Source organism: Triticum urartu, chromosome 7A (assembly GCF_056163025.1).
Source record: "Triticum urartu cultivar PI428250 chromosome 7A, HENAU_Tu73, whole genome shotgun sequence".
NCBI lineage: Eukaryota > Viridiplantae > Streptophyta > Magnoliopsida > Poales > Poaceae > Triticum > Triticum urartu.
In genome coordinates, this window is record NC_141879.1 from 739,745,060 (window position 1) to 739,806,754 (window position 61,695).

Below are 61,695 nucleotides of genomic sequence, written 5' to 3' on the forward strand. Positions count from 1 at the left end.
CTGCAACATTCAGATCCATATGTACTTCGCAAATCTCTAGGTCATATTGTAAATGCTGCTTCCACGCTCCACTTGGATCTATTCCAAATGGTTGCTCCACTATACGTATCCGGTTTGCTACTCAGAGTCATTCGGATAGGTGTTAAAGCTTGCATCGACGTAATCCTTTACGCCGAACTCTTTATCACCTCCATAATCGAGAAACATGTCCTTATTACTCCAAGGACAATTTTGACCGCTGTCTGGTGATCCACTCCTTGATCACCTTTGTACCCTCTTGCCAGACATGTGGCAAGGCACACATCAGGTGCGGTACTCAGCATAGCATACTGTAGAGCCTACGTCTAAAGCATAGGGGACGACCTTCATCCTTTCTCTCTCTTCTGCCGTGGTCGAGCTTTTATGTCTTAACTTCATACCTTACAACTCAGGCAAGAACTCCTTCTTTGACTGATTCATCTTGAACACCTTCAAGATCATGTCAAGGTATGTGCTCATTTGAAAGTACCATTAAGCGTTTTTTTATCTATCCTCATAGATCTTGATGCTCAATGTTCAAGCAGCTTGCTACGTCTCGAGCTAGCGTTGGTTTTCCCCGAAGAGGAGGGGGTGATGCAGCACAGTAGCGTAAGTATTACCCTCAGTTTTTGAGAACCAAGGTATCAATCCAATAGGAGGTCACGCGCAAGTCCCTCGTACCTGCACAAAACAATAGCAACTCGCAACCAACGCTTAGGGGTTGTCAATCCCTTCACGGTCACTTACGAGAGTGAGATCTGATAGAGATAATATTTTTGGTATTTTTGGTATAAAGATGCAAAGTAAAAAAGGTAAAAGCAAAGCAAGTAAAGAAAATGATGGAGATTGATATGATGAGAATAGACCCGGGGGCCATAGGTTTCACTGGTGGCTTCTCTCAAGAGCATAAGTATTCTACGGTGGGTGAACAAATTACTGTTGAGCAATTGATAGAATTGAGCATAGTTATGAGGTTATCTAGGTATGATCATGTATATAGGCATTACGTCCGTGACAAGTAGATCGAAACGATTTTGCATCTACTACTATTACTCCACTCATCGACCGCTATCCATCATGCATCTAGAGTATTAAGTTAAAAACAGAGTAACGCCTTAAGCAAGATGACATGATGTAGAGGAATAAATTCATGCAATATGATAAATACCCCATCTTGTTATCCTCGATGGCAACAATACAATACTTGCCTTGCAACTCTTTCTGTCACTGAGTAAGGACACCGCAAGATTGAACCCAAAGCTAAGCACTTCTCCCATTGCAAGAACTACCAATCTAGTTGGCCAAACCAAACGGATAATTCGAAGAGACATGCAAAGATAACTCAATCATACATAAAAGAATTCAGAGAAGATTCAAATATTATTCATCGATAAGCTGGATCATAAACCCATAATTCATCGGTCTCAACAAACACACCGCAAAAAGAAGATTATATCGAATAGATCTCCACGAGAGAGGGCGAGAACATTGTATTGAGATCCAAAAAGAGAGAAGAAGCCATCTACCTACTAGCTATGGACCTGAAGGTCTGAAGTAAACTACTCACACTTCATCGGAGGGGCTATAGTGTTGATGTAGAAGCCCTCCGTGGTGGATGCCCTCTCCGGCGGAGCTCCGGAACAGGCCCCAAGATGGGATCTCGTGGATACAGGAAGTTGCGGTGGTGGAATTAGGTTTTTGGCTCCGTCTCTTGTCTATTGGGGGTACGTAGGTATATATAGGAGGAAGGAGTACGTCGGTGGAGTTCCGAGGGGCCCACGAGGCAGGGGGCGCGCCCTCCACCCTCGTGACCTCCCCGGAAACTTCTTGGAGTAGGGTCCAAGTCTCCTGGATCACGTTCGGTGAGAAGCTCACGTTCCCAAAGGCTTCATTCCGTTTGGACTCCGTTTGATATTCTGTTTCCTCAAAATACTGAAATAGGCAAAAAACAGCAATTCTGGGCTGGGCCCCCGGTTAATAGTTTAGTCCCAAAAATAATATAAAAGTGGAAAATAAAGCCCAATATAGTCCAAAACAGTAGATAAAGTAGCATGGAGCAATCAAAAATTATAGATATGTTGGAGACGTATCACAGCTTAATCCAGGTTTTCCCTTGAAAAACTCCTTTCAAACAACCCTTTATGCTTTCCAGAAATTCTACATCATTTCTGATCAACAATATGTCAACAACATATACTCATCAGAAATTCTATAGTGCTCCCACTCACTTCTTTGGAAATACAAGTTTCTCATAAACTTTGTACAAACCCAAAATCTTTGATCATCTCATCAAAGCGTACATTCCAACTCCGAGATGCTTACTCCAGTCCTTAGAAAGAATTCTGAAGCTTTGCATACTTGTTAGCATCTTTTAGGATCGACAAAACCTTTCTGATTGTATCACATACAACCTTTCCTTACGAAAACTGGTAAGGAAACTCGTTTTGACATCCATATGCCAGATTTCATAAATGCAGCTAATGCTAACATGATTCCGACGGACTTAAGCATCGCTACGGATGAGAAAATCTCATCGTAGTCAACTCCTTGAACTTGTCAAAAACTCTTCGCCACAAGTCTTGCTTCATAGACGGTGACATTACTGTCCACGTCCGTCTTCTTCTTAAAGATCCATTTATCTCAATGGCTTGCCGATCATCGGGCAAGTCCACCAAAGTCCATGCTTTGTTCTGATACATGGATCCTATCTCGGATTTCATGGCTTCTAACCATTTGTCGGAATATGGGCCCACCATCGCTTCTCCATAGCTCGTAGGTTCATTGTTGTCTAGCAACATGACCTTCAAGACGGGATTACTGTACCACTCTGAAGTAGTACGCATCCTTGTCACCCTACGAGGTACGGTAGTGACTTGATCCGAAACTTCATGATCACTATCATAAGCTTCTACTTCAATTGTTGTGGGCGCCACAGGAACAACTTCCTGTTCCCTGCTACACACTAGTTGAAGTGACGGTTCAATAACCTCATCAAGTCTCCACCATCCTCCCACTCAACTTTTCGAGACAAACTTTTCCTCGAGAAAGGACCCGATTCAAGAAACAATCCCTATTGCTTTCGGATCTGAATTAGGAGGTATACCCAACTGTTTTGGGTGTCCTATGAAAATGCATTTTATCCGCTTTGGGTTTGAGCTTATCAACCTAAAACTTTTTCACATAAGCGTCGCAGCCCCAAACTTTGAAGAAACGACAACTTTGGTTTCTTGCTAAACCAATGTTCATACGACGTCGTCTCAACGAACTTAGATGATGCCCTATCTAAAGTGAATGTGGTTGTCTCTAATGCCTAACCCATGAACGATAGTGGTAATTTGATAAGAGACATCATGGTATGCACCATATCCAATAGGGTGCAGTTATGATGTTCGGACACACCATCACACTATGGTGTTCCAGGCGGTATTAGTTGTGAAACAATTTCCACAATGTCTTAACTGCGTGCCAAACTCGTAACTCAGATACTCATCTCTATGATCATATCATAGACATTTTATCCTCTTGTCACAATGATCTTCAACTTCACTCTGAAATTACTTGAACCATTCAATAATTCAGAATTGTGTTTCATCAAGTAAACATACTCAACATCTACTCAAATCATCTGTGAAGTAAGAACATAACGATATCCACTGCATGCCTCAGCACTCACTGGACTGCACACATCAAAATGTATTACTTCCAACAAGTTGCTTTCTTGTTCCATTTTACTGAAAACGAGGCTTTCAGTCATCTTGACCATGTGGTATGATTTGCATGTCTCAAGTGATTCAAAATCAAGTGAGTCCAAACGATCCATCTGCATGGAGTTTCTTCATGCGTTTTATACCAATATGACTTACATGGCAGTGCAACAAGTAGGTCGTACTATCCTTACTATCTTATATCTTTTGGCATGAACATGTGTATCACTATGATCGAGATTCAATAAACCATTCATTTTAGGTGCAAGACCATTGAAGGTATTATTCAAATGAACAGAGTAACTATTATTCTCCTTAAATGAATAACCGTATTGCGATAGACATAATCCAATCATGTCTATGCTCAACGCAAACACCAAATAACAATTATTTAGGTTTAACACCAATCTCGATGGTAGAGGGAGCGTGCGATGCTTGATCACATCAACCTTGCAAACACTTCCAACACATATCGTCAGCTCACCTTTAGCTAGTCTCCGTTTATTTCATAGCTTTTATTTCGAGTTACTAACACTTAGCAACCGAACCGGTATCTAATACCCTGGTGCTACTAGGAGTACTAGTAAAGTACACATTAACATAATGTATATCCAATATACTTCTATCGACCTTGCCAGCCTTCTCATCTACCAAGTATCTAGGGTAATTCCGCTCTTAGTGACTGTTCCCCTTATCACAGAAGCACTTAGTCTCGGGTTTGGGTTCAACCTTGGGTTTCTTCACTAGAGCAGCAACTGATTTGCCGTTTCATGAAGTATCCCTTCTTGCCCTTGCCCTTCTTGAAACTAGTGGTTTCACTAACCATCAACAATTGATGCTCCTTCTTGATTTCTACTTTTGTGGGATCAAACATCGTGAATATCTCAAGGATCATCATATCTATCCCTGATATGTGATAGTTCATCATGAAGCTCTTGCAGCTTGGTGGCAATGACTTTGGAGAAACATCACTATCTCATCTGGAAGATCAACTCCCACTCGATTCAAGTGATTGTTGTACTCAGACAATCTGAGCACAAGCTCAACGATTGAGCTTTTCTTCCTTAGTTTGCAGGCTAATAAAATCGTCGGAGGTCTTATACCTCTTGACGTGGGCACGAGCCTGAAATCCCAATTTCAGCCCTCGAAACATCTCATATGTTTCGCGACGTTTCGAAATCGTGTTCGGTGCCTCAACTCTAAACCGTTTAACATTACTGACCTATCACGTAGTTATCAAAACGTGTATGTCAGATGTGCGCAACATCCACAGACGACGTACAAGGTTCAGCACACTGAGCTGTGCATTAAGGACATAAGCCTTCTTCGAAGCAACGAGGACAATCCTCAATTTACGGACCTAGTCCGCATAATCTCTACAATCAACTTTCAACTGAATTTTCTCTAGGAACATATCTAAACAGTAGAACTAAAGTGCGAGCTTATGACATAATTTTGCAAAGACCTTTTGACTATGTTCAGGATAATTAAGTTCATCTTATGAACTCCCACTCAGATAGACATCCCTCTATTCATCTAAGTGATTACATGATCCGAGTCAACTAGGCCGTGTCCGATCATCACATGAGACAAACTAGTCATCATCGGTGAACATCTTCATGTTGATCGTATCTACCATACGATTCATGCTTGACCTTTCGGTCTCTTGTGTTCCGAGGCCATGTCTGTACATGCTAGGCTCGTCAAGTCAACCTAAGTGTTTCGCGTGTGTAAATCTGGCTTACACCCGTTGTATGTGAACGTTAGAATCTATCACACCCGATCATCACGTGGTGCTTCGAAATGACGAACTTTCGCAACGGTGCACAGTTAGGGGGAACACTTTCTTGAAATTTTAATGAGGGATCATCTTATTTACTACCGTCGTTCTAAGCAAATAAGATGCATAAACATGATAAACATCACATGCAATCAAAAAGTGACATGATATGGCCAATATCATTTTGCTCCTTTTGATCTCCATCTTCAGGGCTCCATGATCTTCATCGTCACCGGCATGACACCATGATCTCCATCATCATGATCTCCATCATCGTGTCTCCATGAAGTTGTCTCGCCAACTATTACTTCTACTACTATGGCTAACGGTTTAGCAATAAAGTAAAGTAATTACATGGCGTTGTTCATTGACACGCAGGTCATACAATAAATTAAGACAACTCCTATGGCTCCTACCAGCTGTCGTACTCATCGACATGCAAGTCGTGATTCCTATTACAAGAACATGATCAACCTCATACATCACATATCATTCATCACATTCTTTTGGCCATATCACATCACATAGCATACCCTGCAAAAACAAGTTAGACGTCCTCTAATTGTTGTTTGCATGTTTTACGTGGCTGCTATGGGTTTCTAGAAAGAACGTTTCTTACCTACGCAAAAAACCACAACGTGATATGCCAATTGCTATTTACCCTTCATAAGGACCCTTTTCATCGAATCTGATCCGTCTAAAGTGGGAGAGACTGGCACCCGCTAGCCACCTTATGCAACAATGCATGTCAGTCGGTGGAACCTGTCTCACGTAAGTGTACGTGTAAGGTCGGTCCGGGCCGCTTCATCCCACAATACCGTCGAAACAAGATTGGACTAGTAACGGCAAGCATATTGAACAAAATCAACGCCCACAACAACTTGTGTTCTACTCGTGCATAGAAACTACGCATAGACCTAGCTGTGATACCACTGTTGGGGAACGTAGCAGAAATTCAAAATTTTCTACGCATCACCAAGATCAATCTACGGAGTTATGTAGCAACGAGGGAAATGAGAGTGCATCTACATACCCTTGTAGATCGCTAAGCGGAAGCGTTCAAGTGAACGGGGTTGATGGAGTCGTTCTCGTCGCGATCCAAATCACCGATGATCCTAGCGCCGAACGGACGGCACCTCCGCGTTCAACACACGTACGGTTGGGAAGACGTCTCCTCCTTCTTGATCCAGCAAGGAGGGAGGAGAGGTTGATGGAGATCCAGCAGCACGACAGCGTGGTGGTGGATGCAGCGGGGATCTCGGCAGGGCTTCGCCAACCTCTACGGAGAGGAGGAGGTGTTGGAGAGGGAGAGGGAGGCGCCAGGGGCTAGGGTGCGGCTGCCCTACCTCCCCCCCCCACTATATATAGGGCCCCTAGGGTGGGCGCCGGCCCTAGGAGATGCATTCTCCTAGGGGGGCGGCGGCCAAGGGGGGAAACTTGCCCCCCGAGCCAAGTGGGGCGCCCCCCACCCCTAGGGTTTCCAACCCTAGGTGCAGGGGAGGCCCAAGGGGGGGCGCACCAGCCCACCAGGGGCTGGTTCCCACGCCCCTCCAGCCCATGGGGCCCTTCAGGATAGGTGGCCCCACCCGGTGGACCCCCGGGACCCTTCCGGTGGTCCCGGTACCATACCGGTGACCCCCGAAACTTTCCCGATGGCCGAAACTTGACTTCCTATATATAAATCTTTACCTCCGGACCATTCTGAAACTCCTTGTGACGTCCGGGATCTCATCCGAGACTCCGAACAACTTTCGGGTTACTGCATACTAATATCTCTACAACCCTAGCGTCACCGAACCTTAAGTGTCTAGACCCTACGGGTTCGGGAGACACGTAGACATGACCGAGACAACTCTCCGGCCAATAACCAACAGCAGGATCTGGATACCCATGTTTGCTCCCACATGTTCCATGATAATCTCATCGGATGAACCACGATGTCGAGGATTCAATCAATCCCGTATTCAATTCCCTTTGTCTAGCGGTATAGTACTTGCCCGAGATTCGATCGTCGGTATCCCGATACCTTGTTCAATCTCGTTACTGGCAAGTCTCTTTACTTGTTCCATAACACATCATCCCATGATCAACCCCTTGGTCACATTGTGCACATTATGATGATGTCCTACGGAGTGGGCCCAGAGATACCTCTCCATCACACGGAGTGACAAATCCCAGTCTCGATTCGTGCCAACCCAACAGACACTTTCGGAGATACCCGTAGTGCACCTTTATAGCCACCCAGTTATGTTGTGACGTTTGGTACACCCAAAGCATTCCTACGGTATGCGGGAGTTGCACAATCTCATGGTCTAAGGAAATGATACTTGACATTAGAAAAGCTTTAGCATATGAACTACACGATCTTTGTGCTAGGCTTGGGATTGGTTCTTGTCCATCACATCATTCTCCTAATGATGTGATCGCATTATCAACGACATCCAATGTCCATGGTCAGGAAACCGTAACCATCTATTGATCAACGAGCTAGTCAACTAGAGGCTTACTAGGGACATGGTGTTGTCTATGTATCCACACATGTATCTGAGTTTCCTATCAATACAATTATAGCATGGATAATAAATGATTATCATGAACAAGGAAATATAATAATAACTAATTTGTTATTGCCTCTAGGGCATATTTCCAACATAAATAGGCAATAAAGTAAATATAATGAGTGTGGAAAAGTGGTGGTAGGAGTTGTGGAATTGTCCCTAAGGTTTTGGCTATGTTACAAGACCGATAATCACTATTGCAATTCTATTTGAGGGAGAGGCATAAGCACTTATGATTGGAACTATAGCAAGCATCCGCAAATACTAAAGATTCATTAAGGTAAAACCCAACCATAGCATTAAAGTATCAAGTCCCCTTTTATCCCATACGCAACAATCCCCTTACTCGGGTTTGTGTTTCAGTCACTCACGCAACCCACCATAAGCAAATCATAAACATATTGCAAACCCTACAGCGGGAATCCCTCACGCTTGCGCGACACTGAGGGCACAATAGGACAACATTAATAATAAAACATGCAACTCAAACAAATCATAGCAATTCATCAATCACCGATAGGACAAAGGAAATCTACTCAGACATCATAGGATGGCAACACATCAGTGGAAAGTAATATGAAGCATAAAGCACCATGTTCAAGTAGAGGGTACAGCGGGTTGCGGGAGAGTGGACCGCTGGATATAGATGGGGGAAGGTGATGGAGATGTTGGTGAAGATGACGGCGGTGTTGGTGAAGATCGCGGTGATGATGATGGCCCCTGGCGGCGTTCCGGCGCCACCGGAAGCAAGGGGGAGAGAGCCCCCCCTTCTTCTTCTTCTTCCTTGACCTCCTCCCTAGATGGGAGAAGGGTTTCCCCTCTGGTCCTTGGCTCCCATGGCTTGGGAGGGGCGAGAGCCCCTCCGAGATTGGATCTATCTCTCTGTTTCTGCGTTCTCTGATTCTAACCCGTCACCGTTTCCTTTATATCTGGAGATCCATAACTCCGATTGGGGTGAATCTTTCGCCCAGATCTTTCTCATAAAATTAGCTTTCTTGCGCCAAAAGAAGAGCGTCGACTGCCTTATGGGTGGCCCACGAGAGCCCAGGCCGCGCCCAGGGGGGAGGGCGCGCCCCCCCTGTCTCGTGGCCACCCCGGACACTGTTTCGCGTTGATTTTAATTCCCAAAAATCATAAATGTTCCAAAAAAAATCTCCGTCCGTTTTTATCACGTTTGGACTCCGTTTGATATTGGGTTTCTGCGAAACAAAAAACATGCAACAAACAGGAACTGGCACTGGGCACTGGATCAATATGTTAGTCCCAAAAATAATATAAAAAGTTGCCAAAAGTATATGAAAGTTGAATAATATTGGCATGGAACAATCAAAAATTATAGATACGACGGAGACGTATCAATGGACAAGACCCATCCATTAGTTTAGCATAATGATCGTTCAGTTTTATTGCTATTGCTTTCTTCATGTCAAATACATATTCCTTCGACTATGAGATTATGCAACTCCCAGATACCGGAGGAATACCTTGTGTTCTATCAAATGTCACAACGTAACTAGGTGATCATAAAGATGTTCTACAGGTATCTCCGAAGGTGTTTGTTGAGTTGGCATAGATCGAGATTAGCATTAGTCACTCCAAATGTCGGAGAGGTATCCCTGGGCCCTCTCGGTAATGCACATCATAACAAGCTTGCAAGAAAAGTGACTAAGGGGTTAGTTGCGGGATGATGTATATTACGGAATTAGTAAAGAGACTTGCCGATAACGAGATTGAACTAGGTATCGAGATGCCGACGATCGAATCTCGGACAAGTAACATACCGACTGACAAAGGGAATAACGTCTGTTGTCATAACGGTTCGACCGATAAAGATCTTCGTAGAATATGTGGGAGCCAATATGAGCATCTAGGTTCCGCTATTGGTTATTGACCGGAGAGGTGTCTCGGTCATGTCTACATAGTTCTCGAACCCGTTGGGTCCGCACGCTTAACGTTCGATGACGATATTGTATTATATGAGTTATGTGATTTGGTGACCGAATGTTGTTCAGAGTCCCGGATGAGATCACGGACATGACGAGGAGTCTTGAAATGGTTGAGAGGTAAAGATTGATATATAGGATGATAATATTCGGATACCGGAAGTATTCCAGAGTGTATTGGGTATTTATCGGAGTATCGGAAACCCTGGGGAGAAGATATGGGCCATATGGGCCATAAGAGGGGAGCACACCAGCCCACAAGGGGTGGTGCCCCCCCTAGGCATGTGGCCGAATTGGAGAATGAAAAAGGGGGGTTCAGCCCCCCCCCCTTCGTTTCTCTCTTCCTCCTTCCCTTTCTTCTCTGGTGAAAAAAGGAAAGGGGGCGCCACTTGCGGAAACCCCAAGTAGGATTCGGTTCCTACTTGGGGCACCCCCTGGCTGCCTATCTTCCCCTCCCACCTATATATATGTGGGGAAGGGGGAGCCTAGAATACACAACGTCAATTGTTAGCCGTGTGCGGCGCCCCCCTCCACAGTTTACACCCCTGGTCATATTCTTGCGGTGCTTAGGCGAAGTCCTGCACGGATCACTTCACCATCACCGTCACCATGCCGTCGTGCTGACGGAACTCATCTACTACCTCGACACCTTGCTGGGTCAAGAAGGCGAGGGACGTCATCGAACTGAACGTGTGCGGAACTCGGAGGTGTCGTACGGGTGCTTGATCGGTCGGATCTAGAAGAAGTTCGACTACATCAACTGCATTGTTCGAACGCTTCGCTTACGGTCTACGAGGGTACATAGAGACACTCTCCCCTCTCGTAACTATGCATCTCCATGGATGGATCATTGCGTGTGTGGAGAATTTTTTTTGTTTTCCATGCAACATTCTCCAACAGTGGCATCATGAGCCAGGTCTATGCGTAGATGATATGCACGAGTAGAACACAAAGTGTTTATGGGCGGTGATGATCATACTGCTTACCACCAACGTCTTATTTTGATTCGGCGGCATTGTGGGATGAAGCGTCCCAGACCAACCTTACATGTCCACATACATGAGACCGGTTCCACCGACAGACATGCAACTTGTTTTGCATATGGTGGCTGGCGGGTGTCTGCTTCTCCTACTTTAGTTGAATCGAATTTGACTACGACCGGTCCTTGAAGAAGGTTAAAATAGCAAACTTGATAATTCACCATTGTGGTTGTTTTTTCGTAGGTAAGAACGGTTCTTGCTAGAAACCCGTAGCATCCACGTAAAACTTGCAACAACAAAGTAGAGGACGTCTAACTTGTTTTTGTAGGGTATGTCGTGATGTGATATGGTCAAGACATGATGTGATATAATTTGTTGTATTAGATGATCATGTTTTGTAATATATATTGACAGCCGGCAGGAGCCTAATGGTTATCTCTTTATTGTATGAGATGCAAGCGCCATGTAATTGCTTTACTTTATCGCTATGCGTTAGCAATAGTTGTAGAAGCAATAGTTGGAAAGACGACTATGTGACGACATGTTGATGGAGATCAAGATGATGAAGATCATGGTGTCATACCCGTGTCGATGGAGATCATGATGATGCTTTGGAGATGGAGATCAAAAGCACAAGATGATGGCCATATCATGTCACATATTTTGATTGCATGTGATGTTTATCCTTTATGCATCTTATTTTGCTTAGAACGGCGGTAGCATTATAAGATGATCCCTTCACTAAATTTCAAGGTAAAAATGTTCTCCCCGAGTATGCACCGTTGCTACAGTTCATCATGTTGAGACACCTCGTGATGATCGGGTGTGATAGACTCTACGTTCACTTACAACGTGTGTAAGCCAGTTTTGCACACGCGGAATACTTGGGTTAAACTTGACGAGCCTAGCATGTACAGACATGGTCTCGGAACACTGGAGACCGAAAGGTCGAACATTAGTCATATAGTGGATATGATCAACATGAAGATGTTCACCATTGATGACTACCCCATCTCACGTGATGATCGGTTATGGGTTAGTTGATTTGGATCATGTATCACTTAGTTAACTTGAGGGATGTTAATTTAAGTGGGAGTTTATTAGTTGAACTTAATTTATCATGAACTTAGTCCTGATAGTTTTTGCAAATTATGTTGTAGATCAATAGCCCACGTTGTAGCTCCTTTGTTTTTGATACGTTCCTACAGAAAGCTTAGTTGAAAGATGATGGTAGCAATGATGCGGACTGGGTCCTTGATCTGAGGATTATCCTTATTGCTGCACAGAAGAATTATGTCCTTAATGCACCGCTAGGTGACAGACCTATTGCAGGAGCAGATGCAGATGTTATGAACGTTTGGCTAGCTCGATATGATGACTACTTAATAGTTTATGAAATATAGTGTATGAAATTCTAAACTTTAGAAACCTAGCCGCGCAAATGTGCGGGTGAACCCGCTAGTTCATATTAAAATTGTCAAATATTACAATTTTGTATTATATATGCCCGCGAATTTTACAATATAAAACAAATTGACGGTGCATACAAACTGTGACGGCTATGGAAGCCGTCACTAGCTTATGGTCCCACATGTAAGAGTGCACGTCACCCACATATGGACCCGCTTGCCAGCATCCACGTCAGCATTACAAATGTTATGGACACCGTCACTAGTGTATGGTCCCATATGTAAGAAGCCATGTCACCCACTTATGGGCCCGTTAGAATCATTTACCAGTCAAACGCCACATCATCACGAAAAAACAATGTCTAGTCCCAGATGTAAGCAGCCAGGTCATAGAATCTTCTGGGCCCATATGTCAGCAACGTTGACCTGCCAAAAGTGACGCCAACTTATTACTAACGAGACAATCGGCAATAAAACCCATGGCAGACCCACATAGAAGTAGCCATGCCAGCAACTCCTGGCCCCACCTATCAAAATCTTTGAGCAATCAAATTGGCGGACCAATCACTAGTACCGTCGCATAAAACATTCTTAGGAGACAAATTGGCTTATCATAGGTGACATTCTGGGCCGTCAACGAAAACGGCCAATAGTGACAATTTTGGGTTCGTCACCAAAGGCACAATCTCGCATGGTGGAGGATGTGGTACCGTCAAGATTTTTTTTCATGACAGCGCTTCAATGACGGCGGGGGTGACAGCAGAAAATGTCACCAGGGCATTTTCCGTGACGGAAAACGGTTTTACATGACACAAGTGAAACCTCATAAAATGGCCAAGATTTTGTACTGACTCTTTCGCTCTATTTTATTTCTTATTCTTAGTTTAGCATCTCAATGGTGATTGTAGCCCCCATCTCACCACCACCCTGGTCACCTTGGAGTTTTGGAATGATGATCTGGTGAAAAGCTCTATGGAAGATGAAGAGAAAACACTTAGAATGCATATGGTGTAAACAACACCTTATTTGAATATGTTTCCTCCTTCTCTGAATATCTCAGTGTTAAAGCATGTTCGTTATATACAATACTGGAACATGTACATTCTTTTGCATGCACTTGTCGTCGGTGTGTGGCACCACCCATTGACAAATGCATCTTCTAGAGATTGTTGATGTACAATATATGCGCTATTATTTCACTAAGAGCCATCCTTCATAGTTTTAATTCGTATTTAGCAGGTTCACCAACTGAGTTCTGTTTGACTAAGCTATGAGTTGCAACGCTAATTTTCATCCGAGCTACTTGTCCTCTCATTTCTCATACTTTAAATATTTTATTTTAATATAAATAAAGTCACAAAATTACAAGGGGCTCCTGCTGTGAACTATTTATTTGATTATAAATTCAATATTTATACAAAACATTTTTACTTCATTTTTATGTTCAAGGTCAGGTTATAATAATTTATTAGATTACTAATAGTGCTGTTTATGCTCAAGATGTAATGCCTTTGTTTAAAGTTTTTTCATTTGAACTATGTTTGTAATGAAAATCACATATATATAGTTTCCCTCTCACTAATTGCATCTTAAAAGATATTTAAATCCAACTGCCATAAATTTGAGAAAAAAAGAAACACTAGAATTTTTTTTATGATATTTTTTGGAATATTCGCATGAATATAGTGTACATGTCGCTGTATGTATCCTCAAATACATTGGTAGAGATCTTAAGCATGTGTTCTTAGAAATATCTTGTAACTGGTTTCTAGTGTAAAATAAGCTAAACGTTAATTCCAGATTATATAAAAAGTTTATGAAGAGCTTTTCTGCAAGTGAACAGCATGCTGCTTTATCACGTTTTCTTGGTCACAGGTATGTCACATGTTACATCTGGTTTCATAATTCATTGATGCATGTATGCACTCTATGTATTGCACTGAAATAGAATCGCTCCGTATGCGGTAGTCTTTAGTGCAAGCTATGCATCAACGAAAAAAATAGCGCACTATTTCGACTTTATCGCGTCGTATAGGATATCTGGAAGGGCCATGTTGCGTTTTAGCTAATTTGCTTGCTACGGTGCTATTCACGCTGTAGCACGCTATTTTGACGCTAAATGAAGTAACTTTGTAGCGTTTTAGTGTATACCACACAACAGCGCATCAGGCATCACCGCATCGCATCGGTCCAACTCACTCTCACTCTCTCCTAGACACAAACGCAACGCATACATCCTAACCTAGCTAACTCGTCACCAATTTCCCACCAGCTCGTCACTGAGGGTGGCGACAACGGTGGCTTTCATGACTCGTGAGCCAAACCAATGGCGGCAGTTCGTGGGCGGCAGCAGCTTCTCTCCAACCCCCCCCCCCCCTCCTCCATATAGCGGCATCGGGCATGCCTCCAACTCCAGGAAGACAACGCCGATGTCAACCACGCCGCCGTTCCCGGGAAGTCAGTCACCGATGCTTCTTTGTTTAATCAGGAGTGTTCGTTTTCCGTACAAATCAGGAGTGTACATGCAATGAGCCTAGCTCTTGTATGCTTTACTATTTATTTGGAGTCTCCCTTTTTCTTACAAATTATGGAAGCTTTAAATTTTGTGATATACTATTTGATATTTTTATGCAAAACGCTATTTTTAAATATAGCACGCTATAACTTGTATATCATTTGGAGAAGGGCGGCGCTAAATCTTGTAGCACACTATTTTTTTCATTGATATGCATACTTCAGATAGATACCTTGTGAGCAGATGTTTTCTTGCTAAGCTTCAAATAACATATAATTGCAAGTCCTAACTCTGTCCACTTAAATACTCCCTCATCCGGAAATACTTGTTGGAGAAATGGATAAAAAGTTACGAAAAATTACACACGAGATTAGGTGGCAAGTCAATCCCGAGAATTAGTTAGTTGCACATTGTGCAGCTTGGACACTCCGAGCGAAGTGTTTGATATATCCAAAAAAGTTACGAAAAATTACACACGAGATTAGGTGGCAAGTTTTTTATTAGCGGGAGGGGGGGCACCCTGAAATTCAGGGGCAGGTTAGTGAGAAGTAGTTCTAGTCTTGTTGTAACTGCTGCTTGCTTCAGTCTGGACATCCTAAAAGTAGCTTGTTAACCATACGGCCTTGTAAATGGCAAGGTGTTCGGTAAAAATAAAATGAGTTTTCTTAAGCACCAGTGCTTATCTCTATAGTAGTGGTGTCTAATTAAGCATTTACCGTCTATAAATAAGCATCAGTGTTTAAGAAATACTGGTTTACTTTTTGAAACACCTCCCCTAAGCCCCTTGCATTGTCTTCTTGGATTGTATTGTATGTGCACGTGGAAGGAACTCATTCCTTTTCCGCTCTTTGATTTCCTTAGCCTTGTTAAATTTCCAGCATTATTATGTTACGTTGCTTCCCTACGAAAATGTGTGCTCCTTTTTTTAGGGTTACGAAAATATGTGGTCCGGCAAGGGGCAGTGCAACACACGGGGAAAGAAAAATCAAGTGGTTATATGCAACACAGTCATTCCAGGCCGGGCTGGACCACGCAACCCAAGAATTCAGTGTCGTGGGCTGGGCCCTATTGGTGCCTTCACAAAAATTCTTTCCAGGCCTTCGTGGGCTAGAACTTTAATCTTTTTTCAGAAATGTGAACATTTTTGCTAATTCTAGAATATATTTTATAAAAAAATAAGAAATAAAAACCAAATAGGAATCTTCTAGAAGCGTCCCAAAACTAGAAAAACCAGACCATGTTTGGAAAATGAATGCAATGCTAATCTCTAGAACTTGTGCCTCGGACCATGTTTGCGAGGCTGGAATTTGATTATTGCAGTTCCAGCTCCAGCTAGCAAGGAAGTACCTGAGAAGAAGTTCTAGTCTTGTTGTAACTGTTGTTTGCTTCAGTCTGGACAAGCTGTAGCTTGTTAACCCTGAGGCCTTGTAGAATGCAAGGAGCTTGGTAAAAATAAAATATTTTTTTAAGTGTCAGTGCTTATCTCTATAGGAGGGGTGCCGAATTAATTTAACATTCACCCTCTACAAATAAGCACCAGTGTTTGAAAAACCCGGTTTATTTTTCAAAGCACCTCCCCTAAACGCCTTGCATTGTCTAGGCTTGACGAAACTGGAGCACCACTTCTGGTTCAGCTATGTAGTAATTAATTTGAAGCAGCACTCTGTTTCAAACAAAAAAAGTGTGAAGTAGCACACTTTGAAAAAGTAAATGCCCATTCTTGGATTGTATCGTATGTGCACATGGAAGGAATTCATTCCGTTTCCGCTCTTTGTTTTCCTTAGCCTTGTTAAATTTTCTGCATTATTATGTTACGTTGCTTCCCTATGAAAATCTGTGCTTTTTTTTTTGAACACACACAAAGGCTCATATATATGCGCATACACTCACCCCTATGAACGCACACACGCACACCTACCCCTTATGAGCACTTCTGAGAGACTGACTCGGCATATCATCTTGAGATTTACGAAGTCATCGTAGATGCCTCGTCGTCGACGGGAACGTCTCCTCCCACTAAAAGCGCATCGCCGAAAATCCTAAAATAAAGCCAAGAATAATGCGAGCACCAGGACTTTAACCCTGGTGGGCTGGAGATACCACTGTCTTTCTAACCATCCAACCATAGGTTGGTTCGCTGTGCTCCTTTTTTTTGAGGGGTACGAAAATGTGTGCTCCTGCAAGGGCCAGTGCAACACACAGGAAAGAAAAATCAAGTGGTTATATGCAACACAGTAACTCTAGGCTGGGCCTTGATCAGAAGAAAGAGAGGGATCTACGTGACAAACTGATTGAGCAAGGTCACTACAGGCGCAGGGAGCCTGAGAGGGAAGGGAGCTGGGATAGGAGGGGAAAGAATCACAGCTTTGGACATGCTTATGATGGATATGATGAAAGATTCCAGGGCCACCAGGCCTATGCGGATGACAGATCGGGTGAACCCTTTATACATGGCGGACCCGTTATGCATGGGGAGAGGAGGCGACGTAAGGGTCACTATGTTAGAAAGCCCTGGATGGAGGGTGATCACCAGCAGGGCAGCTCGTCCCTCTCAAGGATGGATTTGGACAGCAGAAAAAGAAGACCAAAACAAGTGTGGGTGGCCAAGGGGGATCTGGACAGGCAGGGTGCTAGTGATGGGTTCATTCGCGATACAAGGCGCAAGATGTCTTCAGTGTTTGACCGCATTGCTGAGAAGGATGGTGGATCGGCGGACCCCGATGAACGGGGCCACCGAGGGGAATGAATATCTTAGCCTAGAACTGTTGGGGATTGGGGTTGGACTCGACAGCTGGCGAACTCAGAGACCTCGTACGGTCGTACAACCTAGTGCTGGTGTGTTTGAGGGAAACAAAAAAGACGGCTAGGGCGTTGGAGAAACTGAAGTGGAATTTGGGGTTCAGAGAGGGGGTGGCCGTTGATTGTAAGGGGAAAAGTGGTGGTACAGCTCTTTGGTGGCGTGACAATGTGCAGGTGACAGTCCGGCCTTGGTGCCAATATTTCATTGATGCCGCGGTTGCTTTTGAGAGCAAGGCCTGTAGAATCACTGGATTCTATGGGGAGCCCAAAACAGAACTTCGTTCTAAATCGTGGGATGCTTTGAGATATCTCAGAAGGCAGGATGATCAACCATGGATTGTGTTGGGAGACTTTAATGAGGCACTTCTGTTGACTGAGCAGCATGGTGGCAACATGCGAAGCTTTACGCAAATGGATGACTTCAGAGAGTGTCTGGCTGATTGTGGTCTCGCCGACTTGGGTTACTTCGGGTATCCGTTTACATGGGATAACAGATGGGAGGGTGCTGACAACGACCAAGTCAGATTGGACCGAGCAGTGTGTAACGATGTCTTCTTGAGCATGTTCCCTCACACGTCTGTTAAACACATCATCACCGAGGAATCTGACCATAATGCTATCTTGGTTCGGGCTAGGGAGACGGCTCCCGAGACCGGACAGAACGGGCGGCGGAGGTTTATGTTGGGGAACATAGTAATTTCAAAACAAATTCCTACGCACACGCAAGATCATGATGATGCATAGCAAGGAGAGGGAGAGTGTATCTTCATACCCTTGAAGATTGCTAAGCGGAAGCGTTATGACAACGCGGTTGATGTAGTCGTACGTCTTCACGATCCGACCGATCCATATACCGAACGCACGGCACCTCCGAGTTCTGCACACGTTCAGCTCGATGACGTCCTCGCCTTCTCGATCCAGCAAGACGGGCGAAGTAGTAGATGAGTTCCGGCAGCACGACGGCATGGTGACGGTGTTGGTGAAGAACAATCTCCGCAGGGCTTCGCCTAAGGACTACGGAAACTATGACGAAGGATAAACTAGAGGGGATGGGGTTGCCGGCACACGGCTTGGTGTTTCTTGATGTGTCTTTGGTGCTAGCCCCACCCCTCTATTTATATATTGAGCCCTGGGGTCGAAACTTCGAGCAAAAGCCTCCTCAAAGTCGGTTTTGCCCCAAAGGCAAGAGTCTCACTCGGACTCCGGGACCAAACGCCACAATCCTTGGCGTCTGGCCCAGACGCCATGGGCCTCGGCGTCTGGCACAGGGCCAGACGCCAGGGTCTCCGGCGTTTGGCCCCCTGGCCTCTGCAAAACTCCTTTTGCACTGACTTATAGCCCCGTGGGCCTGACCCCTTGGCCTAACCATATCATCCAATATATGAATCTTTACCTCCGGACCATTCCGGAGCTCCTCGTCATGTCCGTGATCTCATCCGGGACTCCGAACAACATTCGGTCACCAACATACATAACTCATATAATACTATATCGTCAACATACATACATACGTTGTTCCCTTTGTCATCGGTAAGTTACTTGCCCGAGATTCGATCGTCGGTATCATCATACCTAGTTCAGTCTCGTTACCAGCAAGTCTCTTTACTCGTTCCGTAATACTTCATCCCGCAACTAACGTATTAGTCACAATGCTTGCAAGGCTTATAGTGATGAGTATTACCGAGAGGGCCCAAAGATACCTCTCCCACAATCGGAGTGACAAATCCTAATCTCGAAATACGCCAACTCAACAAGTACCTTCGGAGACACCTATAGAGCTCCTTTAGAATCACCCAGTTACGTTGTGACGTTTGGTATCACACAAAGTGTTCCTCCGGTAAAAGGGAGTTGCATAATCTCATAGTCATAGGAACATGTATAAGTCATGAAGAAAGCAATAGCAACATACTAAACGTGCAAGTGCTAAGCTAACGGAATGGGTCAAGTCAATCACATCATTCTCCTAATGATGTGATCCCGTTAATCAAATGACAACTCATGTCTATGGCTAGGAAACTCAACCATCTTTGATCAACGAGCTAGTCAAGTAGAGGCATACTAGTGACACTATGTTTGTCTATGTATTCACACATGTATTATGTTTCCGGTTAATACATTTCTAACATGAATAATAAACATTTATCATGAAATAAGGAAATAAATAATAACTTTATTATTGCCTCTATGGCATATTTCCTTTAGTCTCCCACTTGCACTAGAGTCAATAATCTAGTTCACAACACTAATATTCACATCTGTATGTGATTAACATCCATAGTTCACATCGTCATGTGACCAACGCCCAAAGGGTTTACTAGAGTCAATAATGTAGTTCACATCGATATGTGATTAACACCCAAAGAGTACTAAGGTATGATCATGTTTTGCTCGTGAGAGAAGTTTAGTCAACGGGTCTGTCACATTCAGAGCCATATGTATTTTGCAAATATTCTGTGTCTACAATGCTCTACACAGAGATACTCTAGCTAATTGCTCCCACTTTCAATATGTATCAAGATTAAGACTTAGAGTCATCTGGATCGGTGTAAAAGCTTGCACCGATGTAACTCTTTACGACAGGCTCTTTTATCACCTCCATAATCGAGAAATATTTCCTTAGTCCTCACTAAGGATATTCTTGACCGCTGTACAGTGATCTACTTTTAGATCAAAATTGTACTCCCTTGCCCAACTCAGAGCAAGGTATACAATAGGTCTGGTACACAGCATAACATACTTTACAGAACCTATGACTGAGGCATAGGGAATGACTTTTCATTCTCTTTCTATTTTCTGCCATGGACGGGTTTTGAGTCTTACTCAACTTCACACCATGCAACACAGGCAAGAACTCCTTCTTTGACTGTTCTATTTTGAACTACTTAAAAATCTTATCAAGGTATGTACTCATTGAAAAATCTTATCAAGCGTCTTGATCTATTTCTATAGATCTTGATGCTCAATCTGTAAGCGGCTTCACCTAGGTCTTTCTTTGAAAAAACTCCTTTCAAACACTCCTTTATGCTTTGCAGAATAATCCTATATTATTTCCGATCAACAATATGTCATTCACATATACTTATCAGAAATGTTGTAGTGCTCCCACTCACTTTCTTGTCTATGTATTCACACATGTATTATGTTTCCGGTTAATACAATTCTAGCATGAATAATAAACATTTATCATGAAATAAGGAAATAAATAATAACTTTATTATTTCCTCTAGGGCATATTTCCTTCAGTTTATGTATGAGGAGATGTGGACCAAGCACGAGGGATATGATGCTATGATCACCGAGGCGTGGAACCATGTGGCAGCTAATGGATTGGGTGCAATGAGCATGGGCGAGAAACTGAAGACAGTGACTGGAGAATTGCAGCACTGGGGCTGAACGGTCTTCGGATCGGTGAGGCGGCAGATTAAGAAGCTCAAGATTGACCTTGAACATGCAAGACAACGGGCGCTCGTCTCTGGATCCTCACTGGAGGTCCAGGACCTGGAGGGCCAACTTTGTGAGCTCTATGAGAGGGAGGAAATCATGTATAAGTAGAGATCTAGAGTGGGCTGGCTGCGGGAGGGTGATCAAAATACTCGCTACTTTCAAAACCGAGCCAGCCACAGAAGGAGGAAGAACACGGTTCGTGGCTTAAAGCGGGAGGATGGCAGTAAATGTACCACAGATGAGGGGATGCGTGCTATGGCAGCATCATTTTATGCCATCTTAAGCTTGTTCACTTTGGAGGGGTCCACAGGGACGGACAGGATACTTGAGCTCTTGGATGAGGTTGTCACTCACGAAATGAACGGTGATCTGATTGCTGCTATCTCAGATGAGGAAATCGAACAAGCACTATTTCAGATGGGAGTGACGAAAGCGCCAGGGCCGGACGGCCTGCCTGCGCTGTTCTATCGGAGACACTGGTCTCTTTTGAAACCGGATGTTTGTGCGGCTGTTCGCGACTTCCTTGCGGGCCGTGCAACTCCAAAGTCTTTCAATGACACAACCCTCATGATGATCCCGAAGGTAAACTCTCCGGAGTTGTTATCTCAGTTCCGACCCATTAGTCTATGTAATGTCTTATATAAGGTGGCTGCTAAGGTCTTAGCTAACAGACTCAAGAGGGTTTTGCCTGTTATGATTTCTGAGGAACAAAGTGCGTTTGTACTGGGGAGGCTTATTACTGATAATGTGTTGGTTGCTTATGAGTGTGTTCATGCGATTCGTAAGAGAAAGAGGAAGAAACCTCTCTGTGCTGTCAAGCTTGATATGATGAAGGCGTACGATCGTGTCAAATGGTCATTCCTGGAGCAGGTGATGTGGCGTCTGGGCTTTGCACAAGTTTGGGTTGATATGATCATGCGGTGTGTGAGGTCTGCCCGCTTCGCTGTTAAACTTAATGGTGGCTTTTCAGATCTTTTTCTTCCTTCCCGGGGTCTCAGACAGGGTGACCCACTATCACCGTATTTGTTCTTGCTATGTGTGGAAGGTTTTTCTGCTCTCCTCAAGAGAGCCAAGCGGGAGAAAAGGATTAGTGGAGTGTCATTTGAAGGCACTGGCCCCCATGTGACGCATCTCCTCTTCACCGATGACAGCATTGTGTTTCTGGAAGGGTCTCAGGGCAACTTGGCGACCCTCAGGAACATTCTTCAAGCTTATGATCTAGCCGTCGGGGCAAAGGGTGAACTTACAAAAGTCATCCATCTTCTTTGGAAAGGGATGCTCGGAGGACAACAAGAACATGTTGAAGGGCGTGACTGGAATCCATTCCGAAGCGTTAAGTGAGAAGTATCTCGGTCTACCGACGGCAGTGGATCGGTCCAAGGATGGTACTTTTAAGTACGTCCATGAGAGATCAAAAGGAAAGGTGATGGGGTGGAAAGGCCAAGGACTTTCAAAGGCTGCGGAAGAAGTGCTTGCCAAATCAGGGCTGCAAGAGACACCGACGTTCACTATGAGATGTTTTCAACTGTCAAAGAAAATGTGCCGGAACCTGACTTCTATCTTCTCTAACTTCTGGTGGGGATCAACTCATGGTGAGAACAAGGTGCACTGGGTGGCCTGGGACAAAATGTGCATGTAAAAGCGTGAGGGTGGTATGAGATTTCGAAACTTTGAAGTTTTCAACCAGGCTTTATTGGGCAAGCAAGCATGGAGGATTATGCAAACCCCGGACTCGCTATGTGCTAGGGTTCTGAAGGCAAGATACTTCAAAGACTCATCAATTATGAATGCTACGTGCCCATCAAACGGGTCTTTCACGTTTCGTAGCATCCTTTATGGTCGGGACCTGCTGCAGGAAGGGGCTGTGTGGCGGATTGGAGACCACTCCAAGGTCCATATTCATCACGACAACTGGATCCCCCGAAGGAACAGCTTGAGGCCACTGGGCCAAACTTTCTTCCAGGGTACGACTCGTGTTGCCGATTTGCTGTCACCTGATGGAAACTCATGGAATGAGACAAAGGTGGATGTGATGTTTACCCCGAGTGATGCTGCCGACATCAAGCAAATTCCGATAGGAGGTCAGGGAGTGGATGATTTTCTTGCATGGAACTATACCAAAGATGGCATCTACTCCGTTCGGTCTGCCTAACATCTTGCCATGTCTCTGAGGAGGGCTCGGTCGGGCAACCCAGGATCGTCTTCCTCGGTCACATCTCACAGGAACTGGCTGGCCATATGGAGCACCCATGTCCCAAACAAGATCAAGGTGCATACGTGGAGGCTGTTGCGCATTAGGCTGGCCACGGGGTCCGAGCTGCTGCGAAGATGGATTAAGCCGGGCGTTTTCTGCCCCGCCTGTGGACAGGAGGAGACTTTGCTGCACCGCTTCTGGGGCTGCCATCACTCCAGCCAATTCTGGAGATCGCTGTCAGAGTTGTGTTCTGTTCATGCGGCCTCCCCGCCGGACGGTGCCCTGTCTAACCATGAAGTGGGCCGGTGGCTGTGGAACTAGATGGGTGGTGCTCGGGAGGAGGAGAAAGAGCTGACCATGCAGGGCCTATATGGACTTTGGCTAGCGCGAAATGAGGCCCGCGATGGGGTGCGGATCAAGAATCCATCGGATGTGGCTGCGAAGGTGTCCGGGCTCATGGATGAATGGGCTGAGACGGTGACGAAGAAGGCGCGGGTAGCTGCAAAACCCCTGCCTGAGAAGTGGATACCTCCAGAGAGTGACTGGGTTAAGCTTAATGCGGATGGCGCTGTCTCTTTGGCCTGCGGCAATGGAGGAGGGGGTGTGGTTGCCAGGGATCACTCCGGGGCGTTCTGGGGTGCGCTGGCTCAACCCTTCCCAAACTGTTCGAAACCGGAGTTGGTTGAGCTGATGGCATGTCGCCAGGCCCTAGTTTTTAGGCGCGAGATGGGCATCCAACGGGTTCATGTCGAAATGGATTGTAGGGAGGCAGTCAGTATGGTAAACTCGGCGACTAGGAATTTGTCGGTAGCTGGGCCAATCGTGGAAGATGTCAAAACTCTTATGAGAGCTGGGTGGGATGCAAGATCACGTGGAGAAGAAGAACGGCAGACCGCGCTGCTCACACGCTTGCTAAGGTTGCTGTAGGCGATGGCATTTCTCAAGTTTGGAGGCATGCTCCTCCTGATTGTATTCTCTCTGTAATAGCGGACGAGCTACCTGACTCTGTTTAATTTAAGCATGTTGTTTCCCTAAAAAAAGTAACTCCAGGCCGGGCTAGGCCACGCAACCCAAGAATCCAGTGTGGGTGGGGCTGTGCCGTGGGCTGGGCCGTATCGGTGCCTTTACAAAAAATTCCTTCCAGGCCTATCTATCGGCCCTCACCACCCATTTTGGTTCGCCGCCGGTCGCCTCCCACCCAGACAACGGCGACGGCGATCACCTCGTCGGCGGCGGTGACAGGCTCGCTCACCCATCAACCTCGATTGGGGACCTGATCCCACCGCCTGCCGCCTGCATCACATCCCTTGCCCCGCTTCTAGTTAGCGTCATAGCAGCAGTCGTCAGTCGGCGCGCGGGACATGGACCGCCTTCGTCTTCTTCGACTCCGGCCTACTCTGTCATTTTCGTCGATCCACGAGATGTGAGGTGAGCCTACCTCCGGTCTATCAACTCCTTTGTATTTGATTGTTTCTTTGCTAACCGCATCCAGCAACGAATATTTTGCCCAACAAAGTCTACTTCTATTTGCTTTTACACAGACGAGACATCTTCTCGGAAGCTTCTTTGAGTGCACGGTTCAAGGTCCTCCTAGCTCCGGCCGGATCCCATCACATGCGTGGCCTGGAGATGCAGATGGAATGGAAGAAGGCACCACCCGCAACGGTACGATTTCCTTCGAGCCATTGCAGGTCTCTCTATTCTTCGAAAGCAAATACTCCTCCCCGAATACACCTTAATCTTCAAATGGGACTGTCGCCCTCCTCGAGCTCCTGGTGTTTTTTATACTGGCTCGTACTTCAGTTTCAGATCTTGCTTGGTACTCCCTCCATTTCATAATAGTGCAGCTGCGCCTTTTTTTTCGAAATGGGGAAGACCCCCGGGCTCTGCATCATCATGATGCACACACCCAATGCAGCTGCACTTTTAAGAAATTGGGTTAATAAAAATATACACATTTCAATGGCAGAGGAGGAGGGCCATAAGCGCGGGGTCAACAAGTCATCATAAGACAAAGGCAGCAGAGGGACCGGACGCCGCGAGCAGTCCTCATCTTCGTTTTCCAATCCGGCCGGAGGTGCCGCGACGGTGTTCCCCAATCGGGGCGGATGGAGCGTGGCCGGCCGCCGGTGCTCCGCTCCCTAGTCGTCCCGCTCCTCGCTTTCCCCCATCACGCATCAGCCGCGAATGGATGGTCTCACCGAATAATTCCAGGTCAGTCCCTTCTTAGTTTTTACCAAGAAAGAAGAACGTGAGTAGTTCAGTAGCATATTTTAATCCCGCCAGCGAACTTTACCACTACATTAATTTCACTGAAGACTTGATTACTGTACTAGATCCTACTTGAGTTCTAGACCTAGTTTAGTACTGGTAGAGATTCCCAGTAACGAAAAATAAATGGATCAAGATTACATTAACTAGTAACTAAACACGACTATGTTACCGAAGACAGCGTATGTATGCGCGAGTCAAGCCGTTGGACGTGTCAGCTTGATGATCGTCTCTAATCACCAAGATAATTAAATCAGTGCCTTGATTCAAGATAGTTAGCACAGATTATGTTGAATTATTTGAGCAAGGATGTCCGAAATAACACAGATTATGTTGTAAACATCAGTTATGTGTTTTGAGTATACATCTCAAAGTTTTAAAGCATTCTTGTTGGTTTAAAGCAAGAATGTTTTTGCTGAAAATCTCAGTGCTAAAATACTCCCTCCCTTTCTTTTTACTCTACATATAAAAATTGTCTGCAGTCAAACTTCGTAAAGTTTGACCATATTTATATGTAAAAATATTAACTTCTACAATGCTGAATTTATACAATATGAAAACTAAAGTCTCGACGCATCTAATGTTGTTGATTTCACATTTAAATGTTGGTATTTTTTCCCTATAAACTTGGTCAAAGTTTACGAGGATTGACTTTAGACAAATCTTATATGCGAACTAAAAAGGACCGGAGGGAGTATGTTTCATGCAACTTTAGAACAGGTTGTTTATTTGTTCACTAGCTGCTTATTAGTGCACCTTGAGCAGATTGCAGCATTGCTGATGTTTCACTAGCTGGTCCTTCAGAGTTTCAGTTCCCAACTTGACAGGTTCACCTGTCGAGGACCAACTCAAAGTAAAGACCTTGTTGGCATAATGGATTCATTGTGTTCTCGTACCGTGTTCATTTCTTGTTGCAAGTGTACATGGTGATTGATCTATCAGTGTGATTGCTCCATTCTTGTTGGCATAATAATGCAACTATTTTTCCTTGGCCTTTTTTTCTGAGTACAGGTCAATGCTAATTAAAAATATGCTTCTTGTGATATTGGAACAGGTTGGTTATTTGTTCATACAGTCAAATTCCATTGTAACCCCACCCCAACAACGGCCGACTACATACATTATGTGCAGATTTGATAGATGGTAGTGTTTCACTGTCTGCCTTCAGAGTTCAGAGGTTCAGTTTAAGCCAGTTGACAGACGAATCAAAAGGTAATAACTCGATCATTTTCGCTGGTGAGTTCTCTTAATTACCTTGTTCAATTCACGAACTTACACTCATTAGTTGGATCCTGTTCTGCAGAACAAACAATTTGCATCCGACAGTGGATGTAGAGGTTGGCATTCAAACTTGCAAAGCTTGGCTGTTCCATCCAAACAACGGCCATGACGGAAGCATCTGTGAGCAATTCTGCATAATCGACCATTTCGAAGGTAGTCAGTTAACTACTTCATGTGTGGTGATTCATTACGCGTTTAAGGAGGTTACACTACGTATTTAACGTGCTGATCCGTTTCATGTGTGTGCAGGACATGAACCCTGAGGAGTAAGCTATGGTTCCTCTGAACTAATTCAAAACAGGTTGTTCGGCCTCCACGACCGCCTCCTCTGTTTTCGTCCCCTGTCCACACCCGCCATCTCTTCTCTTCTTTACGTTTTTCCAACAGAAGAATAGCATCCTCTACATGTACATAAACACCCCTTCATCATCCCACGTCTCATCGGATCAGCACTCCACACGAGAGACGATAACTATTATTACAAGTTTTGGAGTTGATGCAGTTTAGTTCCAGCAAGCAATTACCCCTGCTTCAGAGTTTCAAAGTGTTGTAACCCCTGCCTCAGAGTTCAGAGCTGTGACATCCTACTCAAACGAAACTGGAGCATTGCTTCACGTTGAGATATGTGCAGGGTTTGCTAGCTGCACCTAGCTAACTCAAATGCCATGTCCACACAGGGTTAGCGTCCTGTTGCATGTAGGATCTCTCTTCTTCAAAGGATCACCACAGCAATTTGAATCGAATCGATGGACAGGATCAGCGTCTGCAGAACTTGGCACACGAGAGTTAGTTAGGAGCATGATTCTGTATGATGGTGTACCTTTGATCAGTAAATCTGTTCTTCATACTGTGATTGTAGTTCAGTTCCGGGAGAAAGCTCAAGCATTGTAATCCTGCTACTTTGGACTGGGCAGTTCATTCTACCTAGCTTGCTAACTCTGACGAACCTGGAGCAGCACTGCTTGTTTTTCAGACATGTAGTTACTATTAACAGTTTGCTGCACACTTCAATTATTAGTCCTTTTATTCTTGGATTCTGCATAGTACGATAAGAGCATACTCCGGCCCTCTGCAACGGTGGGTAGATCACAAAAAAAAAAACAGCAACATAATATAAATAGGAAAGGAACACAAGAAATGAGTTTTTCAGCCAACTGCACTCTCAGCCAGGCTGCACACCTCCAGGATTACCCATTTTTCAGCCTCGCGTCAATCTTTCTTCTCCATGGAAACTTCAGTTACATGCTGCACTTGACACACCCTGCCGGCTTTTGGCCCCGTAACATGCATGAAGGAAACAGCACGGTTAAGCGGGTACAAAGGACTCCTGGAAGCAATTTTCTTCAGAGATGCGCGTAGAGATCCACCCTCATCTCTAAAGCATTTCTGATCAATACACCATACAAGGTGAGAAACAATGCATTGAAATGGAAAAGTGATCTACGCCCTCTGAAGCATTGCATATCACACACATGGTGACCCCAGCCAATTACAAACAGCCAGCTGCATAACCGAGAGTGCTGTGATTTCATCCTCTGCTACACACACGTGCCCACCTAGGTCGCATACATCTTACGGGCACAACTTTGTCTCTGTCGATGACGGAACATGCATGTAACCAAATAACTAACCAGAGAAACTAAGCACTACACAGTGATCGCTCTACAGCACAACTGCCTCGCCTTCTCGGTCGCTCACAGTGATCGCTGCTGCAGGCTCCTCTTCATCTACTACTTTTTCTGTTAACAACAAAAACAGAATGAGCATTAATTAATTTGCACTATTGGGCCAGAGAGAAGAGAATTAAGCTAGCTTATTATGTCAAAGTCTACAGAAGCCAGCTGCAGGAGAGAAAAAGACTTACGAATCCAATGCCAATCAAGGGTGGGTCGGTTGGATGGGCGTCCAATGCGAGCTCCAGCATATGGGCCGCTTTCTGCATTGCTGGCAAGCAGTCTTCCTCAAACCAAAGACGAACCCTGACTTTCTGTAGAGAAGCGAGGTGCCGCACGTCGACGTCCAAGTCACCACCAACGATGTGCGACGCTCGGGCACAGAAGTTAAGGAATTCAAGCCTGGGCATAGATCCTCGTGGAAACAAAGATGGCCCCATCTGGAAATTATAGAGTATACACTCTCTCAGTCAAGGGAATGCATCATCGCCAACCATGAACCATTCGATAGCAGTGTACTGGGCTCTCCATGTAGACATATTGAGAAAACAAAGAGCGGGCAACTTCCCAAGGATCTGCATGTCGACCTCTGGCCTCATTCTATCCACTTCTATATTCAAGTATGAGAGGACGGAGAGCAATGATGAATTAATCCATCTAGGCAATGTCGAGGTACAACTGTGGAAATTGTAGTATGACTAATGTTTGTTGTATTGATCTGACCCATGTGTAGGGTATATATGGAAGTACATGTGAGGGAGAGAGACTTGGAGTAGAAGACAAGTCATACATGATTTAATATATTTTATCTCTAACTCCTATCTCTATCTTAAACACAATATTCTTCTAACATTCCTCCTCAGTCGTAGCGGGAGTGAAGCGGGCAATTACGACTGAATTTGAAGTCTTGTTTCCGTCGTCTTCTCCGTTGCGCCATCATCATTACGTCTCTGATGGGTCGACACCTAGGGCGGTGACTGTGTCCCCTTCTGGTGCCTCCCTTGTCTCTCCTCTATTCCCTCCCGTAGTCACAGCGGGAGTGGCGTGGATGCTGGTGACGACGCGGACGCTGTTGGCTGGAGTTGTCGCTGATGTGTTGCTGTAGACGTGGTCGTGTGTGTCGATGTCGGTGTAGCCGATCATGATGTACCGTGGTCGAGGTAGTCGTGGTCGATGAAGTAGTCGTCATGGATGATAAAGCCGCACAAAGCCGGAGGCGCAAAAAAATGCGCTATGTTGTAGAGGACGGAGCTGCAGTCGTGGACGATGCACCTTGCGGATGTCAGGGGGTGCCGTCAGCGATGAGTCCACCAGTTTTGCCAGGACCGGACGAAACTCATCGAGCACACATCGGTTTTGCCAGAACCGTGTGGCCATGTAGGGGTAGCCACTAGATGACACGGTCATTGCCGTCGTCGTGGTCGCGTCTTGCAGAAAAGTCTGTCAGAGGACGCTAGGGGTCCATCTTGTGGACAAGGCAGCGGCGGTGTGTTGACGAAGATGTTGATGAAGACCTTGGCGATGAAGTGTCGGCGATGGCGTCGCAGTGGCATGTCGACGATAATGTGTCGTTTGAAGGCATCCCTCGCGGCGACCAAGTGTCGATGCCGTGTCGTGACGCAGAAGGCGATGAAGATTGCATCTTACTCCACACCGGCCTGGCATGTGGATGGTGCATGTCGTGGTCGCTTCTCCTAGATGTGCTCGACGAAGTATGTTGGCTTGTAGCCTGACGTAGTCTTACAGCTCGATGATGCAGCTCGGGTCGATGGAGGAGTCGATCGTTTGGTGTAGTGCGTCGGTGCAGAAGGCCGAATCGATGTAGATGTCGATGCAGTTGCAGTTGCAGCAGGCCGGCTCGATGTAGACTGCTGCTTGACGGCGCGTCCGTGAGATGCTGGAGATCGCACGGGTCGACGAAACTGGAGACGCGTGGTAGGCAGGTGGGTCGTGGTCGTAGGGGGCGTGCTGGAGTCGTTGGAGTTGGGGAAACAGCCCTCCCGTGATCCAAGTCGTGCACCTCAGCAGCTGTGTCCGCTGCGTGCCCAGCGATCTGCGGTCGCTCTTTTTTACTGTTGATGGAGTTCTTGATGGCGCTCGCTGGTGGAGTTCCGATCTTCATGCCGGCCGCATGCAGCGGCGCGTGGTCGAGCCGACCGTGGCACCGTGATCGTAGCTGAATCTTGCAGGGCGTTCCCCGCGATCACGTTCAAGTCGCCGGCCACCCATAGTTTGCGCGCGTCAGCCGCGCACTAGTGGGTACCTGGCCGACGTGTGGTGCCGGACTGCTGAAGGTCGATGTCGAGAGGATTTGATGTGCGCGTGGTGAGGACCTCGGGTCGATGCACGTCGCGCTGGCAGGACGACGACCGTAAAGATTTTGTTCACCGGAGTAGATCCGATCGTAGAGTTTTGGTGGCTAATGGAAAAACTAATCTATAGGAATCTCAGAAATTTGTAGCTAAACTAAACTAAAGAACCAATCTAATCTTTGATTGATCGGATGCCGCGCCCCAGGGAGAGGAGATTAATATCCCCGGAGGCGATGCGCTTCGGAAGTTGTGGAAGGTTCTAGGATCGGCTTCGTGGGACAAACCGCTCTAATATCATATGAAAATTGTAGTATGACTAATGTGATCTGACCCATGTGTAGGGTATATATGAAAGTACATGTGAGGGAGACAGACTTGGAGTAGAAGACAAGTCATACATGATTTAATATATTTTATCTCTAACTCCTATCTCTATCTTAAACACAATATTCTTCTAACAGGACCTCCTGGACATCATCATCAACTTGAATGCTTGCATTGAATTTCAGTCTGGCATGTCGAGCAGCTTGGACACGCTGTGTGGGCAAGCCTTTGGAGCAAAGCAACACCGTCTTCTTGGCATCTTCAAGCAGAGGGCAATCCTTGTGCTCACTCCAGTAAGCGCCGTGGTTGCCGTTATCTGGGGATACACCGGTCAGATCCTTCTGTTATTTGGATAGGACCCTGAGATTGCCATGGAAGCAGGGAGCTACATCCAATGGTTGATTCCATCATCGTTTGTCTATGGTCCGCTGCAGTGCCATGTCCGATTCCTACAGACGCAGAACATGGTCCTTCCGGTGATGCTGAGCTCGGGCGTCACAGCAGTGAACCACATCTTGGCGTGCTGGCTGCTGGTCTACAAGCTTGGTCTAGGCAACAAGGGTGCTGTCTTGGCCAATACAATCTCCTACCTCACCAATGTGTCCATCTTGACTCTCTACATCAGGCTTTCTCCGTCTTGTAAGAGCACGTGGACAGGGTTGTCGACGGAGGCATTTCACGACGTCCTCGGTTTCTTGAGGCTTGTCGTCCCATCTGCGCTCATGGTTTGGTGAGTTTGATGTCTATATGCTATATGTCGCAAGTGCAAATTTGCCATCTCCAGTTGATTGATTTAACTAATTCCATCTGACATACATATATTTGTACACGAGCAGCTGGGAGTGGTGGTCGTTTGAGCTCCTGGTACTTGTTTCCGGATTTCTTCCAAATCCTAAACTTGAGGCATCAGTACTGTCAATCAGGTGAGGACGTGAGGCGACATATTCAAGCATGGCTTATTTCATTTCATACTACTTGGTTTGCTATTTTCTTTTTTTTATAGTAACATGCAGTTGAGTTTCATGCAGTTTGAATACTATCTCGTTGGTATTCAGGGTCCCATATGGGCTTAGTGCTGCTATAAGGTCAGCTCAAACTCATATAAGCCTTTAACTATTATACAAAATAGAAGCTGATATGTATCAAATCCTTTATCTACGTACGTAGCACCCGTGTGTCAAATGAGCCAGGTGCTGGGCGACCGGATGCAGCCCATTTAGCGACCCAGGTGATCATGGTCCTGGGTGTTGTGTGAAGCATATCAGTTTCTCTTGCAATCATTTTGATGCGCAATCTATGGGGTATGCATACAGCAACGACAAGGAAGTGGTGGAGTACATTTCAAAAATTATGCCAATTATTGCCGTAGCATTCTTGTTTGATGATATGCAGTGTGTTCTTTCAGGTATTGTAAGGAAGATCCTATAGTTTTCGTACATGCTGGAAATATAAGGTTATTAATTAGCACATTTTACAAGTATTGTTAGGGGCTGTGGCTTTCAAAAGATTGGTTCCTATGTCAATCTCAGTGCGTACTACCTCGTGGGCATTCCGGCGGCTCTATGTTTTGCATTTATGTACCATCTTGGTGGAGTGGTAATCAGTACTACTATTTTAGTACCCATGGCCTTACCACTAGTACTATTTTACTATCATCTTTGTGTTCACTTGTAGTATTTCTCACTTGACATAACGAAACCTTGATCTAAAATATGTTAGGGGCTGTGGATGGGAATAACCTGTGCACTTGTCATGCAGACGGTGTTGTTCATGTTCATTACTCTGCGCACCAACTGGGAAAAAGAAGTAAGACCACCAAATATTATCTGTTTTGTTCGCTTCTCATTCACCTTACTGCATGCATGTCCCACTATCTCTAATCCGTGTCGTTGCTTAATTTGGTAGGCTTTGAATGCCAGGGACAGGGTTTCTATTACTTCCTTTCCTCTGGACTTGGCGACATGAGGACACACACAAGATGCACATTTTTCTATGCCAGAGAGATGTGCAGGGAAATAAGGAAATGGCAAGGAATTTGTCGCAAAAAATGATGCTTCTTGTCGATGTCACCAGCATGTGTCACTCCTTCACGGAAATAATGAAATGATGGTTGACTGGCATCCGCCCTTTATTACTAGACTATTTTCTTCAAGAAAGTTGTGGTGAGAGCTACTAGTCCATTTTTGTTGTCAAATCCAGCACACAAGAATTGTTCCAGCAAGTGGCAAAGATTGAAAAAACATGGCATCAAAGACAATTCAACATGAAAAGGAAGTTAAAGCCGAAAGTGGGAGGTTTTCACTTGTATTTTAGCAGGGTGATGACCTTCGTCGATAGCTTGAAAGAGAGAGATGCTCCTTTCAAGAGAATAAATGCCCGTCTTCTACGGCTATTTGATAAAATGCCTTACTTTACTTTGCTTATTTGTTTTGACATATATAATATGGCCCATTTTACTTTGTCCATTTGATAAAATGTCCTATTTTAATTTTCACAAGTTTCTCTCTCTAATCGCACACCTACAATGATTGTTTCCTCCTTGACATATCTAACCTCTCTCCTCTCTAATCTCACATGCAATGACCATTTTACCCCCACCATTGTTTCTCTCTTCTTTTGCTAACAGATCATGTGAACTTTGTTTGCATGTGAATATCATGTTTCATTGCTGCCAAATATTACGGTCACGTGTTATAGAGTCGGTTTAGAAAATGCTATCAAATTCATACAAATCCTGGCAGATTGTAACCAAGATCTTCAAATTAGGATTTTGCACAAAACTAGAACGTCCCAGAAAATTATGAAAATATCCACAACATAAATGGTATTATTATGATTATACTTCTCAAATTTCAGCTCCTCCTAAGTTGCAAATTGAAAGAAACATGAATCTGAAGTTTATGTCAATTGTAAATTAGATTTTTACCAAAATTTCAAACTAGTCATAAGCCTCTAAAAAGTTGCATTGCCAAGTCGGGTCAATCTAACATCGTTGGACGGGTGTTGCATGGCCTTTGTGTCATTTGAGAAGGCAACATATGCAAGAAGGTGTTGCTTTATGTGTGTCATTTTGCCCTACTTCTTTTCAAGCACATATGAGTATCTACAAAGATATTCCTAGTAAAGCACTAACTTGTTTCATTCATGTGTGGCATCATCGTTCAGGTGATTCCCTCTAGCTACTCATTGTTGCATGCTGGCTTTACCAGTGATTGCACATCTTGTGCTTCATAAGATCAACAATTTGGGTGGAAGAGCATTTTATCTGCTGGTATGTTCATCTCTGATTGATTCTGGATTTTAAGATTGTTTGTTAGTTATTGTAGTATATTGTGTAGGCTCCACACCCTCACTGCTTCATTTTTGTCGGGTTAAAGCAAGAATATTTGCTCAGCGTCTGTTTTGAATGTATCTATTTTTTTCTTGACAAACCTCATAGTGAGGGCACGGGGTTCATGCATTTCATAATGAAGAAGAGAGACAATGTAGTTTATAAGGAAAACCGGACCCAAAATACTAACATTCTCGGTTAACCAGGGAAAGCCAAGTGATGACCTAAAAGAAAGTAAAGAGAAGAAAAACAAGGAAAAAAGATACTAGAGTTAGGGGATAGGGACAAAAACAAATGCAACATCAGTGGACGTCGCCTAAGCCAGACACTAGAGCGCCAATGCCCAAAGTAATAGGGCGGGGCTGAAGTGCCACCAAACTGACCACCGCTCGCCCAAGAGAACACATCCATATCAAGTGATGCCTCTACGTCAATATGGGAGCATCAAGAACTAACATTATCATACGGGAAACATCCTGTAAGGTCCATCTTCGACTTCTCATCAATGCCCTCCAAAGTCTTGAAGCACAAAATATTAGAACAAAAGAGGCAAAATACCAATATAATAAAAGAAAAGACAATATATTAGAGGAGAGGAGAAAAAAGACTTACATCGCACCGTACTTCTAAACCCCGTCGAAAGCAGGGGGAAAATAGAGCACTAAGAAAGAAAAATATTAGAAAAAAAGATCTAAAATGTCTAGTAAAAGAAAATGAAAAATATGAAAAGAGAGGACCGCCTTTCTCTGAGCCTGCGAAATCGGAAGACATGGAGTAGAAAATATTGGAACAAAAGAGGGGACAAACTAATAAAATAAAATAAAGGAAAAATATTATCTACAAAATCAGAAAAATAGAGCACACAATATTTATATTAGAACAAAAGACACAGAAGACTAATACAATAAAATAAAAGGCAAAAATATTATAGACACAATGTTTATATTAGAACAAAAGAGGCAAAAATACTAATATAATGAACTAGAAGGAAAAAATATTAGAGACACAATATTACGAAAAAGCCAAAAGACTAACATAATGAACTAAAATGCAAAATATTATATGAGTGTAAAAAAAAAAGACTGACATCGCACCGTACTTCTAACCCCCCCGCACTTCCAAGGGAGAGACCTAGGGTCACAGGCCGCCAGGACAGGCCCGGCCAGAAGTGCGTAGCGATTGCTTTTTGCCTCAGCGGAGCCGATGAATCAGCAATGCGTCCTAGGCGATGAAGAGGTCATCATTGGGCTATTTAACCCGTGTAGTCTGTTGTGAGCCGAGCGATGCGGTAGTGAAGGCCACAATAGCAAACAGCCGCTGCGGTTTTTTTTTTGTTCCCAGCCTGGGCCGTTGTCTTCGGCCCACCATCTAGGCCAGTCCTCGACGATTAAAAGAAAAAAGGGTTCGCGGTGGCGTTTTGACCCACAACGTCAGCCGATGTGCTAGCATGCATGAATAAGTTTGCATGCCAGCCATTCGTTTGCTTTCTATGGCGAAACTACTGCACACGCCATGTTCGTTCAGTCCACCTCTGAACGACGTTTTTGATCTGCTATACATGTGCAAAATTCGTCCAAGAAATATCGTCCTTAGCACCATTTTATCCCCAGGCAGTCGCCTCCTCCCTAGTTAGGATTCTTCTGCCTTCCACGGGTGTCGTTGCCGGTCCGCCTTGTCTTCGGTGGCCTAACGGACATGCGAGCCTGGTCAAAAGTCTATGGGGCAGCCCAAGATGAGAATAAATCAACTTTCCTTTGGGAATTGGTGAAGAGACCAGCTTTTCTACTCTCGGGTGTAGGTACACCCGAGTTTGGAAAAAACAAGAAAAACATGATCAAACAATGTCAAAAAAATCTGCAGTTTGGGGACATGAAACTTCATCAAATGTTCAAGCTTTTTGCAAGAATTCAGCGGAAAAAACATCAGAGGAGCTCTCGGCAAAAAAAACAAAATCAATGTTCTAAGTTTGCGCACTGTTTGAGCACTGTTTGAGCATTGATTTTGTTTTTTTTTTGGTGAGAGCTCCTTGGATGTTGTTTTTAGCTGAAACTTTGCAAAAAGTTCAAACACTTGATGAAGCTTGTTGTCTCAAGGATTTCAGATTTTTTTGGACCTTGTTTTATCACATTTTTCGAAGTTTTGCAAACTCTGGTGTACCTACACCCGAGAGTAGCAAATATTGTTATAACTTTCTATGGTAGTTCTCATGTTGTTATAACTTTCTTTATCTATTTAAAAAAATATTGGAAAAGAAACATATCCGAGCTAGCTAATTCTAGCTGGTTCTTAGCTATACCATAGACATGTTTAGACTATGAACTCTTTCCTTTGCAAGCTATAGGATTTTGCATCACTGGCTTAAAGGTGAGTACTTCTTTGTCAGAGAAATTATAAAATGTTCAGTTAGTTTGGTGTTTTTGTCAATTTAGAAAGGTATCCTGAATTCTTCGAGTACAGGTTCAGAAGGACAACGGTGCATAGTTTTAGTAGTTTTAACATATATTCTATTTCTAGTGCACATAAGAATAAGATAATCGATCATACTTATGTTTGACATCGTCATGCTTCATAATATATACTATTTTACATGTTAGATACATTCAGGACATTACTGGCATAGGTTTGTGATGTATTTTGCTTTGTTTTGTATATAGACAGCCCCAAATTTCTCAGTTGCGAGTTCATTACCATGAAAAGTTGGGTGAATTGTCAGTACATCAGGATTTAGATGGCTGGCCCAACCTTCTCCTCTCAGACGCATGCTCCTGCATACATGAGTTCTGATGTTAGACGCACACACATCCTGTAAAATAGTACATACTTCTGTCATTTTTATGTAAACATTTATAGGATACTTCAAGTTAGGTGACATTAAATACCAGTACTCTCAGGCGGCACAACAGGGCGGTGCCCCAACCGCTACTCTTTGGAGAGGTGTATGTTACTTAGTAGTTCCAAGTTATGTCTAATTTTGTGCTTTCATAATTTCAGATGGACTATGCCCTTAAGTTTCCCTTCTATACCATGCTCGAACGTCTAGACCACAAGAGGAACATCAAACATTCTGATGCTAGTGGTTCTCACATCCTGAAGACACAATACTTGTAAGATTCTCATTTCTGTAAAAAGAGTACTACTACAAATCTTTTTAATTAGATATCATAATAAAATTTTAAATATTTTGTCGAATCAGGCCATATGGTCTCAACCAAGAACTTTTTTCTTTGGCTGTTGAAGATTTCACATTCTCTAAATCTATCCACCAGGATGAACTTCTGCATCTTGAATTCTTGATAGGTAATCTGGCTATCCTGTTGTCTGGTCATGGAAACTTCCTTTTTTTAGATTTTAAAAATACATTGTTGCAACAGGTGGGTGAATGAAAACAAGTTGAGCCAGCTACAATTTGCACGGCAAAAGTGACATATTGTTTTCTCTCTGCTGCTGCTACGATTCCCCCCCTAAACTTGCTGATTCTTGCATATCTTGGACCAAAGTAGTGTGTTTTAGACATTGCTAATGAGTCATGTTTCTGGTTTTGCCAATGGTAGATTGCTATCATATAACACCCCTTACAAAACTACTATTGTTTGCCTGTGCACCATAGTACGGGTAAAATTCATGAAAAATTAGTCTGTCTGTATGAAGTGCAAATTGCAAACATGCATATGTCTGAATAAATTAAGTGCAATTTCATTTTGTATATATGGTGAACTGGTGGTGTATGATAAACATACACCATGTATCATATAGACCAAATTTACCTCCTTTTCATTTCTTTTTGACAGCACTGGAATTTGTTCGTCTTTGAAAGGTCACAAACTAGAGATTTGTTATGCAGTCAGGCAAGCTGTTGAAACAATCTGCACCACTCTTCAAGCACCAAGTACGTATGCCATTCGTTGATAGGAGAATCAAGCATGCATGTATGTATACATCAGTTGAGAATGAAGATAATTAAGGAACCAGAAGGGGCGACTGCCTACCTAGCACCGCCCAGCTTTCTCTCAGGAGGCCCGCAATGGCGGGCCCCAACCACTAGTGCATGTTTATATTTTGATGATTTGGGCCTTGCACGCATGTGATTCACCATGCTATATATATATATATATATATATATATATATATATATATATATATATATATGATTTCTTCCTGTGCTTGTTCAGCTAAATAATAATAATCCCACATCGCTTATTTCCGCTTAATCTCACTGATACATATACGCACCCATGGATGATTCATCAAGCGACCGGAAAAAAAGGTGCAGAGGATGAAGCATACGTAAAGATTACATCCGTTCCAAAGAAACACCTGGCCATGCGCACAGGAGATGGCCCCAAACACACCATATCCGACACGGACAAGACTTCCTAGTATGACTTGGACACGTAAATAACACCAGCTAAACAGAACGCATTGACTGATTCCTAAAATGAACACTTACCATACTAACCTAGTACTAATCTAATCGTGACTCAAGATTAAGCTAACAATGGCCTGTCTTTTATTTCTCGTGCAAGACTGAAAGCGTTCATCGCCCTCATGACTCGCGTTGCACTGGACATGATGAACAATAACCACTCCGATCAGTGCTCGACACGCCTGCGAGCAGGTCGGGCCTATGCCGAGTGCAGCTACCATCGCCGTACTAAGGCATTGCCCTACTCCTCCATGTATGTGTTTCTTCATGGATGCCCAGCTCGGCCCACGTGACGTGTGGCACCTCGTGGGCTATCCCAATTAGTGTGTAAACTATTTGTGTTCAGTTTGATTGATCCCCCTTCTAAAAAAATGTTTGATTGATCCTGATGCAATGTCGTATGTCACAGATCCATATATGACTGGGTTGACACACACAAAAGTGTACTACCTCCTCAAAATTTAAGACGTTTTTGTAAGCTAGTTTAGCCTACAAAAATGTCTCATATTTGGAGATGAAGGTAATACTAGAAAGACCCAGGAAGATAACCTGTCTACGAACATTTGCAGGAACACACTAGATTTTGTTAGTGGGGAGGCAACAATCCCAGGGTGAAAGGTAGTGAATCAAGCTTTCTAGCAATGATGAAACTTAAGATTCAGACTATTCCTTTAGTTTTTTTAATGAAACCCTTCTTTTAATATGGAAAGGAGAACATGGAGCAGGCTGAGATAGTCGCACATGGAGTGGGCTACGAGAAATGGGAGCACAATCTATCGGACCAAGAAGATCTATTAAGACAATGATCAAATAACAAGCAAGTAGTGCAAGCAATCTGAAGTTGCATATTTGCCAAACAGAAAAAGTATCTCAGTAAAATGGTAAGTTAGGGTTTCGAAAACAATTATGACGTTATGTCTTCCTATGATAGGCATGTTCAGACGGAAAGTGTTTCATTTCTCATGTAATAAGAAAAGGGTTCATCGCCCTCGTTTATTGAGATGGAAGTGTTTGATTTTTCTTGAAAGTCGGAAAGGAATCATCGCCCTCATTTATTGAGATGCACCAGACACAATGAGCGACGACCACTGCAATCAACACTCAACACGTCCGCAAGAAGGCTGGTCCCGCACCGTGTGTTGCTGACTGACACGGTTGTACTAAGGCCATGAATGAACATAGTGTAAATCTGAACTGACGTGATCAGATGGCAGGTGTTTCTTTCGCTTGAAAGTCGGGAATAAATCATCGCCCTCATTTATTGAATTGTACCAGACATGATGAGCGGCAGCCACTACAATCAGCACTCGACACATCCACAAGCAGGTTGGCCCAACACCGTATGTTGCTGACTGACAGGGTTGTACTAATGGCACTGATGAACATAATGTAAATCTCAACAGATGTGATCTGATGGCAGGTATCTTATTTCGCTTGAAAGTCATGAACAATCCATCGCCTTCGTTCATTGAATTGTACCAGACATGACGAGTGGTAGCCACTACAATCAGCACTCGACACATCCGCGAGCAGGTTGGCCCGACACCATGTGTTGCTGACTGACACGGTCACTAATGGCACTGATGAACATTGTGTAAATCTCAACAGATGTGATCAGATGATAGGTGTCTTATTTCGCTTGAAAGTCATGAACAATTCATTTCCCTCGTTTATTGAACTAGATGAGGCCCCGCACGTTGTTGCGGGAATGTTTTGCAATACTTCAATGAGGTTTTGGTTATCTGAAACATGAATATTCGAAATAATAGTTTTTGAATGAATATAAGAATTAAATATAAATAGCATAATAGAATGGAATAAAAAATTTCATGCATGCATGCTTTCACGTTGAGGCGGATTTTTATTATGCATGGTTGCATGTTGAGGTGGGCCTTGTTCTATGCATGTTGAATAATGAGATGGCATGCTTGCAAGTTAAGAAAAATATATTAATAAGGACTAGCTATTTAGATATAGAAGATTTGTACTAGACATGGCGAGCGACAGCCACTACAATAAAAAAATCGACACATCGGCGAGTAGGTTGGCCCGACACCGTGTTGCTGACTGACATGGTCATACTAATGGTACTAATGAACATAGTGTAAATCTGAACCGATGTGATCAGATGGTAGGTGTTTTATTTTGCTTGAATGTCATGAAGAAATCATCGCCCTCCTTTATTGAATTGTACCAGACATGACAAGCGGCAGCCACTACAATCGGTGCTGGACACGACCACGAGAAGGCTGGCCCCGCATCGTGTGTTGCTGACTGACAGGGTCATACTAAGGCCACTCATGAACATTAGTGTCAATCTCAATCTATGTGATCAGTATTTCGCTTGAAAGTTAGAAAGAAATCATCGCCCTTGTTTATCGAGTTGTACTCCCTTCGTCCGAAAATACTTGTCATCAAAATGAATAAAAGAGGATGTATTTAGATGTATTTCAGTTTTAGATACATCTTTTTTTGTCCATTTTGATGATAAGTAATTTCGGACGAAGGAAGTAGCAGACATGACGAGCGGCAGCCACTACAATCAGCACACGCCACATCCGCGAGCAGGCTGCCCCGCACCGTGTGTCGCTGGCTGACACGGTGGTACTCCCTTGGATGCGTTTCTTCAAGGATGTGCAGGTCGGCCCATGTGATGTGTGTCCCCTGGTGGGCCATCCCGATTATTTGCTAATCTGATTGTGTTTACATTTGATTGATCAGTTTTCGTAAATATTGTTTTTGATTGATAGTGACGCAATGATATGGTTTGATGCACGATCAATGCAACATGCAACTCTTAGCTTGGTCTTCTTCTTTTTTCGTGGGGTAAAGTATGGGTTTTATTCCTTAGAAATAGTGTTACAGTCTGCTAATACAAACTCTGAAGCAGCATCTGAAACTCGGTGGAACCAACAGGCGGTGCAACCCAGAACGATCAATATTAGCTAGACTATGAGCAAATCTATTTTGACTATGATCTACTTTTAACGGAATAAACACCCGAAGAGCTAGCATTTTCTTAATCTCCATAATCAGATGGCCATATGCCGACCGGTCCAGTGAATTGTTTGTCAAGGCCGCAATAACAGTCGAGCTATCTCATAGAACACGACCTGCGGCCGACCTCCTTTGGCGCTCCCACGAGCGGCAGGGGAGGCTAGCCCTACCGCCGCCTCCAGCCCCCCCCCCCCTCCTCCCTTTCTTCCTCCCTTGCCGCCGCCATAGGGCACGGTCGGGCGAAGCCCCGCCGGCGCCAACGCCGGCGGGGAGGCCTCGTCTCCTCACGTCGGGGTCTTGGCGTGGGCCGAGGCTTATTCGCCGGGATGCCGCGCTTCGGGATGGGCGTGGCAGCATGGCTCCGGTCCGGTCAACAGTGGGACTGGCGGCGCTGTGGAGGTGTGGCCCTGGTCAGCTACGGCGGCTGCTGCAGTCGTCCAAATCTGGCTTCAGGGGCTGTAGGCCGAGGGCGGCGCGGGTCGTGGGCGGCTGCCCCTGCGGTGGCCTTCTGCCAGCAGGGGTGGCGGTGTGATAGCTGGTGGGCTCCCTCTTCTTCCTCTCGGTGGCTTCTGGGCAGGGCAAGGGGGCGCAGGGGTGGGAGTGTGATAGCTGGTGGGCTCCCTCTTCTTCCTCTCCGTGGCTTCTGGGCAGGGCAAGGGGGCGCAGTGGTGGGTGCCTAGTGCGACGGGTGAGATTCGCCCGGCAGCAGGACCATGCTCGTCTCGCGCCCGGCAGTAGGACCGAGCTCGTCTCGCGCCCGGTGTCGCCGGATGGGGTGATGGAGGCCAGTTTGGCCGGCCTATTGGGTCTCGGCACAGGGGGCAGCCCAGGGGTGCCAAAGGTGGATCCTTTTCGATCGTGTCTTTGGTTGGGGTAGCGGCGGATCTCGAGTGAGGTGGTGTCAAGGTCTTGGATGTCGGGGCGGCGGCCCTGGTGGTGGGTCGCGGTGCTCATGGGCAGAGCCCGTGGCTTGGTGCTGCCCGATTGCGACGGCCGTGTGAGCGGCGTGGTAGCCAGGTTGTGGCGTTCGGTGGCGGTGAATGGTGGCCGGGGTGAAAACCTGCTCTATCTTCGGACGGACCGGCCGTGGCTCTCATTGCCCATCGTGTTGCTCCAGGGGAAACTCTGATTCTCAGATCATGTGGTGGCGGTGCTCCAGTGTCATCCCCTTTCTGAAGGCGCCGCCTTGGAGCCCATGGTTCGTCATATGCGACTTCACTTCTTCGCTTAGAGCTATGGATGGTGTTGCTGCACTCAGCGCCTATATATCTTGCCGTCTATACCGGGTGTGTTGATCATTGCTTTATATATAAAGCAGGGCGAAAGCCTTTTTCGGTATAACAGTCGAGCTATCAGAATGAATGATCATAGGCAACTCCGACCTTTGCATGCTCAGTGACAGTCCTTCAAGAGTGGCACTAATCTCAGCTTCAAGGGCATCTTTCAGTGGAATAAGTATCGGTATGCTGAGAAAATAACAGTGCCATTGTTGTACCTGAGGATCATACCAGTACCTGCTGCACCAGTAACTTGCACGAAAGAACCGTCGATGAAAAACGCCACCCATCCGGGCTCGGGCCTCGGCCATGGGTGGTGAAGCCTTTGTACGGGCGCAGGTTTTGGCTGTGATCACATAGTGGAAATTTGCCCTTGATAATCTCTTCAAGGCTACGCATCGTAGCTTGTTGAAACGAGGATAGATAAATACTTACGAACAATTTGAAGGAATCAGGAGGTGGGACATCTTTACCATAATGATCATCGCTCCTTCATTGTCAGGTCTATTAACCAGCAGACCAAATATCCATTTAGGACCAGAATTCTGGTGTTCATTGTATCGTCATGATTGAAGATGAATAAACTGAAAGTTTTCTTGCAAAAAGAAAGACAAGACGGTGGCGGCTCCCTGCGCCTAGCCCCCATTCCGGTGATGCACCTAGCATCGCCGGAGGGCATGTGGAGGTCTGTCTCCCGCGGATCTCGTGGGATTCGGTCGACGGTTGTCTTTGGTGGATCTATTTGAATTAGGTCTTTGTTCGTCTACATTCGTGTGTCTTCAGGTTGGATCATTCCGATCTACACATCTCTTCATGGACGGCGGTTGTAGTTCGGGTGTGCTGGTCCTATGGGGCCTTGACACGACGACTTCTCGACTGTCTACTACAATAAATTTTGTCCGACTCTAACGAGGAAGGAGCGATGACAGCAACATGTCTTCGGCTCACTTCAGTGCTTGTAGTCATCTCTATGTGGTCTATGGATATGAATGTATTTTTTATTATTTCTGGTGTTTATTGTACTGTCGTGATTGAAGATTAATAAATCGGAAGTTTTCTAAAGAAAAAAATGAAGCACTCACACTACTATTAAACAGGCCTTTCGTCCGGTCCATTAGCCCGGTCTGGTTTTGGCCCCAGACTAATGGTACCATTAGTCCCGGTTCCGACGGCTATGCATTAGTCTCGGTTTATTCGTGACCTATAGTCCCGGTTTGCGATCTCCTTCTTTAAAAATGCAAGAGATGCAGGATCAGTTCCTACCAACGGACCGCATACGAGCACTTCAAGAAGAAATGTCGGGATTTTTGGTTGACCAGGTCATAGATCCCAACAGAGAATACCATTTTCACCTAATGCTTGCATGTAATGATCTGCAAATTATAGAAGAAATTGTATATACCAAATTGTATATATGTGTGTGGTCCTAGAAGAAACTCTATGATATATTATTGGTTCTATGAGAAATTCTATTATATATGCATAACGTGTATAATATATAGTAGCATAAAATATGTTGAAATGAACAAGAATTAAATGAAAACACAAAAGGAAAAGGAAAAATAAACAATAAACCCTAGACCCTTAAACCTTTGTGGGGCCAACTAAACAAATAATCATAGATTATAGCCTAACTTTCCTTGACCATGGTAATCCAAAGCATGTAATTGTATGACGGGTCCAGGCACACAGATTAGTACTACTACTACCACCCCCTCATCATTCACCCCAAATACACAAGTCCTGCTGCCATCAGCTCCGTTGGAGAGGACTACCGACACGCATCTCCTTACCATCGCCTCCCTTCTCAGTACAAGGACCTCAGCACTCCCCGCAGTTCACTGCACAAATCACATCTGGGAGCAAACACACCCGTGACTGTCGCTAAAGAAAGCTCAGCCGGAGAACTGCCGACGCCCATCCGATCAAGCAGAGCAATGGAGGTTGCAGCTGGGGCGATAAGCCCTCTCCTCCGCAAGCTCGGCGAGCTGCTTCTTGCTGAATTCACCCTGGGCGAGCGGGTGAAGAAGCGCGTCAAGTCCCTCCGAACGGAGCTGGAGATGATGCATGTCTTCCTCCACAAAGTGGGCAACGTGCCGCGGGACGAGCTCGACCCGCACCTCCGGATCTGGGCAGGAAAGGTCCGGAAGCTCTCCTACAACATGGAAGATGCTGTGGACGCTACATGGTCCGCGTGTACGACGGTAGTCATGGCGACCATGGCCCCAACAACATGAAGAACAGAGTGAAGAAGTTCTTCAAGCGGACCAAGAAGCTCTTCAACAAAGGTAGGGCTCTTCATCAAATCTCTGACACCATCCAAGATGCCCAGGACCTCGCCAAGGAACTCGGTGAGCTCCGTCAAAGGTACGCGCTCGAGACGCGTGCAGATGGTGTGGCAAATGCCATTGATCCTCGTCTCAAAGCTGTGCATAGAGATGTCACAGAGCTCGTGGGCATCGAGGGCACACAGGATGAGCTGACCAGAAAGCTATTTCATGGGGATGAGATGTCCAGGCGGCAACTCAAGACTCTGTCTATTGTTGGATTTGGTTGATTGGGAAAGACTACCCTTGCTAAAGCAATGTATGACAAGATCGAAGCGCAGTTTGATTGTAGAGTGTTTGTTTCGGTGTCTCGGAATCCCGACATAACAAAGATTTTCAAGACCATGTTATGTGGACTTGACAACAGTAAGTTTGCAGACATCAACAAAGCTGATAGGGACAATGGGCAACTCATTGATGAACTAAGAGCGTTTCTTCAAGATAAGAGGTATGGATTCATTGATGTAAATTCCAAGGCTATAGGCCTATGTTCGACCCCATCTTCACTAAGATATATACCTCGCTATTAATAGAATTTAGAAAAAAAACTTGGTTATGTAGTCTTCAATGACACATGAACTAACGTCCTAAAAATATCACACAGGTACTTAATCGTGATTGATGACATATGGGGTGAAGATGCATGGGAAATTATCAAGTGTGCTTTCTATAAAGCATGTCGCGTATCTAGTGGTGATATTATTCATAGGATGAAATCTCTTGATGATGATAACTCCAGAAAGCTCTTCTACAAAAGAATATTCCCTCGAGGAAGTGGATGTCCCGTTGAACTGGAGCAAGTATCAGAAGAAATTTTGAAGAAATGTGGTGGCGTGCCACTAGCCATCATTACTATAGCTAGCCTTTTGGCCGGCAATGATAAACAGATAAAGTCAAAGGATCAATGGGACAAAAATACTTGGTTCTATTGGTCGTGGACTTGCAGAAGGTCGTACTGCAAAGGATATGCAGAATATACTATCCTATAGTTATTACGATTTACCTTCTTATTTAAAGACCTGTTTATTATTTAAAGGATATGCAAAGGATATGGATAAATAGAGACCGATTGATATGGAGGTGGATAGCTGAAGGCTTCATCGAAGGTGGAGACCAAGAAATTAGACTATTTGAGCTTGGAGAGAGATACTTCAGTGAGCTATTAAATAGAAACTTGATTCAGCCAGGATATGATGATAAAGGCAGGCTGATATATTGTCACGTACATGATATGGTACTTGATTTCATATGTTCTCTATCAAGGGAAGACAACTTTGTTACTATACTGGATGGCACTAAAAAAAGCAAAATGAATTCTGATAGCATGGTTCGCAGGTTATCCTTCCAGGAAAACATGTCACAACCCAACACACATTGGGTCAATGACACACGTATGTCGAAGTTGAGGTCAATTACTCTGTTTAGAACTGATGTTGATATGATTCAGACTCTTTCAAGCTTTCAACTTCTGCGTGTATTGGATTTAGAAGGGTGTGACCTTAGGGAAAGCGGCCACCACATTGATCTTAGATGTGTTGGGAAATTATTACATCTGAGGTACCTAGGGCTACAAGGTACATATCTTGATGTTCTCCCCATGGAAATTGGAAGGCTACAATTTTTGCAAACACTGGACTTGAGAACGTTTGGATCAATGGAGGTGCCATCAAGTGTTGTTCGGTTAGGACATTTGATGTGCCTATATGTTTATCCAGATATGAGATTGCCAGATGGGATAGGAAACTTGGTGTCCATAGAAGAGCTCAAGTCTGTTAAGGTGCGTGGTACTGATGAGATTGAGAAAGAGCTAGGGAAGCTGGTGGAGCTGAGGGTGCTTCGCCTTTTGTGGGAGGCAGAAGAAGACGAGAGAGTGTGTGAATCTTTGTTGGTATCCCTTGGCAATCTGCAGAAATTGTGTAGTCTAAGTATTTCTAATTGGGGGGCTGCAAGGCTCGATGTCAGCTGGGACGGCTGGCTACCCCCTCCACACCTCCACACATTTGAGTTCAATTTTTGTACCTCGACATTGCCTAGATGGGTCAACTCATCGTTGTTTCCCGTCCTCTCCTACATGGAACTAAGAGTGGATAAATTGAGGCCAGAGGTCGACATTCAAATCCTTGGGAAGTTGCCCACTCTTCTTTCTCTATTTCTGGGAACTAGACTTCAATTGACTCCCGTCGAAAGTTTCATCATTGACGATGATGCATTCCCTTGCCTGAGAAGGTGCAAATTCAGTGGGTTTGAGACCGGGCCATCTATGTTTCCGCGAGGATCTGTGCCGAGGCTTGAATACCTTAGCTTCGATGTCCGAGCGGCGCGCATTGTTAATGGTGACTTGGACGTCGGCATGGGGCATCTCCCTTCTCTCCAGGAAGTCCATGTTTGTCTTTGGTCGGAGGAGTACCGCTCGCCATCAGTGCTGAAGGCGTATGAAATGCTGGAGTTCGCATTGGCCTCCCATCAAAACCATCCAAAGCTTCTTCAGGCTTGGAGTCGTAAGTCTTCTATCTCACGCACCTAGGCTTCTATAGACTTTGACATAATTAACTACTAGCTTAATTCTTTCAGGCCCAAGAATGCAAATTAATGCTGATTCTTTTTTCTTTGTTTCAAAGGTTTACGACCGGAGGATCTGGAAGAAGAAGAGGGGCCTGCAGCAGTGGTCACCGGGAATGACAGAGAAGGCGAGCCAGTTGTGCTGTAGAACCAATCCTACGCATTCAAATCCGCAGGTAAGCAGCAGCTACCAGCTCATCCCCGTCCACATACACATTACTAGATTTGCCAACTGATTTACGCTCTCCGGCCGTGTTGATTTCTGCTAAAGATTTGAAATTACAACAATCTTATAAGAAACCTGACATTACAGAGCCTAAGAGTAAGGAGTAAACACAATAGGAAAGTTCTAACATTCTACTCCCTCCGTTCCAAAATAAGTGTCTCAACCTTAGTACAAAGTTAAGACATTTATTTTGGGACAGAAAGTTAGTACAAAGTTGAGACACTTATTTTGGGACGGAGGGAGTATCTGACAGGATAACAACATTTTGTTCATCTAGGACTGGGAGTAAGCATGCTCTTGAAAGATGCACAATCCTTACTTACGTGCCATTTTGTTCGAAGTGTTGTTTGGCAATGGAACATGTGTTTTTCTTTCTCCGTCCTGAACTGCAAAAGGCATGAAGTTTAAGAACCCTATATATTTTGGTTGTGTGATCTGTCGAACTGTGCTGGCTGGCTTATGTTTTACAAGTGCTTAGTTTCTTTGGTTGGGTCTTTCCTTATGTGTCTGTAAGATGTATGCAAACTGGGTTTGCATGTGTGTGTACATGACTTCAGTTTATAATATAAATGAAGTTACACCACTGGCTTATAAAATGAAGTCACAGCTAGCTATGCGTAATTGGCTGGGATCACAGCATGCAATGCTTTGGGGGACATAGATGATAGATCGCATTTTATCTCGATGTTCTGCTGCTGTTTCTGCCTGGATGTATGGACGCTTTGCACGTCGCCCCAGAACAGAGATGAGTTTGTGGATCTCTGCCTAGCTAGGGGCTGCGTCTCAGATTAAAATCCCTTTGAGTTCTCTCTACTCGCTGTTACATACTACTTACTGTGCTGTGTCCTTCGTGTTGCAGTGGCAGAAGCCGGTCACACATACCAGGGGACGAAGCATGTCGTGGAGAAGATTACCGCGGAGTTGAAAGTGATTGAATCCTGGAATGCAGCCTGACAGACAGAGGCGGATCTGGCTGATAGCCGTGTTCAATGTTCCTTTGGTGTTGTGTGGGATGCGAACCAACCTGTGGTTGAGTTGATTAGGTGGACAGTGGTATCCCCAACCCACCAGGGTTCAAATCCTGGTGCTCGCATTATTCCTGGATTTATTTCAGGATTTCCGGCGATGCGCTTTCAGTGGGAGGAGACGTTCCCATCGACGACGAGGCGCCTACGGTGACTTCGTAAATCTCAAGATGATATGCCGGCTCAGTCTCTCGGAGGTGCTCATAGGGGTAGGGTGTGCGTGTGTGTGTTCATAGGGATGAGTGTATGCGCGTGTATATGAGCGCTTATGTCTGTACTGATGTTCAAAAAAAAAAAGAAACTCCTTTTCATTTTCGCCGGCCAAGCTTAGGTTTGGCTGGTGGTTTTCATTTTCTCGCTGTTTTTTTTTTTGTGTGATAAGCCTGAGGGTCTACCAATGACCTTGTAAAGGTTTGAGTAAAAGCTGGACCATCGGGTCTCTTCTCTAAAAAACACCAAATTTGTATTGTTTTACTTCATCAGCCATGCATGTACACCTATCTGGACACTAATTACTCAGAAATTATATATGCCCTTCTCGATCATAAGCATAATCTAGAAATGGAAAATTTGTTAAATTGTGCTACCGCTTTATACTACAAGCAATTTACATATCTGAACAAGACGCCGTGCTCCAGTCTGAATCTGATGCAGTCAGTTACAACACTAGAAACTTTTTATGGGGTAATTGGTTGCTAGAACTAATCGCAATCATTAAACTCCAGCTTTCCAACTATGTTTGGCAGTAGGAAGAACTGATACAATGGTCTTCCAAGGCGGTCGTCATCAATTAGCATCCTCTCTCGTGTGGAATGCTGATCCCTCTTGGAGGGAACAGCCAAGCTTTGCAATTCTGAATGCCGACTTCCAGATCCACTGTCGGATGCAGATTGTTTGTTCTGCAGGGCAGGATCCAACTAATGAATGTAAGGTCAGGAATTAAACAAGGTAATTAAGAGAGATTGCCAACGAAAATGACCGAGTGATTACCTTTTGAGTCGCCGGTCAACAGGTGTAAACTGAAACTCTGAACTCTGAAGGCTGACAGTGAAACACTACCATCTATCAAACCTGCACAAGATATGATGTATGTACTCAGCGGTTGTTGGGGCGGGGGTACAATGGAATTGGACTGTATGAACAAATAATCCACCTGTTCCAATATCGCACAAACATATTTTGATTAGCATTGACCTGTACTCAGAAAAAAGGGTAAGGAAAAACAGTTGCATTATGCCAACAAGAATGGAGCAAACACACTCATGGTCATGGATCAATCACCATATACACTTGCAACAAGGAATGAACACGGTATGGGAACCCAATGAATCCAAATGCTCAGGTCTTTACTTTGAGTTGGTCCTCAGCAGACGAACCTACCAAGTTGGGAACTGAAACTCTCAAGGACCAACATAGTGAAACATCAGCATTTCTGCAATCTGCTCAAGGTGTACTAGGCAGCTAGTGAACAAATAATCAACCTGTTCTTGCTTTAAACCAACAAGAATGCTTTAAAACTTTGAGATGTACACTCAAAACACAGAACTGATGTTTACAACATAATCTGTGCTATTTAGGACTTACTAGCTGAAATAAGTGTTACTTCAGAGCGCCTGAAGAAAAGAGGTGCTGACTATCTTGAATCAAGGCACTGATTTAGTATCTTCTCTGCCATAATATATCAGGTGCTTGAGGGCTGTGGCAGTGACAACGAACCTTTCTGGGGCAAAGGATTCAACTATTTTAGGAGTTGATTCAGAATTATGCACTGACAGCATGACAAATTATTACGACAAGGACATATGTATCCTTGTTTTTGTTGTTGTTGTTGGTACTAACCGTCATTGCTTACCAGCAGCGAGTGCACGATACCTAATGCTGTATCGCCATTTGAAGCTACAGATTGTCCTCCTAACAAAAGTTTCATGGTGAGTGATGCAATGCCAGCTGTTTATGAGAAGAAAAGAATGTAAAGCAAAACTGAAAAATCAGCAGCTGGAGTACCTGAATCATCCTGTTGAGGTTGTCCCATACATGATGAAACGGAATTAAATTGTGGAATCGATAGTTGATACTCCATTATTCACATGTCTGTCTGGTTGCAGAAATGGAGAAATTTTGAGCTCACATGCCTGTCTGGTTGCAGGAATAGATAAATTTGAATGCATATTTACACTTGCAAAATATTTGCTTGATGAGATTTTATTTAGCAGTTAAAAGAAAGCACATAGATATTCACTCACCTCCAGGCCCATCGATCAGGTGTCGCCTTGGTCTTCAAAGATCACCAGGCAGTTGTATAACATGCAAACAGTAATAGTCCATTTTGAATACCAGGTGTGACAGACCAACTCAGAGCTGCCAAAACTGTATACAGAAGGAAGCTCCATAAGAAATTATATGCAAGGCTGGGTAGCTAGCTGTATGCGTGAGATGAAGAAGCGCAAAGGAATGAAAAATCATGAATCATTGAGCACAAATACGTACTTACCATAAAACCAGCAACGCCCAACAAAAATCATGAATGGTTTATGGTGCGCATGCGACATGACTTGCATCCACGTGCAGATATACAGACATATCTCACGGTAAGATATCGGTATGTTCCTTCTAATTCCTTGACCTCCTCTGTTAGCTCTGCACTGCAATGTATTGCTTCTACCTGTTGCATGGAAGTGGGGAAGCCACCCTTGGGCAGCGCTCGGATTCCAAGACACTCGTAGACTCGGAGTTCCCTGAGAGAAGGAAGGCTGTGTAGCCCTTCAGGGAGGGATGGCATATCTTCGCAAAACATAAAATCTAGTTCTTGCAGGGAGGTGAGGACCTGCAGCGCATTCTCTTCCTCTTCTGTGAAGCTCTCCTTCCGTCGATCACAGCTGGTCCGTAATGTGCGGAGGGTGGTGGCGAGGAGGGTGCAGATGGGAGCAACAAGCACTGCTGAGATGCTATCCACTTCAAGTGTTGTCAATCGGTGGAAGGAGCCTGCTGGCAGTTTCACTCTTGCCATCTCTGAGAGCAGATCAGCAGCTACAGAGTGGGCTTGATGAAAACCTTTGATACTATACTTACTATTATAGACACACAATTGCTCAAGGTTGACTGTGATAAGAGGATTGAACCCTTCCACTGTTATATTCTCGCAATCTTTTAGCTCTAGCCTTGTGAGAGACGTGAGGTTTGAGAGGAGAGCCAATGACTTCATGCTGGAGTCTGAGATAACTGAAAGATCCCTGAGTGAAGCATTGAAAACAGGCTTGATGGTGTGAGCTCCTTCTCCTGATTCTTCTATGGGCCACCCAAAGAAGCTGCCACAGTTGTATACTGTAAATGATCGGAGCCAAGTGATCGGAGCCAAGTGAGGTCCTGGAGTCCTTGGCACGTGATGCCGCATGACCAGACACTTAGTCTTATTAGGGGCCTAAGCTTGTTGAGCCGTGTCAACGAAATGTGTGATACGCCAGTAATGCTCACAGTCTCTACTTTATCCAGGTTATGCAAGGCCAACTCCCCGTCATACTTCTTAACTTCCAACTCTTTTCCAAGATAATGCAATTTTGTGCCATGACGACATTGCACAGAGAAAGACGTTAATGTGGGAGTGTGAGGCATGGGCGGCAGGGACAACTTCGGGCAATCCGAAATTTCAAGTTGTGATAGATGAGTATAAGAAGAGCCAGAGCCCTCCTGAAGGAAGGGCAGCATACAGAGATTGGGACATTCTCTGCACTCAATGTATTCAAGCTTTGAGAAGGAATTAGCATTAGGAGCTCCAACCCACTCAGTAAGTTCTGGCAATGTATCAAGAACAATCCTCTTCAAATGCATAAAGCTTTTGTCCATAGCGCCACCAAAGCCAGGTCTGATCTCACGAACATTATAAATATGCCTCAGTGTGAGTGTCTGGAGAAGAGGAAGCTGACCAAAAGGTGGAAGAGTGCCCCATAACATACCGTCCAGGTAGAGGGAGACAAGCATTTTTGTGCTAATGTCACCACAAAACCAACGAGGACAAGTTGTGCAAACATTGTTTGTAATGGATAGACACGGAAGATTAGGGGGTGGTTCGAGACCATCAAGAACACCAGATTCTGTGATATGCTGGCTTGCATCCCATGCTAAGCTCAAAATTTTCAAACCCCATTTGCACATTAGTTGGGCTTCCATAGCCTCTTCCTTGGTTGACACGGTTTGTAGATTACATATACTCAGTTTTCCTGCAAGCTCTGTTAATTCCCCCAGCTCACTCAATTCAAATCCAACATTCTCTTTCTTGACATGGAATTCTTTCAGCTCCTGTAAACACTTCATCTTTCCAACCTCAGGAACATTGGAGTGGAGTTCATCTACTCTAACAAGGAAATGGCATAAATTGATAAGGCGGCTCATATCTTTAGGCAATTTATATGCACATGGACCTCTTAGGTCCAACAATTTCAAGTGATAAAATCTGGATAGAGTGCTAGGCAAAGTCATTTTGTAGTTATACTCCGATGCGGTTATTTTGAGGTGTCGAAGGTGGATAAGTTTTGAAAAGTTATGTGGCAAAGATTCTGGAGAATCCACTACTATAAATAGGACACGGAGACCCTCTATTTCCATAAGAGTATCTTTCAGAATCCCATCAACGGTTTCACCATATTCTCCAAAAATCATCAAAGCCCGCAAATTTCCAATGTCTATCTTGCTCCTCAATTTAATCATCTCTCTCCTAAAATTGTCACCTCCAAATTCCATTGTGACAGATAGGTGTTGAATAGTTTGTGGGATGAAATCAGCTCTAAAATTTGAACTACATATGTTTAGGCATTCTTGTGAGGAAATACTCCGAGATAGTTCATGCAATAAATCATGCATCACATAGTACTGATTCTCCCAATCATCAACTTCCTTCATGAGAAAACCATTGTCCACTAATTCTTCCATGTAGTTCTCATCTTTGTCTATGATTCCTATTGCAATCCAGAAATATGTGATCTCCAAATTATTAAACCTATAATCTTCGGGAAACAGGGGAAAATAAGGAAAACATTTTTTCAGATGGAAAGGAAGGTAATCGTAGCTAATCCTTAGAGACGGCATAATATCATTAGCATCTTTTTGTTTTTGCCATTCATTGTTTTCAAGAACTCCCATCCAATGTTCCCGAGAAAGTTCCTTCTTCAATAACCGACCAACTGTTTTGGCTGCTAGAGGCGAACCCTTTAGTTTACTGGCAATATTTCTTGCAACATCAGTTAAGTCATCTTGGCAATCCTGGTCGCTGATGCCACACATGCATGGAAAAAATCGGTGCTTTAGTATGGATCTTTTTTCCCCTTTCTAAAAGAGGTGAATGAGCGGCCAAACTGACATTTGTGATGGACGGTCGATGCAGAACTGGGCAGCTCCTCCAGGACATTACGGCATCTGCTTCTTTTGTCTAACTTCCAACAGTAGAAATGACAGTTGACTGTAAATCTGTAATGGTTCTGCAGAATAAAAGTAATGAATATGAGGTGAGAAAATTAGCAAGGTAAGGGAACTAACGAAATATAGATGCTTAGACATTACTTTGAGCTGGTTGTAGATGAAGCTACCAAGCAGAGACTGAAACTATGAAGGATGCAAGTCAAACTTCACAATATATGCAAACTTCACAGTCTGCACAAGATGCAGTTGGCAGTTGATTGTACTCCGAACCGACCAAGAGCTTGAAAAAATATGTGCATGTTCCAACATCGTACAAAATAGTAGGCGTTTTAGCTTTGAGATATTCAAAAAACGGTGAGGAAACATAGTTGCATTATGCCACCAAAAAAATGGAGCAAAGTATGTGTTGTGCTTACTCATATACAATCGAAGCAGTCTTATATCATCTAAAACTTCTGCGATATATATATTTCCCCAATACTCCAAACAAGCAATGCACACAACCTAGCTCGATCTAGTATCTGAGACCTGAAATATTTCCAAACCGTGAAGGTTAGGATAATAATCTTCATACTCCAAATTAGCAGAAAACAGAAGAAGGGCTCGCATATTACCAGTTATGTACCCTGGCCGAGCTAGTGAATGTACACACGAACATCTGGGTTTGTTTCCTTTAATTTCTGGAGTTGCTCATCTAGCTCGCGACTGCCAGCCGTTACGGCTACACGTAGCGAAGTGGGGAAGCCCCCCTTGGGCAGAGATCGGATTTCAGGACAACGTGTGACATGTAGGTGGCGAAGTGAAGGAAGGAGGTGTAACACTTGAGGAAGGCATGGCAGATTCGGGAAATCCTCAAATGTGATGTAACGGAGGGAGGTGAGGAGCTGAAGAGCTCCATCTTCCTCTCCCGTGAAGCTTTCTGCCCGCTGATCATGCTAGAATTGTAAATTCTGGAGGTTGCCGGCAAGGAGGCTGCAGATGGGAGCAACAAGCACTGCTGAGATGCAATCCACTACAAGACATTCCAGTGGAAGGATCCCACACGCAATGATAGGTTGGTCCTTTCTACCGCCAATTCTGAGAACAGATCCGCTGATACAGAGCGGCCAACACAATTTCCTTTGTTATACACAAACAAAGAGTTGAGGTTGACCGTGATGAGAGGATTAAATCCATCCACTGTTAAATTCTCACAGTCCAGCAAAGCTAGAGATTTGAGACAAGTGAGGTCTGAGAGCAGAGCCATTGACTGCATGCCTGAATCCCCGTGGATCTCAAGGACTTCGAGGGAAGCAAGGAAAGGCTTGATGGTGTGAGCTGCTTCAGTGGGCCACTTAAAGAAGTTGCTACAGTCTTTTACTATAAGTTGTTGGAGCCACGTGAAGTCCTGCAGTCCATGCCACGTGATGTTGCATGTGCTGAAACTTAGATCTTTTAGGGATTTCAGTTTGATGAGCTCTCTCAATGGAATGTGTGACAAATCTTCAATACGGATTCCTTGTACTTCACGCAGGTTATCCCAGGCCAGCTCACCACTATACCCATTAATAACCAAGACCTTTTCATATCTTTCACAATCATAAGACAACTCTGAGGAACCATGTCTCACAAGATAAGATGTTAGTGTGGGCGTGTGAGGCATGGGAGGCAGAGACAACTTAGGGCAATCATCAACAACAAACTTTGACAGATTGGCATAAGAGATAGAGCACTCCAGAAAGGGCACAGCACAGAGTTTGGGACAATCTTTGCAGCTGATGCATTCAAGTCTTGAAAAAGATTGGGCATTAGCCCCCCAACCCACTCAACAAATTCAGGTAATCTGTCAAGAACAATATTCTTCAAATTCACAAAGCTTTTGTCCGAAACACCACCCAAGCAAGGTCTGATCTCACGAAGTACAGAAATGCTGATCAATGTGAGTGACGTGAGATGCAATAGCTGCCCAAAAGGTGGAAGGGTGCCCCAAGACACATCCTCTAGGTGGAGAGACCCCAACATTTTGATGCTAATGTCACCACACAACCAACTAGGGCCAATTGTACCACCATGATTTCTAATTTCAAGTGCTTCAAGATTAGGGTGTCGCTTAAGAGCATCAAGAACATCACTATGTTGGAGTTCCGTACCACAAACTAACTCAAGCTTTTTCAAATCTCTTTTACACACAAGCTTGGCTTATTTAGCCTCTTCCATGGTTGCCACCTTCTCAAGACCATATATAGTGAGTTCTCCTCCAAGCTCATTTAGTTCCCCCAACTCCCTCAGTTCAAACCCAACACTCTCTTTTCTAACGCTGAATTCTTTGACCTCCTGTAAGCATTTCATCTTTCCGACCCCGGGAACTCGGGCATGGTGGTAAACACCAACACCAAAATGACGTAAGTTGATAAGACAGTTAATATCTTTAGGTAAGTTCGAATGAAGATCAAAAAAGTATAAATATTTCAAGTGATAGAATCTGGATAGTGTACTAGCAAGTAGCCAATAGTCTGAATTTGGGTGCAAAAGTTTTAGGTTCCGGAGGTGGATAAGTTTTGAAAAATTGAGTGGCAAAGGTTCATTGAACCCCACTCTTATAAGTAGGACACGGAGACCCTCTACTTCTTTACAAATATCTTTCAAAATACCATCTATTGTGACTCCATATCCTCCAAAAATCATCAAAGCCCGCAAATTGGCCATGTCTATCTTGCTTCTCAATTTAATCATTTCTACACTAAAATTCCCTTCATACCTACCTTCTATTGTGATGGATAAGTGTCGAACAGTTTGTGGGATGTCACCAACTCTAAAACCTGAACTACATATGTTGAGGCACTCTGGTGATGAAACACTTCGAGACTGTTCATGTAATAAATCATGAATTACATAGTATGGTTCCTTGTTATGATCTACTACCTTAACAAGAAAACCATTCTCTACAAATTCTTCAATATAATTCTCATCTTTTTCTATGACCCCTAGTGCAATCCAAAAATATGTAATATCTAAATTCCTAAACTGATAATCTTCAGGGAACAAGGCAAAATATGAAAAGCATTTTTTTAGATGAAAAGGAAGGTGATCATAGCTAATCCGCAACGATGGCATAATGTCATCACTATTTTTTTGCTTTTGCCAATCATTGTTGTTAAGAACTCCGGTCCAATGTTCCCAAGAAAATTCCTTCCTTAGTAACCGACCAACTGTTTTGGCTGCTAGCGGTGAACCTTTCAATTTATTTGCAATATCTCTTGCTATATCATCAAAGTCCTCTTGGTAATACTCAAGTTTGATTCCCTCAAATATTAATGATTTAAAGAATGTGAAGAAGTCATCAAACTCCAGACCTTGCAGTGCTATTGTATTGGTTGTTTTAACCATTTCAGATATTATTGGAAATCGAGTTGTGACGAGAACCATGTTACCCTTGGCTTCCCCCTTCTTGAATGGAGCTAACAATTTTTTCCATCCCTCACCATTGCATTCCCATATATCATCAAAGACAATTAAAAACCTTTTTGACTTGAGTCTCTCTGCTATGGATATTTGGAGCTGATCTAAGCTTGTTGTCTGATTTGGAGAGTTGCTTCCTTCTATGCTACTAAGGACCTGTTGGCTGAGTCTAAGCTCATCAAAATCAGTTGATACGCATACCCAAACCCTAACAGCAAAGTGCTCTTCTATCCTCTTATCATTATACAGGTGTTGGGTGAAAGTTGTCTTTCCAATACCCCCTGGACCAACTATAGGAAGAACAGAAAGGGGCTCACACTGCTCTGTGGCACTAGTGAGGATATCACCTACAGTTTTCTCAAAAATAGCTCTCCTCCCATACAATGTATCTTGGACAATGGTTGACCCTGTGATACGGTGTCTTTGGGGGATTGTAGTGGTGGTGCTATGGTGAGGAATTATGTGGAGCAACTGGGAGACACGGTTACAAAGGGATTGTGTTTCCTCTATCACTGACATGATTTTCTTGGAAATGGCAACTCTGTCAAATGGCAACTTAGCAACTGGACCATCATTATCATCACTACCAGGTTTCAGAATTGCATTGGGTGGGTTGTCCTTGTCAGTAATGACAGCAGCAGCAACACCATCATCATCTTTCATGCGCGAACAAGAAAAGCATGAAAAGCAGTTACCGACGGTGTGGCGAAGAGCATAGCGACCGTGGTGAGCATGACCTCGGAGGTCATCACCCAGGTCTGCCATCGCGTAGTGGGTGCCGTCGAGCTGGTCCTGGATGATGAAGTAGTGGAGCTCATCCAGTGCGTCCTCGGCCTAGTCGGCCTTGGCGCTGAGCTTCTGCAACAACCCCTGGAGACCAGGGTTGTCGCTCACGCCCCTCCTTTGGGCCTCGTGCAGCAGCCCCTGCGTGAGCAGGAGATCCTCCTTCATCTTCTCCGAGTTGAGGCCGAGCTGAGAGCTGGCAACAAACGCCTACACGAACTCATTGGACAGGTGGTTCAGCACACTGTCAATGAGCCCATTTGCCGCGCCGATCGCCGCCTCCATCTCCTCCGGCACCCCGGTAGGCAGGGTTAACTATGGTGGGTTGTGGTATGTGTGAGAGGTTGTGTGAGCAAGCTAAGCTAGCTGTTCGGTTGTGTGTGTTCCTGGTGGGTTGATGGATGGACTCTTTTATAGCACAGATCTGTAGGCACAGAGTGGGTAATCCTCTCTAATTAGCAATAACTAGGTAGTAAAGTTTTGTGATACTAAAGAGATCTAGATCTGAAATTGAAGCACGAGCCAGGCCAGCATAAGAAAATCAATCAGGAATCCAAGGCAGGCGACACTCCATGTGCTAAGCAACAAAGCACGGGACAAAAAGGTGCAGAATTTTTAAGGAAGAAGAGCAGAGTGACCTGCTGCATTGACTCGATGGAAATCGCTGCGACCGACCGTTGCTAATGCCTTGTTTCATCTGCACGCGCGCGTGTGAGGCGATGGATGACGAATGGGGCTATGCAATGGTTTTCAGTTGCACTTCTTGTTTAGTGTCTGGACAATGAGAGTAGGTGTTGGAATGGTGACATGCACACACACAGCATGAGTAGCAGACTACTTATCGACTATGCCATTTTCCAATAGTACGTCTTGTTTGCAAAGAGGATGTTCTCTGTACTCTTGCTCTTGCCATCCTCTTCAGTTAACTCATAATTACAGTAGTAAAGTCTGTACTAGTAGTATACTAAGCTAGCTAGATCTAAAACTGAAGCACGAGCCAAAGGCAGTATACAAATGAATCAGGAACGCGAGGGGGACGACAGTCCATGAGGAAGCAACTAAGCACAGGAGAAAAGGTGCAGCATTTTTTAACAGAGTGACCTGCATTGACTCGATGGACAAAAATTGCTGCGACCCACCGTTGGTTGTCTCATCTGCACGCGAGCGCAACCAAAGATCGATGATGAACAGGAAGCGGAACCGCAGGTCGACGTGCCGCACCGGCCATGCGGTCGAGGTCATGCAGGTGATGTTGCGTGCCAAGGAGAAGTTTTTCCAGCTAGATCTGAAACTAAAGAACGAGCATTCCGGCTGCATAAAGAATCAGAAGGGCGGCAGTCCCTTCCATGTGACAGTCCATTGGCTGGAAGTAAAGTGTACGCTGCGACCGTTAATCCGCAGTCTGATCTAGAGCATGATCTCCGGCGTGGATGATGAAAGACGAGTTATGCTAGCTTGTGCATGGCATCAGTCAGAGAACACCTGATCCCTGCACTCACACAGAAAGAGATGATTTTTGGGACGCACATTATATTAATTCTGGGATTTGAGAACTCGGTTGGGCCTGCAACTTGTTTGATCATGCGCGCAGGTGCACCACAAAACGGAGCTTATGTGCCTATGTTCATTTGTGTCTCGATCAACTCTTGTACCATTCAACAGGCCAGCATCCAACACTAGTTCTCTGAACTTGATAGTACGGAGTACCATTCAGCATTAGGAAAAGGATTAATTTGGATCATTTTATTGAAGGGTGGTGATCTGTGATCTAATAGGCCGGCATGCTTGAACATTTCTTTTTTTGAAAACAAAATTAAAAGAACTGGATGAGCCAATATGATTGGATCAAGAGGAGGCCGGCCGGAGCTGGAGACAGAGCCACATGTGTGAGAGATAGTAGCGTGGTTCGTCCGAAAAGATAATGTCCTGTACCGTAGTAGTATAATCTCTTGGAGATTCAGGGCCAGATAGACGCTTGACTTTCACTATATAAAAAGCATGTTGTGGATTCAGATCGATCTTGATGTTTTCATTGCACTGTGCCAGCCTGCACTCATCGTTTCTTTATCAGCTCCATTAATTGCTTGCATGCATGGACTGAGAATCTGAGATGGAACTGAAGAAAAAGAAAAGTGAAAGGAAGTAAGTCGAATAAGAAGGCTACTGTATCGGGTTTGCTTAGTTAGTGAGATGAAAGCCTGCAGATGGTGTACGATTATTGCGGACAAAGACCCTGAGGTAGTACATTCTCAACTCAGCTACACAAGAGGAAGAGAGCTGTTTGAATAAATAATCTCTTGCAAGACGGGGTGATATTTATTACAATAATTATTATTGGAAGAAGCAGTACTCGAGGCAGTGGCAATTAAAGCTCGTAAGACTAGCCATCGGATGCGGATTTTCGTGCTGGATTTTTTGATATATTATACGTTTTTTTCCGACATCGTATGCAAAAGTTATAACCGTTTTACATTTTCCCTACACTTTTTGCAAGACATGTCCAAATTTAAGTTTTCAAATTTTCCTAACTAGTAGATCTAGTAATATAACTACCTCTCGAAAGATTTTATTTTTTTGAAGTTTTTCTCATTTTCTTTTTATTTTTTCAAAACTGAAATGGCGATACACCGTGGGGGTAGAGTTTGAAAATTGCCCTATAGTGCCGGTTTGTGTCACAAACCGGTACTATAGGTCA

At 44.4% G+C, this 61,695-nt stretch overlaps 1 protein-coding gene and 3 pseudogenes across 2 annotated transcripts; 3 read left to right on the forward strand and 1 right to left on the reverse strand.

The window, feature by feature from the left end:
- The first annotated feature begins 23,665 nt into the window (after positions 1-23,665).
- Positions 23,666-24,271, forward strand: LOC147962558 (uncharacterized). The gene has a single exon (XM_087534230.1). It carries the CDS (start codon positions 23,666-23,668, stop codon positions 24,269-24,271), a length of 606 nt encoding a protein of 201 aa, XP_087390356.1.
- Positions 24,272-24,274: 3 nt separating this feature from the next.
- On the forward strand, positions 24,275-33,170 carry LOC147962559 (protein DETOXIFICATION 16-like; annotated as a pseudogene).
- An 11,823-nt stretch (positions 33,171-44,993) lies between these two features.
- LOC147962560 (disease resistance protein RGA5-like) lies at positions 44,994-48,451 on the forward strand (annotated as a pseudogene). The gene is made up of 3 exons (XR_015610910.1): positions 44,994-46,008; positions 46,165-48,058; positions 48,179-48,451. The product of XR_015610910.1 is annotated as a disease resistance protein RGA5-like (transcript).
- Positions 48,452-50,071: 1,620 nt separating this feature from the next.
- LOC147962561 (uncharacterized) lies at positions 50,072-59,360 on the reverse strand (annotated as a pseudogene).
- Positions 59,361-61,695: the final 2,335 nt, after the last annotated feature.

Bases quoted from the DNA above. Each gene is read 5' to 3' on its own strand.
- LOC147962558 (XM_087534230.1), top strand. From the start codon at position 23,666: ATGGGTGGTGCTCGGGAGGAGGAGAAAGAGCTGACCATGCAGGGCCTA.